This window comes from Suricata suricatta, chromosome 1 (genome assembly GCF_006229205.1).
Source record: "Suricata suricatta isolate VVHF042 chromosome 1, meerkat_22Aug2017_6uvM2_HiC, whole genome shotgun sequence".
Taxonomy (NCBI): Eukaryota; Metazoa; Chordata; class Mammalia; order Carnivora; family Herpestidae; genus Suricata; species Suricata suricatta.
This window is the reverse complement of record NC_043700.1, coordinates 168,381,923-168,451,888: the sequence shown is the minus strand read 5'-3', so window position 1 is coordinate 168,451,888 and position 69,966 is coordinate 168,381,923. Positions and strand designations below refer to the sequence as shown.

At 34.6% G+C, this 69,966-nt stretch overlaps 1 long non-coding RNA gene and 1 pseudogene across 1 annotated transcript; both read right to left on the bottom strand.

Annotated features, from left to right (window-relative positions):
- Positions 1-33,647: 33,647 nt before the first annotated feature.
- On the bottom strand, positions 33,648-52,362 carry LOC115285793. The gene is made up of 2 exons (XR_003905701.1): positions 52,257-52,362; positions 33,648-33,802 (listed from the first exon to the last, which is right to left on the bottom strand). It is a non-coding gene; the product is annotated as an uncharacterized LOC115285793 (long non-coding RNA).
- A 9,223-nt stretch (positions 52,363-61,585) lies between these two features.
- Positions 61,586-61,808, bottom strand: LOC115285788 (annotated as a pseudogene).
- Between the last annotated feature and the right edge of the window lie 8,158 nt (positions 61,809-69,966).

Genomic DNA, 69,966 nt, shown 5'->3' with positions numbered 1-69,966 from the left:
CAACAATAGCCAAAACATTGAAAAAGCCTAAATGTCCATCACCTGATGAGTGGATCAAGAAGATGTGGTATATATACACAATGGAGTACTACATGGCAATGAGAAAGAATGAAATCTGGCCATTTGTAGGAAAGTGGATGGACCTTGAGGGTGTCATGCTAAGCAAAATAAGTCAGGCAGAGAAGACCAGAAACCATATGTTTGCACTCATAGGTCTAACGGGGAAACAGGAGAAACCTAATGGAGGACTCGGGGGAGGGGAAGGGAGAAAGAGAGTTGGGGAGAGAGAGGGATGCAAAACTTGAGAGACTATTGAATGCTGAAAATGAACTGAGGGTTGAAGGGGAAGGGGGAGGGGGGAAAAGAGGTGGTGGTGATGGTGGAGGGCATCTATGGGGAAGAGCACGGGGTGTTGTATGGAAACCAATTTGACAATAAACTATTAAAAAAATAAAATAAATATAAAATAAAATAAAAGTACATTGTGGTACTGATCTTTACCTATCAGCTTTGTTAAAGCCACATGTCCAATAGCACCTTGAGTGAAAGTGTGGAGAAACAGGCTGATAGGAACATAAATTAGAATTCAGTAACAGAAATTTGATATCATTTCATATAGAGAGTAATTTTATTATATATGTGTATATGTGTCTATCTACCTATCTCTACATTTATATCTTTACATCTCTATCTATCTAGATAAAGGTCTGTGTCTAGGTGTATGTCTATATCTATGTCTATAGATACCTAGTAACTCAGAAATTCCACTACTGGGGATTTATTCTAGACATACCAGATACACATTACGCATAAAAGGACAGAAATAGATGCACAAGATTGAAATGACTAGTGCTCAAGTTTATTAATTCCAGTATTATTCACAATAACTAAAGCCTAGAATCAACTTAAATACACACCAGTGGGTACCTGTTAAATAAATTATAGCACATCTTTAAAGTCCAGTAGTCTTGGGGCACCTGGGTGGCTCAGTTGGCTAAGCATCTGACTTCGGCTCAGGTCATAATCTCATGGTCCGTGGGTTCGAGCCCCTTGTAGGGCTCTGTGCTGACAGCTCAGAGCCTATAGCCTGTTTTGGATTCTGTGTCTCCCTCTCTCTCTGCCCCTCCCTTGTTCGCACTCTGTCTCTCTCTGCCTCAAAAATAAATAAACATTTAAAAATAAATAAATAAAGTCCAGTAGTCTTTAAAACATTATGTACACACACAAATGTACAAATTAATTAAGATCATGAAGGATGCTCGCTATGTCTAGATAGGTAAGGACCACCAAAATGTGCTGTTAAGCAAGGTGACCAACAAAGGGTATAGTGCATCCTATATTTTACATAAAACAGTAAAAGTGGAAATATATATCTTTGTTATTTAAAAAATGCCCCTGTACGTTTGAACAAGAAAGGAATACAAGTGTTTGTGTTGGTGAGACTCTCCATGGGAAGCTAAGGATCCAGGAGAATTGAGAACATGTGTGGAAACAAAAGCTCTTTATACCTTTCACCTGTTTCCTTTATTTGACTCATGGGGTTGTACTATCTACTTAATGTAGAATTTTCCAGAAAAGAAAAACTACTGAAAACAAAGCAAAACTGAATAGGTGACTTCATTTGCTTGAAGTCATTAGTTGCAAAACAACCCAGAGGCTTTGGAGATTACCCAGGACCATTATTTGCACCTCTGCTGGTTCAGTTGCATAACAATGGCTGGCCTGAGGGTGTTTTTGTCTTTTCCTTTCTAGACCATTTTTCCCTGGAGCCTTTTTTTCAACTAATGTACAAGAATTTAAACTTCTTCAGTGGCAGTCACTATAAATAGAAACCAAAAAAATGTTAACATTTTTTGAGCAGTATTTTAAGGTTAATGGATATCCCTTTAGCATTAAGCCTGAAGGACAGCGGCTCCCTCAAAACACTGGAATAGAGAAATAGTGCACAGGAAGGAGAAACAATGGTCACAAACGTTATCTCATTTGATATTCAAACAACTACTAAGTTGAATTATTACTCCAAAAACAGAGGTGAGACCAGAGGACGCAGCTCGTTAAATTGTCTAAGGTCACTAAATAAGTGTTTCAGGCTCAGTGCTGCTACATTATTAATTTCTCACAATATTCGGTCTCCAGTATGCTGTTAGCACAGAAGTCTTTACGCGGGAACTCTCTCTTCAATAGATTAAGTTAGTACTATTAATCACCCACCGTCCTAGATGCTTCTATGGAAATAAATGCTTCTGTGGAAATAAATGAAGACCAAGCAAATGAGAACAAGCAAAGACTATTTATTAAAGCTTGCTATAGCAAAGGAGTCAGCCACCATCACTTGTGTGTGGCAGAGACTCAAAGGCAGGCGAAGTGGAAAATTTTATGGTTAAAAAAAGGGAAGGCCTCAAGTCTGCTAGGATTGGAGCTGGTTGCCATGGGGATTCTGGACCTGGTTAACAGGAAGTTAGCCGGCCTTCCTCTGTGACGGGGTAGGGGAGTGTGAGTAGGATTCTCTGGCTGGCTCTAAGCTGTCAGTTACTGAACAAGTTCTGACCAGGCTGGTGCAGAGATTGTGGGTCAGAGTACTGTGTTCTCATAGGATCTGGCCTTTATCCCTTTGTTCTCTTTTGTCCTCAAGGGAAACACTCTCTGCTGCAGGAAACCTATGACCAAGATGTACTTCAGCCGACTGCCTTACTTCCCTTAATTAGAACATTTACTTCACAATCTCATCATTGTAAATTCTTTCTTCATAACTTTGATTCTAATTCATTTTAAAATCGTATTGTCAGGTTTATAGCCCAAGACTCTCTCTCAAGGATTTGGGAGCAATCTCTTTTAAATGAAATCATCCTGAAGATAACATGCTATCTCCCAATTTCCCTGAGAGGGTAGGGACTTAACTTCCTAGGGGTCCTTGTTCTAAATTGTGAAACTGCCTTACTTTCCTTTTGGGTAAGGCCAATTAAGCAAACACAGGTCTGTGACTTCACCCAACCTATCTTAAAACCTGCCCCATCTTTCATTTCAAAGGAGTTGAGGTCAGATTCTTTCTCTCCTATTTCAATAGCCTTGAATAAAGTCTTTCTTACCTGTTAGACTTCATCTAGTGCAAATTTGGCTTAGTCATATAACTATATTTGCTTTGCCACATAGATTTGTCACGTAAGTTTATTATTATAATTTTATCTATTCCATATTTTAAATAACAAAATAAAATGGTTAAATGGGGAAAGTAGAAAGACTAAAACAAAGACAATCTAAAATGTTATCAATATAACAATGCATAAATGAACATTAGATAAAACTTATTTAGCACATTGAATCTTATTTGAAAAAAAAACATTGATAAAAAAAGAAAAATAAACTTTGCTTAAAACATTAAAACCTATTAATAAATATTATTTAAATGTAGGAATAAAAAACCTCAGACTAATGAGCTCAAGTTGAGCCTGGTAGGGTCTTTTTTCTTTTTTCCTCTTCCTTCCTTCCATCCTTCCTTCCTTCCTTCCTTCCCTTCTTTTCCCCTTCCTTTCTTTTCTTTCCTTTTATTTTCTTGACATCTTTCTCAAAAAGCCTATGATCATTATGAGGGGTTCTGGATGGTGTTATCCCAGGACTTTTTTTCCCCATATATATATAATTGTGTTTAACATGACAATAACTTCTCTAAGATTGGTCATTCTCTGCAATTTTCTTAACATAATCATTAACAGAAGATGTTGTGTTAACAGTTGGTCCAGAGAGGTGAGATTTGACATGACTGCAAAAACAAACAAAAAGGGTAAATTATTAGTGGATCTCCAAGTGAACATCTGATTGTAGGCTGCAAATTGTTAGTAACATTCCATCATTATGTTTAGATAATTATCTTGTACAATCTCTGGAAAAGTCTTTCACTTGGGATTTTATCCAGGCATTTAAATATTTAAGGGTTACTCAATCACACCAACTTTTGCACAAAGACTTTAAAAATCCTACAAATAGAGAGAAAAAAAATTACCAATAAGGAATCATTAACAAGCATTCCTGTATCAGTAGGGGGATGGTGATCTGATTAGTCACTGTATCTGAAAGATTGGATCTGACTTGTTATTCTTCTCTTCTGGAGTTAGTAATATCTCCATATATGTATTCATTTAATGCCTGGTGTTCTTCACGGCTCACAAAACCCTACATCAGAATGGACACATACTTTTAAGAATTTAACATCAAGAACAAAGACAGTTTGGTGTTTTAGTCTAAAATATCATAAAATCATAATCATAGTGGAGACTCTTCATTAAATGTTTCAGTATCCAAAACTATATCTTCTGTCTTTTTTCAATGTTTATTTTTATGAGAGAGAGAGAGAGAGAGCCAGCAGGGGTGGGGCAAAGAGAGATGGAGACACAAAATCTGAAACAGGCTCCAGACTCTGAGCTGTCAGCACAATGTAACCAAATGAGCCACCCAGGCGCCCCCAAAACCATCTATCTTCTTAGTTGTACTAGACTAGCAAGAGGTCTGGGTCTCTTTAATTCACTCTGCCAAATGCTTGCCATTGCTGTCTATTTCCCAGAAAATAGTTCCTCTGTATCTAATCTGTATCCTTAAAACTACTGCAGCTGGAGGGTTCACACTTCTTAGTATGTGGAGGAAAGAGAGAAATTTCCAGAATACTTATAATCTACAAAAAATCTGTCAATAAAAACACCCAAATGTTACTAAATGCTTCCTAAGTGTCAAAAATTTGCAATGACTACAAACATTTATAATCCTGTGATACAGTTATTATGCCATATAATTATTATTGTTTCTCATTGAGGAAGATAGTAAACAGCAGAACCCATACCCATTACCATTATTTTATATCAACTTCCCATTTCCTTGATGTCTCAGGAAATAATACCAGTCACTGTTGTGGCTGCAACCAGAATGGAATATGGTGCTAGCTTATGGTAGCCATAACCTACATGTCATTTTAAGCACAGGGGACCTGAATTCAATCTCTCAGTCTAATAAGGTTACTGGAAACACAACCATTTTATTGCATAATATAATCCCAATATTATAATGTATATGCATCAAATGTCATAAGAGAACAGAGTTAGACTCTCAACAAAAACAAATTAAAAAACTAAAAGTTAATGTGTGACATCTAAAATATACCCACAAATGAATAAACAAACAAAAAGCAGATCAGACTTATGAATTCTGAGAACAAACATATGGTTGCCAAAAGGAAAAGGGATAGAGAGATGGGCCAAATGGGTGAAGGGGAGCCGGAGATCCAGCCTTCCAATTATGGAATGAATAAGCCAAGAGATTAAAGGGGACATCATAGAGAATATAGACAATAACATTGCAATAGCATTGTATGGTGACAGATGGTAACTACATTTGTGAGCATATGTTAACTGATAAAGAAGTTAAGTCACTATGTTGTACACCTGAAACTAATGTAACTTTGTGTGTCAGCTATACTCAAACTTTAAAAAAAATTAAAAACAACTAAAAGTTAACATGGTATTTATATATTTTTTTGTTTTGAATTACTATGAACCACTAATAGTTCTAAGTGGAAGTATATATTCTAGACCACGCCCTTCTTTATTATTTTAAGAGTTTTTCATGTTTGAGTATTTCTTTGGCATTTTATCACCTCACATGTATCCCATTATAATTGTTTTCTCTCTACAGGCCCACTTGGATCCTCAGAGAACATCTAAATATTTTTTAAAAAATAAAGCATATTTAAACATATTAACAAAATAGGATATATGCACTGTTCTTATTACTTTAAACCTGGGTGAATAAAAAATGCAGCATCACAAAACCTCATCATCTCCAAACTTTTGTAAAAAAGATATTCCAGTAGAACTGGTATTTTCCACTTTGCGTAATTATCTAAAGTTTCTTGAACTCAGTTTCTGGTGAAATTACATCTTGTCCTAGGAAGTAAAAAGGTCTTTGTTTTTCTTCTTTGTCTCTTGGCCCCATTCTTTTTTATAGAAGACTTAGGAATTAATCATCTGGCCTTTAAAAATAAATACAACATTTATTAAGCATCTTTTCTGTCGTCCAAGTTTGAGAATCATACATAAGAAGGCTTGGTTTATAAGGAAGGAAGCAATATTGATTCAAGCAAAGCTGAATAGTAATTGACAAGTAACATCAAACCCGTATAGACAGGGCCAACATGAGAGAATTATCCAAGAGAGTGAATCACAACTTGCTGGGCTTAATTGTGGATATTAGATGTTGGGAAAGAAACAGACACTGAGAAATTCATGTAAGTAAAATAAAATTGTTACAGCTGTGTAAAATTCTGGGAATATGTATATAGACTGGATTGGCACACCGAACGTGTGCCTTGAGGGGGTTGGTTGTTCCTTTAACTTTGCTCCTAAAATGACTACAGTTCCAATTGTTGGGGTGATGATATATAATAGCATTCTATAGATTGTTTCTGAGTTGAAACATTACATTGGAAATGGAGATTACATAAGTATTATAATATTTAATATTATGCTATCTCTTTTTATTCATATTTCCATTGGAAATATTCTCATTATGTGTTTACCATATTTTATTAATGTTCTTCAGTGAATATGTACGACTTTTTTAAATTAGGAAAAATATATACTACTAATACATAGTTATGTTTAAACCTGATAGATGAAGCAGGTACTGAAAACAAAAGCATTAAAATAACACTATTTGGGTGATTTAAAAAAGGACTAGTGCAAAGTATAGCTAATTTGGTGATTGTCGGTATTTTGTGTCCCAAATATTAATTTTTTCTTTGTGCCTGAATGTGAAAAGTCACAATAAATATGGACTGTTAACTATTGCTGACAAATTGTATATCTTTATTTAGTAAAATATTTAGTAAAAAATATTTAGTAAATATTATTTAGTAAAATATTGGTCACAAATTCTTAAGAGGATGTGGGAAAAAACTGATGCAGTGAATAACCAAGTGACTGAACAAATGCAGGAATAATGTATTCTAGTTGTGAGTACTTGAACTGAAAATAAATAACATCAGATTATAAGTGAGGCATGCCCCTCCAAAACCCAGAGAAGCATCTAGATAATGTCATCATGCTTTACTTCTTAAGGTTTGGGGAAATCCTATATCTTTAGGCATGCCACACACCTTTGGTATATGTTATGGCATGTAGACAGAATTAATAAAGTTATTAAATTAGACTCAGAAATGTACAGTTTGGAGGCCATCAGTGTTTTTTAGAGAGAATTTAATCAACTACCCTTCATTTACTGAAGAGGCATAAACCCTGCAAACATCTCCCCAGTTCACATAATAACTGCACATTGGAGCTATAGTTTATAGCATCCAGAACTATCTTGGCTCAATTCTTGGCCCCTATGTTATATTAAGGCTTTTCCTTAAGGACACACAAATACACGTTGGCAGGATAAAAATGTATAAACTTTAAACATTTTTATTTTAAAAATGTAACCTAATGAACACAGTGTTTAATAAAACAAATAAACCAGAAAAAAGTTTAGAACAATAATGTTGGTGTGGAATTACTAGATTTTGTTGTGTGTGTATTAGCAAATATATTACGTTATGTTTAATCCACTACCACCTTATTTTTGTGTTTTGTAGTTGTGACCCCTAACTAAAATCATCAGATATACATCAAATAAAATGCAACAAAAGAAAAAAAATCTAACAAATGCTTATATTGGGAACGCTAAGGGAAAATGATTGTATCTAAACGTTAGCACTAAGAGAAGGACTCAATTCTAACCTGGCTTCTAGTATTCTAAGAACTTGAACCTAGGATGACCCCATGCCCCCTTAAAATGTCTGCCTGAGAAAGTTCAGTACCACCAGAAAAATTTACTGTCAGTTCCAGCTTTCTCTTAGAGCAGTTACTTTAGTAATCTTGCAGCTTTAAATTCTTTCTTTGCCCACTGAGATATTAAGTCCACCACCCAAAACTGTTCCCTTCAGGACCTGAGAGCTGTTTCTTTGAAATGCAAATATGCAAGGAAATAATTTTCAGCCCCTCTCTCCCAATTCTTGTGGAAGAATAAGGTCCTGACTTCAATAGGTGCCTTGCTTCCCATTGGTCCTGTCATAAAGATAAAAATATGTTTCTCCTCTGCTTAAGTGTCCATGGACAAATGCAAGTGGCTTAGTTCCATGGACTAACCCTCCTCGACATCCTTCGGTACCTTCCCTTTGGTACACCCCAGTCTTAAGAAGTCTTCAGTCTTTTGTTTTATTAATTTGAGTTCAGTTCAGGTGAACTGCAATACTGCAGAAAACCTACCCTTACTGTTTTAATGAGTGTCATTAATTTTGTTTGGTACTGACAGTACATTGCTAAGGTGGCCAGAGTCAGTCGATCAAGTTCAGACCATGAATGACTGAATGAAGTCATCTCACTACAATTAATCCAGTATCAATATTACGCTGTGATATGATACCATCCACATGAACTTCATTTCACACTATATTCTGAGATTAAATATTTTATTTGTTCACTTTATTTTTTGTTTTTTTGAGAGAGACAGAGACAGAGAGCAAGCAAGGGAGGGAGGGCAGAGAAAAGGAGGAAGACACAGAATTTGAAACAGTCTCCCGACAGGGGGCTCAAACCCACAAACTGTGAAATCCTGACCTGAGCCTGAAGTAGGACCAAGTGAGCCACCACGGCCCCGCTAAATATATTAAACATGAATATGTGATTGCTGAATGGAAGCAGTGTAGATTAAGGACTCTATTATTGATGCTGTGGAAAGACTTTCCAATCTTGTTTCAGTTTTGTTGAAAAAAGTGAATCCTCTCTAACTTTTAAGTCAGATGTTACATACGGTTAAGTCTTCAAAATTCAGGTGGATTAAATGTGTGAAGTCTTTGTTATAAATGATGGGAGTGTAGGAAACAACAGCTAATCAGAGTGTAAAGTATTTCAACATATTCAAATTTAGAATAATTTTTAAAACCCTGACTAATGCATAATTTAATTTTAGATGTCTACCTTTTCACCCATGGTTTAAAATGATAATTTTATTATATCCCTGAAAAAAATATTAACTATTTGGTTAGGTTTACTTATAAGCCTATTGCACTGTATGTCTTTTGTATATTTTTAAAGTGATTTTGATTTTAATTAAGAATCAAATTGACTCATTTAAAAGAAAACCAATGTTTTAGAATCTAGTATGCTTAAAAATGTAGCTTTTAATAAAAAATTGGAAGAAATAATTTGTTACTTTATTTTCTTTGTATTTGAACATAATTAAATTGCAATGCTACTAAAATCACTTCACTGGGTTTTCAGAGGTACAGCAAAGCTATGAACATATCAGGGATTGAAAATAGGAGTGCCTGGTACAATATGACAGTTTTGAATATGTCAAATATAAAACCATCAATGACAAAAGTTTTTACTAAAAGCTCAGAAATTTAATTTATTTAACTAATATTGGGCTCTGTGCTGATGACACAGAACCTGGGATTGTCACTCAATCTCTCTGCCACTCCCCCATGCACATGCACCCTCTCTTTCTCAAAATAATAAACTTAAAAAAATTAAAACATATTTTAGCCATTGATTTTGCTTTCTGTCTTGCCACTTTTGGTGTGAATTAGTTCACACAGATTTATTTTTCTAACAATTGAAAACAAGAAATTGTGAAGTTTGTATACAGTTATTTTTATTTTTGTTTGAAAAGAACAACTGTTGAACTCAAAGGTCCTGTGAGGAAACACGATGTTAGGAGAAAGATTGTGCCAAGATTTAAGAGAGAAATCATGCAAACCAACATAGGAAGGAGCCAAAGACAATCAGCTTGATAATTTCCCAATGAAAAGTGCTAGGTATAAACTAGGCCTTGTTATCCACACTAAACAATATCCACAGAATGGCTGGGTAATCCGAAGCTCATGGTAATTTCACACCAGTTAATGTGAATTACTTACTGGAAGCCTATTTTATTCAAGGTCTTGGGCTTTGTGCAAAGTCTGGAAAAGGTGTTGCTAAAGGAGCTAAAACATTTACACAAATAAGGAGGATGGAGAGCCATATGGGAATAATTAGTTTTGTTGTTTATTTCTAAGTCCATCCATATTTTTTTCTTTCATGTAAAGCACCCAAAAATGTTGAAAAAAAAATTGGAAAAGCATCAGAGCATTGGGAAACAGGTTGAGCAGTTGTTCATTTTTAGCAGGAGCTGTAGAAGTCGTATATTTGAAAAAAAAATTTTAAAGTAGTGTTTATATGTAAAGGCTTTTAAGACTGATAAAAATTTAAAAGAAAAAAGTGTGAAGGAAATAGCATGCAGCAAATAGAGAGGTCCACAGAATTAACATTCGATTTGTGTCTCTGGATCTCCTATCTCACTGCTCTCCCTTACTCAGTCTTCTCCTGCTGGATGACTTTGGCTACCATTTATGCATTATTTACTAATACTAAATATCTTAAAAACTATCTAATATGCATGTTCTCTAAACTTTTCAGATGTTAGAAAAGAGAAAAAGGAAAAAAATAATGGTGAAAGACTCAATCTAAAAGAATAACTGGCACATATTTCTTCAGTCACTGTGAACCCACCCATCTATATTTCCATGCTCCACAAAGATAAATTTAGTTCCCTTGGAAGTAATGGCAGATAATGGGGGGTAGCCATTACAGAAGCCAGGCATGAGGAAAATGCTCAGATCCAAGGGTCATTTGGTTGACAGCAGGACTCATACTTAGATTACCCAGGAAAATATTGAAGTGATACAAGTCTTAGTAAATAATGCTACCTAAACTGAAAAATCCAGTATGCCTCTATATAGATACCGATCTTCTAAGCAATGGAGTTTAAAGAAGAAGAGAACTATTTTGTGGGTTTAGGAAGAAAATATTTGGAAAATATTCAATAATAGAGAAGATATTTCATTAATAATTTACATCAAAAATAGGATCTGAAAAATCAGGAAGAAATATATTGAAGAAATACAATTATCATATGTATTTTGATTGGACCGAGAGTGGCTTTTATCACTTATATGACTCTCAGATTAACACATGGGCAGAAATTTATGACAAAATGGATGGACCTAGAAGATATTATGCTAAGTGCTGGAGTCCAGCTCCAGCAGGTCCAGCCAGGGCTCCCTGAAGAATGGACAGTGTGTCAGCGGAAAGGGAGTGAGAGAGCCTTGACTTCTTTCTGATCACCAGGCAGGCATCTCTGCACTAACCAGAAAGTCAGCATTATTTATTGAAAAAATGTATGGGATACAAAACAGGAGTGGCAATTGCCTTAGACAATGATTTCTGATGACAAATCCTTTGGTATGTAAAAATTTCCCAGGACATTGATTGGTAGAAGACTCATGCATAATCGTTATCAATACTGATTGAAGTAGGTGACTAGATGCTTATCACATGGGGAAGGAAGGGATCTTTAGCATTCAAACACAAGGCACCGTTTTTGAGCATAGCAAAGGCAAGATTTACTTCTTTTGTGAGCAGGAGTCAATAGTCTGTTTTCTTGAGAGGAAGAAAAACAAATTTCTCTGAAATGTAACATTTGCTCCTCTAATCACAAAAGAAGAAACTCCTATAGTAAGTTTTTTTTATAAGGTATAGTTCACATATTTTTAGAATAAGAAGGCAAGTCACTCCTGATATCAGTCAGTCAGGCACCTTGGGGGTTGGTGCTTAAGCAGAAATTGAGTGGGGGTTGAGTGGGTGTAGACGCTAGTAGCCATCTGTCTGTGGGAGGCCTTGCAAATCTTGCCTTACTTCAGAAATGGCTCCCAGCAGCTAAGTGAGGTAATTAGACTGAGAAAGACAAATACCATATGATTTCACTCATATGTGGAATCTAAAAAAATAAACAAATGAATATCTAAGCAAACAAAAAGAATCAGATCTATAAATACAGAGAACAAATTTATGGTTGCTGATGTGGAAACAAAAGCAAAAGAAAAAAATAAATTTCCTTACAACTTACAGTCCATTGACAAGTCCCTGAAATAGGCAAAGTGACCTTTCTCTAGGAGCTCAGCTGCCTCAATGAGGACACTTTTTGAGGGGCAAAAGGCAATCTTAGCCCACCTTCCCACCTTACCCCTGCCACATGATCCTGTAAGTCTACTTTAACAGATAAATATTCGTTTTAAATATTCTCATGACTGAGAATTTACTAGACAGCAGTAAATGATCTTTTCCTAACATTAGTTAGACCCCTCAAGGTTCTGGAAACCTTGTTTCCAAAAGTCCTAAGAGACTTATCTTATCCCTAATCCCTTCTCAACTTAAAGATATGAAATCTGTCACCTGTCACAACCATCTTTTTGCACCGAGGATATCTCAGAAATTTCATCTTGGATGTTGGCTCAGAACCTTAAATTTTCTACCTTAGTTGCCAGAGAGGAGGGAGCCGGGGAAGTAAGTAAAATGGGTGAAGGCACATGGGAGATACAAGCTTCCAGTTATGAAATGAATAAGTCACAGGTAAAAAAGGTACAGCACAGGAAATTGTACAGCAGTCAGGGACATTGTAATGGTGATAGTACCATTGTATGGTGGTAGCACCCTTGTGGTGAGCATAGCAACATATAGAGAAACTATGTTGTACACCTGAAACTCATGTAACATGATGTGTCAAGGTTGCTCAAATAAAAAATTGGGGAAAAAAAGAAATATACCAAAATATCTCCAATCTTAAAAGAAGAAAGTACTATGATTAAATATTTTTGTTTAAAAAGAATGAACAATTTCTCCTCCCCCCCCAAAACAAAACCTGGGGCAAAAGATGAGTGAACATTTATTCAGTTCACAAACAAATGAAAATATATTAAATCAATGTGTCTTAAAAATAATCAATTTTCAAAACAAGGTGTCTTAAAAATAATCAATTTTCAAAACAAGGGTGTCTTTTAAAGAGAAAAATCTACATTTGGTTACTAAAACGGAATGCATCTCAGTGACTTCGTTATTTTCTATTGAATTACACTTTATATAGTAGTTTCTTTTAAATTAACTCACAGAATTAAGAAAGCCAAAGCTGTGAATGAAAAGATGCAGAGAAACAAAGCCACCATTATTTCACCAATAGGAGTCCAAAATAATTGAATGAATAAAATAGAGCTCTAGTAGAATGAGCTATTGATACTATTAAGATCAGAAAAATGGATGCAATCAAGGTATGAATAAACCTGCTCTTTAAATTCACCTGGGTACAGTTTGCACCATAGAATGTTTTTTCTTTACTTAGAAAAATAAAATCTGATATTAATTACAGACATATAAATGAGTGATGCTGGGTTGGCTCAGTTGGTTCAACGTCTGACTCTTGTTATTGGCTACATCTTGATCTCATGGTCCTGAGGTAGAGCCAGTGTCTGGCTCTGCATTAAGCATGGAGCTTACTTGGAATTCTCTTTCTTTCTCTGTCCCTCCTCTGCTCACTCTCTCTCTCACAAAATAAATAAACATTAAAAAACTATAAATTAAAAAAAAGATAAAGCCTTACTGCTGTATGTATACTTAAAATAATATTAAATATGATATTTAGACCTGTGCTGTTCACCATTATAGCCAGTAATCAGATGTGGGGGTTGACCCCTTGGAACAGTTAGTCCAATCATATGTTAGAAGTGTAAAATCCTGGGGCGCCTGGGTGGCTCAGTCCTTTAAGCGTCCTGCTTCAGCTCAAGCCATGATCTCACGGTTCGTGGGTTCGAGTCCCACATCAGGCTCTGTGCTGACAGCTAACTCAAAGCCTGGAGCCTGCTTCAGATTCTATATCTCCCTCTCTCTCTGACCCTCCATGCTGGCTCTGTCTCTCTCTGTCTCTCAAAAATAAAACGTTAAAAAAATAAAAAAAAAGAAGTGTAAAATACATACAAGAATTCAAAGAATATAATGATATTGATTACATGTAGAAAGGATTCTATTTTGGCAATATTGAGTTAAATACATTATTAGATCAGTATTATCCATTTCTTTTTACATCTTTAAATATGGTTATGAAAAAAAAATTCAGTCTGTGCAGCTTTTATTTCAATCAAGAAACAATCAGGCCTATATACAGTGTAGAAAATTCTAAATTATATTATGTGTCTCACATTCTATTTCTACTGGACATCACTGCTTTATAATGCCAGGATGTTATTTAAGATATATTAGGAGAAATGAAAAAAAATGAAAAAGTTTTTTATTCTACAGTCTATTAGGTGAAATTCAGGACATACATCTAATCTGATGTTTAGAAATCTTTGATGATATAGCAAAACATATAGATAATAGTTTGCATAAGAAATTATTTTGAAATTCCCTATAAGGAAACATGCATGTGGCATTCTATTTCAATAATGTATATATTGTATGAATAGTAGATACAACCCAAACTAGAAACAAAAGGTTTGTGGTATTTGCAGTTTTAGTGAAGTAAAGAGTTTTATAGAAATACTGATGATTCCAAAATCTATGAAGCATTTTCTTCCAAAACCTGACTTCTTAGATACCTTCCCTTTCTCTGATGATCTTGTCCTCTACCCTCATGTCAGCCATTCACTGTCACTAGCCATAGTTCACACTTTTTTTCCTGAAATACTTGCATTACTCTTGCCCTGCAATTTGTTTTTTACTTTCTGCTCTCTGACCCCACCTCCTTCTTTTTTATAGTACCCCAATTCCTACAGCCTTTCAACACACTGGAAACTAGAACCATAAATCTTTCCATCCTTTTACAGGCACTAGCTTTATTTCTTCCTGCCTTATGCAGCTTAAAGTTCATGCTAAATCACTGACATCACTCTCCTGTTAGGGACCTTTTATTTCAATAGCAGTGAGGAAAGCAAAAGCGACCTCCAATGCCATATCTAGAGTTTTGTGACAAATACATAGAGGATGAGAACTATATGTATATAATGCCAGGATGTTATTTAAGATAAATTAGGAGAGATGGAAAAAAATGAAAAAAAATTGGTATTTTATTTTTAATGTTTATTTTTATTTTTGAGAGAGAGAGAGACAGAGCATGAGTGGGAGACGAGCAGAGAGAGAGGAAGACACAGAACCCAAAGCAGGCTCCAGGCTTTGAGCTCTTAGCACAGAGTTGGATGCAGAGCTCAAACCCCTAAACTGTTAGATCATGACCTGAGCCAAAAGTCAGACTCTTAATCAACTGAGCCACCCAGGCACCCCAGAGACCATACATTTTTTGACACTCTGTATCTTAAAGTACTAATAGAGGAGTTGTCATATAACAAGTGTGCAAATATTTGATAAACAAATAAGAGAATAGAACAAACAACAGAGGGTTTTAGTTCTTACCTCCCTATCTCACCAAATAATACAAGTCCCCTTGTATTAATTTGCAAAACAGCATATTATCATTTCTACTTGATATTGTTTTCAAGAATTGCTTTTTCATCCAAGTATCTTTATTTTATTTTGTTAAAGTTTATTTATTTATTTTGAGACAGTGTGTGAAAGTGTGAGAGAGAGCATGCACAACAGGGTATGGGCAGAGAGAGGGGGAGAAAGAGAATCCAAGGAGGCTCCATGCTGCCAGCCTCATTAGATGCGGGGGCTCAATCCCAGGAGCTGTAAGACCATGGCCAGAGACAAAATCAAGAGTCGGATGCTTAACTGACAGCGCCACCCAAGTGCCCCTACTTGTTTATTTAAAATCACAAATGGAGAAGTTGCCATGAAGAAAAAGTAATCACTAGTTGAAAATTGAAAAAAAATTGTACAAAAAATGTATATGCAGTTAATTTGCCTTTTATTCTATTGTTTACATAATTGTCTCACACAAATCTGTATTTCATTTATTAACTTTATCATTTTCTTGAATTGACTTCAATGTTATGAATTTCATGAATATGTTTTTACATTATTACTCGCCTAAGGGTTTCACTTTTTCAAAGAAAGACAACATATCTTTGATTTTGTTTTCCTTTGGTAAAATAGAACTTAAAAAATCACCTTTATTAACATATAATTTTCACACTATTTCCAGCACTAACAGGTAAATATGACTGCGTTATTGCCACATGATTCATAAGCTTCATTAATTAAAATTCAAAGTCTTTGAATAACTCAATTTAAAAATTTTCAAAGAGATTAAAATATTTTCATTATACTTTCATTAAGTTTATATATAGTTGCATTGACTGAAAGATTGCCATTGATTATTTCAAAGCACATGATTTTAGATAGGGAACATAGCTTTAATGTTTTTTTGTGTGTCATGTGTCCACACATGGAAACTGCCCCGCTGTGGGTTCAAAAGCTTTGCTCATTAACTAGCACAGGTAATACTGGGTGTTAACATCCCATAAACCCAAACCAATGTTTTTATGACAATTTGTTGTAACAGAGATCTTCATTAATCAAGTATTTTTAAAATTAAATAGCCTTGATTGTAATGTTTTTTAAATATAATTTATTGTCAAATAGGTTTTCATGCAACACCCAGTGCTCATCCCAACAAGTGTCCTCCCCCATCACCCAGTTTCCCCTCTCCCCCACCCCCCATCAACCTTCAGTTTGTTCTCAGTATTTAAAAGTCTCTTATGGTTTGCCTCTTTCCCTCTCTGTAATTCCGCCCCCCATTTACTCCCCCATGGTCTTCTGTTAAGTTTCTCCAGATCCACATATGAGTGAAAACATATGGTATCTGTCTTTCTCTGACTGACTTATTTCACTTAGCATAACACACTCCAGTTCCATTCATGTTGCAGCAAATGGCGGGAATTCATTCTTTCTCACTGCCATGTAGTATTCCATTGTATATATAAATCACATCTTTATCCATTCATCGGTTGATGGACATTAAGGCTCTTTCCACAATTTGGCTATTGTTGAAGGCAGTGCTATGAACATTGTGGTACATGTGCCCCTAGGCATCAGCACTCTGGTATCCTTTGGGTAAAATCTTAGCAGTGCTACTGCACTGGGTAGTTTTAATTTTTTGAGGAACCTCCACACTGTTTTCCAGAGCTGCAGTACCAATCTGCTTTAATGTGTTTTTTTTTTTAAATGTGTATTCATTTTTGAGAAAGAGAGAGAGAGAGAGAGAGAAGACAGGGGCAGGGGGAGAAGGAGAAGGGACAGAGAGAGAGGGAGACACAGAATCCTTAGCAGTCTCCAGGCTCTGAGCTGTCAGCACAGAGCCTGACACAGGGCTCGAGCTCAGGAACCATGAGATCATGACTTTAGGCAAAGCCAGATGCTTAACCGACTGAGTCACTGAGGCTCCCCTCAATATCTTTTTTTTAAAAACACATATGCCTAAGAACCAAAATGTCAATATGATTTAAGTCAATATGATTAAACTGGTATTTAGAAAGGCTTTCTGTGTGAAAGTTAACAGGATAAGTGCTGAAAACGAAGGAAATGACCCTGGTCACCCTGGTCTCTCCTCTCAAGGAGCTTCTGATCCATTTTGGTCTGGAAGAAAGACACACTTCCAATTAGTCAGGAAAGTTTAAAATTAAAATATACTGGCTAGGTTCAATACGAAGTAAATGATTTGCCTTAAACTCTCTCATTTGGCAATACTTTGAGACTGTGTATTCCATTTTAATAGTGACTCAAATTCAGTGTGATGTAGAAGAAAGAAAATTAACTTCTGAATTCGGCAGCTACGAGTTTAAATCAGCTTCTGCAACTTGACTGATATCTGGCCCTGAGCAAGATTTTAACCTCTTCCAGTTTTTGCTTCTTAATTTTTGAAGCGTAAATAAATGTCAGTCTTTCAGGGTGCCACACTCAGTGCATGCAAGACATTTAGCACTCCAAATAGACAAGTACTTCTCTGACATTATGTAGTCACAAGTGCCTGTTGCTAAGATTCTTAGACTGCTAGGTAGAACTTAAAATAGAGAAAAATAAAGGAAGAAGAAAAGCATATACTTCCGAAATCTAATTAAACTGTACCGATGATTACTCAATATTTGAGTGTGGGAGAGACCTGGGTAAAAACAATGATTCAAAAGTAGTTCAGATAGAGGAGAGGGGAAAATGCTTTTCTCAAGGGATTCTCAATGACTTCCTTACTACTTAAAGAATGAAATATAAATCCAGAGAAGTCATAGAATTGCAAAGGTAGAAATGACTTCATAAGTTATATAATATAAATTCTTATTTTACAGCTGAGGAAACCAAAATCAAGAGCTCTTGAATTAATTGCTACAGTCAACATAGTGAGACAATTGAAGACTTGCAACTTTCCTGTCTGCCAAGACCTCTTATTAGACAACAAACCACTTTCATTTGAAACACACACACACACACACACACACACACACACACACACACACACACACTCAAACATAGATTTGCAACATAAGTTGGAAAAGAAAAAAGAGTAAGAATGCTACAAAAACCTGAAATAAGAAGATTTAAAAGGACTTACAGGTAAAATACAGGTAATTATAAACTCTATCTTGCTCTATTCATGTTTGCTACTCTTTCCAAATAGAATTTAGATAACATTCATCCTAATTATTTGATTAAGACCCTTCTATTTTTAATAGTTATTTACTCATTGATTAATGTGATATTAGGGGGCCATTTATTTGGTAACTAAAGTCATTTATGCATAATGTGTTATCAAAGAACCATTATACCCTACTGACAAAATCTCAGAATTCCAATGATAGCCAGCCTCTCTGTAACAGTCTTAAACACTGATTGCCATCCATGTATACCATATTTGTAATTAAACTACACATAGAAATCTGGGACAACTTTGTTAAAGAGATACTCTATTGAAAAGTCCTAAACATGACACTGAATATCTGTTATATCTGATCTATAGTAAGGAATGAAGTTTATATTCTCATTCAATTAAAAATAACATCTAAGTTTCACTTGAAAAATCCCCTTTTATCATATTTATTTATAATTAATTATAATGGGGCATGAAATCATCAGTATACTTTTACTGGTTAGAAAATGGATTTTAAAATGTTTGTGTGTATTTGATATGAAATTATTTTAAAAGTATTACTAGATTTAATTTGTAACTTTAATTTTAGGGCAGCTTTAGTTTTATAGCAAAATTGAGCAGAAGAGGGGTGCCTGGGTGGCTCAGTTGGTTGAGTGTCTGACTCTTGATTTCAGCTCAGGTCATGATCTCAAAGTTCTGAGATAGAGCGCTGTGTCTGGCTCACCAAAACACATAAAGACTACAGAACCCGCTTGAGATTCTCTCTCTCTCTCTCTCTCTCACTCAAAATAATAAACTTTAAAGAAATGAGCAGAAGATACAATGATTTCCCATACACATCCTTCCCCTAGGCATACATTGCCTCCCCCATTATCAACATCCTCCACCAGAGTGATACAATTTTTTTTAAGTTGATGACCCTACAGTGATACATCATGATTACCCAAAGTTCAGAGTTTACATTAAGGTGTTATTATTCTATGATTTTGAGCAAATGTATAATGACGAATAGGCCATGCAAACTCTTTGCAGTGTCCTACACATCCTCTCTACTCCACTGATTCATTCCTTCCTCTCTCCTAATTTCTGACAACCATTGATCTTTATACTGTCTTCATTATTTTTCCTTTTCCAAAATGTCATAGAACTGGAATCATACAGTATGTACACTTTTCAATTTGGCACCTTTCACTTAGTTATATATGAGTTCCTTTATTTCTTCCCATGACTTGATAGCTCATATCTTTATAGCACTGAATAATATTCAATTATTTGGATGTACTACAGTTTACTTATTCATTCACCTACTGAAGACATCTTGGTTGTTTCCAAGTTGTGACAATTATTAATAAAGCTGCTCTCAATATCTGCGTGCAGCTTTTTATGTGAACATAAATTTTCAACTCCTCTGGGTAAGTGCCAGGGAGTATAATTGCTAAATAGTGTGGTAAGAGTATGTTTAGTTACATAATAATCTTTTAAGTGAAACAACTTGTGCTTATTAAAAGAATCAAAAATAGTATCTTTTAGAAGAGAAATATTTTCTTCTTCTTTTTGTATTCCATCTTATTAAAAAACAGACACCAGAAAATGAGTTATCTGCTTTCCAGAGCTGATGAACTTTTATGGTTGACAAAAAACATTTGATCTCCTATCAGCCTTATGCTAACAATGCCTGGCATTAAAATTGTATGCTATTCTCTTTCCTAGATATAAGTCACTTGAATAGTCTCATGGATTAAATAATATTCAAAAGAAAATAGCCTAAACATTATCTTTGGTCTACTTTCCCCCAGGTCCTACTGAAATTTATAAACCAACTATACATATTTTTAATCTATCACATATTGTACAGCAACCTATTCTAATTGAATTTAATACACCCCTTAATTTTCAAGAGAGTTTAACTTACTTCAGTTGATCTTTCATATACATGGATATTCTCCAAATTACTCATATAGTGTATATGTCTTACTCTAGGGTCTTTCAAGAAAATATATCCTAGAACTACATGAATTATCATATAATTTTAGGCATGATAAGTAATACCTGTAAAAGATAAAATGAAGAATATAAAAAATATTTATTCTGTAATTGTCTGTTTTTATTGTATAACTTAGTTGGACCGGATAATAATATTGTCTATGGGGTTTTTTTTTGCATTTTCCTTAACTTTGAATCCTTTTATTTATTTTATTATAAAATTTTGATGTTTACTTATTTTTGGGAGAGAGAGAGAGGAGAGCACAAGCTGGGGAGGGGTAGAGAAAGAAGGAGACAGAGGATCTGAAGCAGGCTTCAGTCAGTGAAGAGCCCAATGCAGGATTCGAACTCATAAACCATGAGGACATGACCTGAGCTGAAGTCAGATGCTTAATCAACTGAGCCACTCAGGTGCCCAAAATATGAATCATTTCATAATTTTCTTCAAAAAATAGTAAGGGTATCTGGGTGACTCAGTTGGTTGAATGTCCGACTCTTGATTTTAGCTCAGCTCGCCATCCCAGGGACATGAGATGGAGCCCCTCATCAGGCTTTGCACCTGGTGTGTGATCTTCTTAAGATGGTCCCTCTCTCTTTCGTTGCCCCTCTCCCTGGCTAGCACTCTGTCTCTTTCTTTAAAATAAGAATAATAATAAAATAGGCATCCCTTTTCAGATACAAAGCCATTAAACTATTCACAAAACTAAAACAACATCTGCTTTTTGTGTTATTTAAGATATTGTCCAATATAGGTATATTCTGGTTTGGAAGATTTGGGGAGGGCGTTTCTCTCAGAGGTCAGTTTTAGAAAAAAGCATTGTCAGTTTTAGATAAAAGCACTGTCTTCCTGAGAAACTTGTAATTACTGGTTACTATCATGTATTGTCAACATATAACATTTAGTTTCTATATTTGTTCCAGAAATCAGTAAGCTTCTATTCAATTTATTTTTCAGCTCAAAAGATACATATTACATAGCACCAGATAATATGAACTGTTGAATCTCCCCTGATTAAAAATTTGACAAATTAATGGTTTCAGTTTACCCTTAATATTATATATTTCCAAAATAATTATACTTGAATATTATTTTTAAAATCATCTTGATTTCTTCTTTATTTAAGACAAGAAAAATTTAATAGATACAATTTCAAAATCAAATGGTTTGATCAAAATGTGCTTACTCATTTAGTGTCCGCACTGAATAACTTAAGACTGAAAATGTCATATATTTTTTATCTTCTTAGTATATACCTACTGATGATTTTGACAGAATTATTAAAAATGTTTGAATATTAATCAAATACTCCTTTTCAAGAAAATGGGATTGTTGTATTAGTCTTCAAATTCATGTCATGCCTGTGTGCCAGGATTTATATTGATTCATTCAAAAAATGTTGAACTTGAGGAAGCTATATATTCAGTAATACTTTACACAAATAAGTGCTTCAAATATTTATTGAATGTAAATCCAAAGTGATAAGATAAATGATCTATTTTTAGTTTATTTTAAGATGAATTTGACGGGGAATAATCTGTGAAATGTGTCTCTGTTATGAAAATAATGTAAATACTTCACTGGCCTATTTCTGTATGTTTTAAAATTCTTATTATTTATATTTTTACCTTTAAAAGATTCAAGATGTGTCAAGAGCCTAGTTATATAGCATTATCAACAATAAACATACCTATTTCTTGATATATTGCAATATGGTACCTTTTACTCAATCGATATATTTAATATTTTATGATTATCTTAACTTTCTTGTTTTTACATCAAGATAATCATAATAGTCAAAAATAAAAGTTTTGATAAGAATTATTCATTCTTTAAAAACATTTTAAAATATTTATTTATTTTTGAGAGAGAGAGAGAGAGAGGCAGAGGAAGGGGCAAAGAGAGAGGGAGACACAGAATCCAAAGCAGGCTCCAGGAGCTGAGCTGTCAGCACAGAGACCAATGTGGGGCTCAAACTCATGAGACATGAGATCATGACCTGAGCTGAAGTCAGACTCTTAACTGTCTGAGCCACCCAGGCGCCCCTAAGAATTATGTATCCTTAAATGGTCAAATGGAAAAATGTTATGGAAATTATGATGCCACAAAATGTCTTATAAAACTATATCAACTTCTTTGTGCTTAGTCCTGATGACACTTACCTCTATTTTATTTTGTAATACAAAATTATAAACCAAACAATGCATTAATAAACACACTATTAATATCTAACCCTTCACTCAGCTAAATAGATGGAGGTTTAAACATTTTGAAACAACTAGACAATTTTTAACAAACAATGAAGTGACCCTAAGCACTATTATTGAAGCAGCAGGCACCCCAGCAGACGAACTTGTCCCCAAAATGTCAAAGGGTGTTAGGATAATAATTTGTATATAAAAACACTAAGAAGACATTCATAATCATCCCCAGTGAAATAAAAAGAATTCATCATAACATCCCTATTCCTTAAGGGCATAGATTTGTGAGGAAAATATATGTTGAAAAGAACTGTTGCTTATGTCTCTCAGAATTTAGGAAATAACTTAACTATTACCCATAGTTTGGTCTGAAATTCAAGATTGTGAATGTTCAATAAATGTTCAAGAGACAAGATGTTTGAAGTGGTAAAGTTTGGAAGCAAACAATTTATTTAATTATCACCTTTCTGGAAAAGCTAAAGTATCCTCAGATGAGAAACCTGGGAGACATTTCACAGAGGGGAATGAATGCGGTCGGATGTCATCTCTCTAATGAATGGAGTCAGGGACCATGTTTTTCTCGGAGTGTAATATTGACTGAAAGTACCGTAACTGAACACATTTTAATTCATAGACGTGGACTCACAAAAAGTGATTATTATTCAAGATAGTTTTGCTGAATTTATAGCGTGTGATATTTTTGGTAACACATGCTATAAATCTTACAATTATTGAAATGGAGGGATAATATGTATTGTACAGTAGAGAGAGAGAGTTGTCATAAAAGAGTTAGGATGTTGCCTTTCTCTTAAAAGATGAACAGATGGTGAAATAAACCATTACTGCAGAAGAAAACTTTTGGCCAATGGGCAGAATTTTAAAAACTCAAATCACATAAAATAAAATAAATTAAAATAAATGCATGGGATTTAAATCCACACTTTGGAAAGGGAGAATACAAGGGAGTCCAGCATGAGGAAAGATTTAGATCCATGTCAAAATCAAACTATTTAAATCATGTTTTAAGAGATTATTTCAAAGGTTTTAGGAGATTTATCTTTAACTACTCCTTTAATTGAAGCCTTAATTTATTTTTGAAGTAGTTGAAGTGCTAATTATAAAGATATTATTTGGTTTGTGTAGAGTAATGTTGAAGGGATCCATATTAAAGGAAGTTCGGGCCAAATTATCAAAAAAAAAAAAAACATAATGCCTGGGGAATCTTTCTCTTAAACTGATTTCAATAAGTTTCTATTGAAGAATGTGGCCATGGCTAGGGCATGATCAAAGTGAAATTTGAAATTTAGTTCAAAGATAAATCGGTCAGAAGCAAATATGTTAAGTGACAATAGTTAGAAACTTAGAGAATGAAAAACACAAATATTTTAATTGGAATCTGAGGGCCTGTAGCTGGAGTCTAATCAGTCAAGGTGCGTTCAGTCAAATTACTTGAACTACCTTTTGTATTGAGATTATCTTTCTGGCTCTTTTATGTTAGCATCAAATGGGGAAGAGCATACACTGTACAGGATATGTTCTCATATAAATACAATGTATAGTTTTATGGAAGTGAAAAATATACGGATGGGATTTAAAAGACTAATTTGTTAGAGGGTTCATATCAATAGAACTTCATAGCTGATTAGATAAGTAGAGAAAGAGAAAAGGAACACTGATAGAATATTAGCAAATCTATCCCCAGATGTAAAATAGTATCTATAATTAATATAGTTGTTCAGTCATCCCTGACTACTAAATGTAATGCAATTTGAGTTCAAGATCTTAAAACAAAATAAATAAGATTGTCGTTTCCATCAAGATGGTGAGGAAATGACCATGCTATGGCCATACTTGGAGATTTTCAGAAAGTAGCTTTTTGGAAGGGAGGGGGGGTTGTGCTGCCCCTTTAAGAATGCAGAGTGATTTGGAAGTATAGAGATCAGTAGTTCATTTGACTTGCTTACTCAATCTCAGGTCAAGGTGATCTCTTCATGCAGATTAATTGGTTCACCTTTAATTTTTCTCTGATAATGTTGGGTTTCTTGAAAAAAAAAGTACCTTTTTAAAAAGAGAATTATGAGGAGTGCTTGGGTGACTCAGTTGGTTAACCTCTGGCTTTGGCTCAGGTCATGATCTCAGGGTTCCTGAGTTTGAGCCCCATGTTGGGCTCTGTGCTGACAGCTAGCTCAGAGCCTGGAGCCTGTTTCAGATTCCATGTCTCCCTCTCTCTTCTGACCCTCCCCTGCTTGTGCTGTCTTTCTCTGTCTCTCAAAAATAAATTTAAAAAAAGCAAAAAAAATTTAAAAAAGAATTATGAAGTACTTTCTTATATTTTAAAAACAACTTTGAATTTTATAGAAGGTGGTTAAATTGGAAAAGCGGTGATGTACAACAAAAAGACAAAGGCTACAAGAGTAATTAAAGAAACAAAGTCTCTTAAGTGTAGCTTGGTAGCTATGGGTACTTTGGTTCCAAAACTATAACATTTTTTGTTGGTAAAAAAGGAGACTCTGGGAAGCCTTTGGGTAGCAGATGGGAGCCAGACTCAGAGAGGAGGTCCTTAGACTGAATGCCTTTTAACATTTGATGCTTTTTGTACAACAGGAGTGTAGTAGACCAACAAGATAGGTAAAAAGAGGCATATCTAATTTTATAAAGATTTGTATAAAATTATAGAAGCATGGCTGTAAAAAATGTAGAAATGAATGAAAATAATTGTGAAAGTTGCACTTCATTCTTAATTTCAAGAAAGCATACAATATCATAATCTGTGAATTTATAGTTTCTTATTTAATAATCATAGTATAGAAAGAAATGTATATTGAAACTTATGTACACATGGAGATATATATACACACACATATTAATGTATATGTGTTTATATTTGCACCATATATATACAAAGTAGAGCAAATTATAGTCTTTGAATGCTATAATGTGCTCTGGTAAAATATTAACATCTACTTTACAGTCAATATTTATGTGATTATAACATATATGGTTAGGAAAATATTATATAGGGGCACCTGTGTGGCTCAGTTGGTTGAGCATCTGACTTCGGCTCAAGTCATGATCTCATGGTTCTTGGGTTCAAGCCCCGTGTCAGGCTCTGTGCTGACAGCTATTTCAGAGCCTGGAGCCTCCTTCAGATTCTGTGTCACTTTCTCTCGCTGCCTCTCCCCTTTTCATGCTCTCTCAAAAATAAATAAATGTAAAAAAATTAAAAAAAATATTATGTAGTGATAAAGATTAAAAATATAAAATTATTAAGAAGATTAAAAAATACACTTTTGTGGAAAATATGAAAGAATATGATTTTGGGATAAGGGCTGCATCTAACAGGCAAAAGCAGTAATCTCGTTGGATAATCAAAGCCATCTTGTTAAGTAATTGAATATGCCCAATTTATTTTTTATAGATTATGTCGCTTTCCTTTCAGTTTTGAATGAATGAACAAATCAGATAAGTGCTTGGGAGTTTGTTTCACTTTGCTTGTACAGGCAAAAGATATGCAAATATGAGGCCACTATGTAAAACAGCAGAGTAAATTAGATCCCTGGTTAAATATTTCATACGTATTTAGTAGCAGAACATTATCATAAGCATTAACTCAGGGAGAAATTACATAGTTTACCACATAAGAAATAAAGGGGTACTAATGCTCAACGCTGAGAATATTCTAGTTTCTGCCACTGTGGAAGAGTATTCCATGGGAGAAAACAGAATATGTGTATTTGGCACAATCATGTAAATATATTAATCAGATGTCGGGTATAAATGGTCTATTTTCTCAATGACATTGACACATAAGCAGTGAGCATACAATATTTTGGAGATGATAGCAGTTGTTGTTACACCAGAAGTGACAATTATATTCTTGTTTTGTGGAATCTTTCTTCTGGCAGCAGAAACACATCTCTTTTTAAGTTGCCTGTGAAATACACACAATATCCCAGCTCTGGGCTTCATGAACCAACACACAGAAGTGTTGTACAGTCTACTCTATTTTCTCAAAATCATTTACCCAAGGCAGCATTTCCAACATACTTTTTACAATACTCTATAAAAAGAAAAACTAAAACATTCATAATAATGTGAGAGATACTCATACTCCATCATCTTTTTGGAAATTTAAGCAGACACCCACACACACACACACACACACCCCAACCTACAGGTATAATTATTTTTAGTTCTAATGATAACTATATATCTAATCTGTATATACTAATAAATATGGCTATATGTGTGACTTTTTTTAATGTTTTATTTATTTTTGATACAGAGAGAGACAGAGCATAAGAGGGGGAGGGTCAGAGAGAGAAATAGACACAGAACCGGAAGCAGGCTCCAGGCTCTGAGCTAGCTGTCAGCACAGAGCCTGACGCAGGGCTTGAACCCACCAACATGAGATCTGACCTGAGCTGAAGTTGGAGGCTTAGCCGACTGAGCCACCCAGGCGCCCCGATGTGTGACTTATAGTAAGCAAACCTCCTGCATGTTCTTTTAATTTTTTAAATGTTTATTTATTTTTTAGAGAGACAGAGCAGGGGAAAGGCAAAGAGAGAGGGAGACACAGACTTTGAAGCAGGCTCCAGGCTCTGAGCTGTCAGCACAGAGTTCGATGTGGGGCTCAAATTCACAGAACACTAGATCATGACCAGAGCCGAGGTTGGAAGTTTAACCAACTGAGCCACCCAGGCATTCTTTGCATGTTCTTTTATCAAAAATTCTCAAGCTTCCTTTAATGACACACTATCTTTCCTCTGCCTTAGAAGTAACTGAGAACTTTGGTAAATGTTCAAGTAAACATTAGTGACAACTGGTGAATACTTCCATCCTGATGAAAAGAACATTTTACTTTAGATGAAAATCAACCAAAGCTGCTTTGCTTAGGGGAGCGAAATCATTCTGAGAAACTGAGGTGCTATCAGGAACACATGAGGAACAATTAAGACACTTTGGCAGCTGAGAAAGTCACATCCTATTCCTTGACTCCTAGAACTCTGTACATAGTAGTTGCTAAAGTACATTCATTCCATTAAACTAACTTTTTTAAAAATGTTTTCTTCCTTTCTTTCTTCCTTCTTTTCTTCCTTCCTTCCTTCCTTCCTTCCTTCCTTCCTTCCTTTCTTCCTTTCTTCCTTTCTTCCTTTCTTTCTTTCTTCTTTTTGAGAAACAGAGAGAGACAGCGTGAGCAGGGGAGGGTCAGAGAGACAGAGTGAGATACAGAATCTGAAGCAGGGTCCAGGCTCTGAGCTAGCTGTCCTCACAGAGCCCGACCCCAGGGCTCAAACCCACGAACCATGAGATCATGACCTGAGCCGAAGCTGGACGCTTAACCACCCAGGCACCCCTCCATTAAACTAACTTAGAGTAAAAATTTAATAGTCTCTTGAATTTAAAAGATTTTATGCAAAACCATTCTTACGGAATATATTTTTTCTAAGGATTTCATGAAATATGAGCATGTGTTCTAAATAGATGGGTTTGATTAAAATCACAGACTATTACAAAAATATCCTAGCAGATAGATTTCATTTTAACATAACACCTTTAGCTGATATGTTACATTTCTAACGCTACAAATCATAAAGATTTTTACATAAAGTCCATTCTCTGAAATAATTATTTATTTTTTATTTTTATTTTTTATGTTTATTTCTTTATTTATTTTTGAGAGAGCGAGTGAGGGAGAGAGACAGAGCTAGAGAGAGAGGGTGAGCTCGCAGGGGAAGGGCAGAGAATGAGGGAGAGAGAATACCAAGCAGGCTCACAAACTCACAAATCAGCAGATCATGACCTGAGCTGAAACCGAGAGTGGGATGCTTAATTGACTGAGTCACCCAGGTGCCTCTGGAATGATTATTTATAAATTCATTCCATCATTCATGAACCTGAAGCTCTGTAATTTGCCTGGAATGAGGTGCAGCATTAAAAAGGTGCCAACTATTGTTGCCCCAAGTTAACTATTAGATTTGCATCCCTTGATAATATGATTCTATTTTGTCAACAATTCCATGGTTTGTTACATCGTTTGGAAATATAAAATCTGTTTTAGATCTACCCATGGGAATAATTTCCTCAACAATTGTAGAAACTCAAGATTTGACTATATAAGAATCCCCAAATATAAGCCTGGATATTTGTCTGTGTGCATTTTAGGAGAAAAGAATTCCTTTCCTTGAATATGAGTGCTTTCACTTCAAAAGCAGAAGGTGTTTTAGATTTTAGCTTCCATTTCATAAAGATATGTTATATATGTCATTCTTATTTACAAGAAGTTTTCTTTACAGTTCAGTGTGTACTGTTCTCCTGACTACACTGAATAGATGTTGATGAATAAAGAATCCAAAGATGTTGGCTTCAGGGCAACTGAGATCAATCTCATTACACAACATTGTTAAGAAAGCTGTTAGTTTTATACAGGGCAACCATTATATGTGACATACAGTAGACAAAAGGTTAAATACATATTGTAAAATTTTAAAAATAAAACTGTTTCAAATTAAAATAGATTCATGAGAGAATATGTGCTGTCATGAATAAGAAAAAAAAAGAAAGAAAGAAAATTTACAAGCAATTTGTGCTTTAGTTTAATTCATTTCACCATATTGAACTTCCAAGATGGAATAAATGGTATTTTTTAGCAAACTTAAAGTAAAGCATTAACTCTATCACAGCTTTTTTTCCAGAAGATAGTTCTGAAGGATATGAAATCATCATATATATACACATATATGTGTGTGTGTGTATATATATATATATGTATATATATATATATATATATATATATATATATGTATATATATATATATCTCAGAAGTGATTTTCTTTCTTTTTTAAAAGTAAACTCTATCAACTTGGGGCTTGAACTCATGACCCAGAGATCAAGAGTTTTATGCTCTACCAACTGAGCCAGCCAGGCACCCATCAGAAACAATTTTAAAGGGTTGTAAAAGTGTTTACTTTTTGTAAGACTCTCTTATCTTCACTGAGTTGTCAAATTGTGAAATGTGGAATTATTTAGGTGAATTATTTCACTTAGCCTCCCTATTTATATTGATCATATTCATATTGATGAGATTAAGCAGAAATCAGTTTGGCTTTGATTTTTTTAACTTTAAAAAATTTTTTTATTTAAATTCCACAAGAGTTAACATAAATCGTAATATTAGTTTCAGGTGTACAATTTAGTGCTTCATCATTACGTTCAACACCTGTGTTCATCACAACTGCACTCCTTAATCCCCATCACCTATTTAACTCATCCACGAGTCCACCTCTCTTCCAATGATATTCCCTTATACTAACAACAGAAATTGAAACTGTAAAAATTATTTACAATATCACCAAAAATGGTAGTACTTAGGCTGGAATTTGAAATTTGACAAAAGTTGTAGAAAGACTCGTCTTCTAATGGATAGTTGATACCTGTCACAACACAACATTTTATATACCGTGAAGTGAAACTGCAATACAATCTAAGTTTATTTTGGGAGTGTTTGCTGTATATTGGATTTAATGAAATGTAAGTCCAATATGTATGTATATTTCTATAAAAATAGGATGTATTCTGAACACAAACTATAATGGGTTTCTTATTGTCTATTATACTATATATATATATGTATATATATATATAGTATACATATACATATATATATCCACCATATACATATGAGAATATAATGAATTATTATACATTGCAATTATTTTAAGAACATATAACATGAAGGGTGCATTAGTTATGCAATTAATGTTTTTAGATAAAATGATAGAACTTACACTTAAAAACAAATTTGTGAAGGATGGGCATTTCACATTTATTTATCTCTTAGCTTGCATTTAAAACACTGCATCACACCTGTTTTTGGCACCTGGCATCAGTTTCTTTGTGAAATTAAACTACCTATCATTTTTAGACAGCAAAAAGAAATGATTTATTAAGCATGATGAAATTGTGTTCTGTATCTAGATTCATCATAAAATTATAGGTATGTCAATATAAATTTGATACACTGAGTTGAAAAGTTTAAATGCCATACACTATCTCCTTGATGTTAAGAAAGAATAACTATCCAGGTGTGGTGATATTTTCAGTTAATATTTCTACAGAGACAATTAAAGACTTATCAAATTATGACAAAGATTTAATCATATGTTAGGTCACAAAGAACTAATCCAAATCATTCCTCAAAGAAGTTTGTTAAAGTTACTTTGAATGTGAACTAGTGTTCAACGTAGTGTTCAAGACTGAGGTTTGCCATCTGGGCCATGTCTATTACCATTTTTCCTAAGTTCACCAAGCTCTTCTCCACTGATGGTGGCGTTTGATAGATACGTGATATATGTGCTAATTCAATGTGCAGGTTAATTCATTTAAGCCAACCAATCACCTACTTCTGTCATATAACCAAAGCTTTTTTTCAACCTAAATATGTAAATTTTTATTCTCATTGAATTATTGCATAGCAAACATGCAAAATTATGTTTTGGCTTGATACTTTCACTGGAAGTTCTTATAGAAAAAAACAAATTACTAGAAGTTAAAAGGATTAGATTCATTTGAGATATAATTTGATAATCATAGATTCACTAAAAGCACTTTTAAACTGTTGGTTTTATATTAGACTGCTAGAAAATAGCATACATGTCAGTTGGACTAAATCCTATGAAAGTTCTCTGTGGACAGGATGTGTCGTGTGTCAGGTAGCAGATGTTTAAGTAAGTTGTGTTAAATAAAGGAATGAGGCAAACTGACCTCTAATACAATTTTTAAAGTGTCTATGTGATGACAAAGATCCTGATTATTCTCAGTAATACTGCAAAGCTCAGTTAATTTATCAGTATTTTTCATTACTTGGTACAAATATATATATATGTTTGTCCTCAATGAGTTTAGGAGACATTACATGCTATCCTACTTGAAGATTTAAATACACATTAGCATATTAAGGGCTCACTAAAGACTTTCAATAAAATGTTGAAATGCCCTTGGGAAGTACTGATGTAGATAATTACACAAAGAATGCAGTTTTTTGGTCAATATTAATTTATAATATTTATTAAGAAATCATTAGTATTCTAACCTTTAAAAAGTAGATGTCCCATAAACAGCTACCAATTTATAATTATTCAGATAGCAAAGTACCACCTTGAGGCTATATCTTAAGTAAAGCTTCCAATGGGGAGTACCACTTGATTTATCTGAATTACGCCTGAACAGCTTGGAGACTTCCCATAGTTAAGCAACTGTAACAGCTTGCAGACCTCCTGCATAATATAAAATAAAATATCCAGAGTGCTGTAAAAAGGCAAAATGATGTAAGTCAGTGAACTTCTTGCTATTTCTGTTTTATTTATACTGTTTATAAAAGTAAATTACTTGTTTGAAGTACTACTCTTGAAGCTGCCTGGATCTCTATGGGGAAGTACTCCTGTGAATCCTCTTTTATTGGTACTGGTTGATCTTTAGCTCCGGGGATGAGATCTGTGAGGTTAAAAAGCTTTGCTTTCTAGGGGAGAGTCAATCTGATTTGAGAATAGAGGGAGACCTAGTAAGAACCAAACCTGATGGAAATTATCTCTTTTAAAAATGACTCTGAATAGTGTACCCAGAACAGCAGCATTTCTGTAAATAGCTAGATAATGCTGTCCTTTATGCTTCAGCTCCAAAGAACAGCAAAGATAATACCTAACAGGAGTGGAAACATTTTGTCATCAGAGACAAAGTTTACTTCTTTTCTTTTTTTCCCTTCCACTTTCATTTTTGGTTAAAAAACAAACATAATGGGGCATCTGGGTGGCTCATTTGGTTAAGCATCTGACTTCGGCTCAGGTCATAATCCCGTGGTTTTTGAGTTTGAGCCCCACTTCGGGCTCTGTGCTGACAGCTCAGAGCCTGGAACCTGCTTCATATTCCATGTCTCCCCCTCTCCTTGCCCCTCTCATGCTCATGCTCTGTTTCTCTCTGTCTCTCAATAATAAATAAACATTAAAAAATTTAAAAAAGAAACAAAAATGATGTTTATACTGATGAATTCTCTTAAGTCAGGAAATAATTTTAAAAAATTTAAAAAATTTAATGTTTTATTTATTATTTTTGAGAGACAGAGAGAGAAACAGCATGAGCAGGGGAGAGTCAGAGAGAGAGACACACACACAGAATTTGAAGACAGGCTCCAGGCTCTGAGCTAGCTGTCAGCACAGAGCTCAATGTGGGGCTCGAACCCACCAACCGTGAGATCATGACCTGAGCCAAAGTAAGACGCTTAACCAACTGAGCCACCCAGGAGCCCCAATTTAAAATTTATAAATAACTATCCTGAGTATTTCTTATGTGACCAGAATACATACCTTATTTTCTCATCATGATTTTAATTGGGTGATCAGAAGTAGAATGTCGTATTTTCTCCTAGCTAATATCAGTGGTTTTTATGTCATTAATAACACTGAAACAGTAATTTTTAGTCTTCTTGGAAAATCATGTGAGAACCGTATGAAAGCTATGATCATCCATTCATCCCAAGGAAAAAAAAATAGATTGAAACTCAATTTAATGAATTGCCAAAATCTCAGATTAAGAAGCAAGGAGGGCCAGACAACAGAAGGTGGCATCCATCCTGTTTACCCTATTCTTTCTCTTCTTTCTCTAATGAAAAGAGGTTAGTTAGGTAGATAATGATCAATGCAGACATACATACATACTACCCATATTCACAAATTACAATGCTAATTATAAATACACAGCAAAATACTTAGGTCATCTAAATGGGATTTAGATGACAGAATTCAACACTCTCAACCAATCATCAGGATGCATGAGTTTTGTGAAATTAGTTGTTTTAATGGCAATATTCTCTTCCATGTGACCAAATTTATTAGTGATTTAATTCATTTCCTTATGTATGCCCTGTTTTATACTACCAAGATTTACTGCAGACTATACTAGAGAAAAAGCAAAATGATATCTTGAAATATTCCATTAAAATACACAAATTCTCATTTTTCCTAGAAAAAAAAAGCTTACCAATTAATTCTTTGTACATTCATATTGTTTATAGAAGGAAATTCTTTGTTGAAGTATTATGCTTGAAGCTTCCTGGTCTCCATGGGAAGGAGTCCTGTGAATTCTCTTTTGCTGGAAGTAGTTAGTTGACCTTTAGCTGGAAAGATCTCTTGTCGATATGGCCTTAGAGAAGGAAACAAAGAGAAGTCAAGCCTTTTCCAATGAGAAACATGAAAGATGGAACAGTGCTTTAGATTTTTACCAGGTAAATGCAGCCTATCATCACCCTCAAATGTCATCTGTGAATAGTACACATTCATACACGTGGGTTAGGTCACCATACACACTTCCTCATTCTGTGCTATGTTCTCTCTCTTCCTCTTTCTCTTGCTCCTCTTTTTCTAACTCCTAATTTCCATCTCATCGTATCCAAGGCTTTATAGATGTCAGTTCAAGTTGAGCCACTTAGTGAAACCTGTCTCTGACATTCCAAAAACTCGGATCATAATTTTCAACTTATTTTCTGTATTTCCATATAATAATCTTAAAATCTCACTCTTTCCACCTAAGTACATATATTAGCATATTTTTACAACAATCTTCATTAGTTTAAACCTTTAGTACTCAATGTTAACAGAGATTATAAGCAAAATTTGCCTTATAGCAATGACTTTGTTGCTTTATGTTACAAGTAAAGGGTTCAAGTCTGATTCTAGAATGCAACTACTGCTATGAACCATACAAACCTATGAAACCAAATTTTCTATTCTATTTCCTGTAGTGAGGACCTAGCTGGAAAAAAATTTTAAGTGTCCATTTTTCTATTAAAGAGTACATTTCTATTCACATCTTAATCTTTAATATAAACTCATGTACCTACCACAGCATTGCCAAATACAAGGACTTGATTAGAATTTTATCTATGTTATAGAGGTAAATCAAATTATTTAGGGATTGTTTTATTTCTTTATCTTAAATATTATTTTTTAATATTTATTTACTTATTGAGAGAAAGAGGGAGCACATAAGCAGGGTAGGGGCAGAGAGAGAGGGAGAGAAAGAACCCCGAGCAGGTCAATGTGAAGAGCCCAATGTGGGACAAGATTCCATGAACTGTGAGATCATGACCTGTGACAAAACCAAGAGTCAGATGCTTAACTGATTGAGCCACCCAGACATCTTTCTCTTCAATATTATTGAAAACTATATCAAAATATTAGTTTATTTTTAAGAATATAGACATATCTGAAAAATGTGGAATATGAATTCAACTTTTTATACAGCAAAAATGAAAGGAATAATGACAAATTAGATGTAGGAACTCTATAAAAATTACCATTTTTAGAGAAAATCTAACAAGAATTTATTTGAAGAGAAAGTAAAAATTAATGAAGCATTAAGAAGAAAGTATAGAATTCAGCTTCTCAGAAATCTATTTAAATAACTTAATGATACATTTATCCTGAGATGATGATTTAGAGTAATTTTCTGTGACAAATGACTCATCTGGCCTCCTCTATATAATTGATATAAAAAAATCTTCCTGTTTACCAGCTAAATGTTTCAGATATTTATAAAACATATAACATTTATCACACTCTCAAGAAAGCAAAAATATTTCTTAGAAGTACAAATACCCATTTTTTACTGTGATGTGGAATAGTGAGAGAGACGTCAGCTCTTTCAGAGGTGTCAGAGACCATGTCTAGCTAATAGCCTCCTGCCACAGCTACCATATTGCAAGAAGTTTTCTCCTTTGAGCCCACCTACACAGTGCCAAAGTGTTATGTTTGTTCAACTGAAGCTATTTCCTAAAATAAATCTGATAATACTCATCTGCTCCTTCCAGCTTCCTGTTAACTATCCACATAGGTGTTGAGAGTATCCTGATCACAACTGTCACTTTTTATCACAGGGATCGAGTCGTCTTCACCCACCTATGCTTTTGTATTTTATAAGTATTTATTTATTGTTGAGAGAGAGAGCGAGAGAGAGAGAGCGAGAGAGAGAGAGAAAGGGCACATGAGCAATCAGGGAGGGGCAGGGAGACAGGGGGACGGAAGATCCATAGTAGACTCCATGCTGAGAGCACAGAGAACAATGTGAGGGTGAACTCATGAACCTTAAGATGTGAGATCATGACCTGAGCCGAAGTTGGATGTTTAACCTACTGAGCCATCCAAGCCTCCCACAGACCTGTGCTTTTGATGCCACTCCCTCTCAACTTCTTCAGTGCCTCCTCTAATCCAACACATTTTCTTTCACCTTTCTCAGTGCCTACACACTCCACATTCCTGGATCCATTTCTTTCCATTTAAAAATGCACTAATTTCACCTATTTGAAAAAAAAATCTACTCTTGATTCCTTTTTAACATCAAGCTATTATATTTTTTTCTCTTTATCTTCAAGACTATACTCCTTGAAATATCTAGCAGTCATTATGCTATCTAGAATGTCTCCAATTTATTCATTATTCCTATCATCATTATAGTTTGCTTTACAACATTGTCAATCACATCTTAATTATCAAATTTAATACATTGTCTACATGTAACGTGACCTCTCTCAAATATTTGACCTATGTAACCGGATTCTTATTCTTAAAGCTCTTTTGGCTAGTGTGCATCACTCATCTTCCAATTCTTCACTTTGTTTGCTATTTTGTAGTCTCTATTTAATATCACTACTCCCAAATATTCTCATTTTAATTCTATCTGTTGTCTTATCCTTGTGTGACTTTTTACTCTTATAGCCCCTTGTATTAGTTCAAACATTTATCTTTCTTATTTTTTCTACAACCTAGTCCTTTCTACACCCTCATTGGTTTTTTTCCCTAAAATGCATTTATTTACTTCAGTCACTTATAAAAACATCTGTTTGTAACTTCATGGGGATTATTTTGTTTAATAATTGATTAGAGTGATGAATATATGATTTAACTAGTGCTATACTTTTTCTTTATTGTTTATTTTCTCCCAGAGGCTATAATAACAAATATTCCTCTTCAAAAATTCACTGAATTTTGTAATCTCTTCATGGACAGTTCCTTGATTTTAATACGTTTAAAAAATCAAGTATTTTTTTACTTTATCATATAATATGATTTGTTACTGTTTTGAAATTGTAAGCGTCAAGTGATGAGATAGCACAATGATTGAGTATATTGTGCATTATATCAGGTTAAACTATGTGACACTATTTGGTGATGATAATTGAAGAAAAGTTGATGATAATCATGGTAAGTCATTGACTAACTCATGTTCTTGCTTCCTGAACTGGCCCTTGTTATCCTATTCCAGATCAATAAGTTAAAAATGAAATGAAAATTAAATCATTTGGAATATAGTAAGTTACCTTTTCTAATATTCACATATTCTTGTTTTATAGAATATTATAATAATTGTGATGACATATATGAAATATATACGTATTAAGTTAAAATTCTCAATTAAATTGAATGAGATCTTTTAAGTATCTTTCCTCAGTTGTGGCAAGAATGACTTTCTTTAGAGAGGAACTTTATTGCTTTTCCCTGAATCTACGCCCGTGCATACTCCTTATTATGGATCTTCATTTTATCCCCTAAAATGTATAATGAGAAAGTAATTCACCCTTAATGAAATGCCAGAAAATGTATACTAGAAAGTGTTACAAAGGAGAAAGTGTCATTTCAAATAGGTACACCTACTTTCTAAATGACTAACAGTAGGGAACTTCTAACTCTCAGGTAAATCAAAAAATATGCAAATTTCCTTTTTAAATTCTTTTCATGTAAAACGGATAGTAAATGTCAGAATAACCTTGTACTTGGAAAAAATAATACAGGGATAAAGTGCTAAGTTTTAGAGCAACTTGTTTCTAAACATTTTGCAGTACATCAGCATGTGCTGGCTTAAAATATACTAACTGATATTTAGGCCTTAATATAGAGAGCACACTAATAACAAGTGGACAAAATAATGCATAGAATAGCATGTGGTTACAAGGTTTTTATTATTTTTATAAATATTTTTGCTAAAATATTTAGAATTGGAAATGACCTTTGGAATCAGACAAATAATGTGAATCGCAACGCTGTTTCCACCATTTATTTACCATGCCATCATGGATTAAATATTTCAAGTCTTGAAATTTCCTTAAGCTAAGACTTATGCATAAGATCTACCTTTCAGAATTATGTGAAAATTACATATTATATATGCCAAATAGGTGCTTGCAGGTCCTCAGAAACTTTGTTATTTTTATTATTAAGTTAAAAGAAATTTCAAAAATAAGTATTTGTTAGTGAAAATGTTATTTAAAAGAATAATATGAGAATACCATAAATTGACAAAAGTAAAGATAATTATTTGAATGTACATAGATATATGTATATTGAACAATATGTGCTTAAAATAAGTTTTGCCTTAAGGTTTTAGGAAAAAGAGCAATTATAACGTCAATGTTATCTTTGAAAGGGATTATGCAAGGTAACAGGTTGTTTAGAGTATGGAAAAATGAAATGCCTGTTCAATCTATCCATAGATAGTTGGAATGAGATATATTTTTAATAGGAAAAGAGTACTTTATAAATGAAATTCACATTGTTTAAAATATTCTTACAAAATGGATTAAACTATAAATACAGACTTTGTTTTGTTGCAATTTTAGAGAAATATATGTTATTTCATGGACTGGCATATGGGGAATCTGATACAATTATTAACTCAAGCTAGCAAAGTATTCTTGTCAGTGTTGGTGTGGGTTTTCACCACCACTACTTCCAGAATAAATTATAAATATAGGAATTGAAGTAATTCCAGTAACCAGGAAAATCTAACAAATGTGTCCTTACTGCATATGTTCATTCACATTGTTTTACATTATGGTTAGGCAGGAACAAAATATAACACAAAGGATTCATATGCTCTACTGGAGAGGTCTAAATGAACATACTTGCAAAGGCTGATTTTGAGTGGTAGAGGTAAATGCAATCCTGTTTTGTATGTGAGGGTGTAGATGGTATAGTATGAGATGTGGACATTATAAATGTGTTAAAAAAAATAGAGGCACTTTTTAGACTCTTCCTCAGATGTGCTCTGGAAAGTGGGATCCAGTACCTAAGATACTGAATGTTACTGAAAGATCAGAAGTGAAAAGTTGAGGTTTGGATAGAGTTGGTTAAACATTTGGGTGGTAGGTAATTAAGGAGAGGGGAGAACTGACTTCAAAGAGGGTTAAGTTTATTTAAAAACAAATATATAATTGAAGAATTCAAGGATAGGAAGAGAATGAACATTTGGAATGATGGGGGAGTGACTTTTCACATAAAATTTCTGGAGAACAAGACACATCTACTAAATTATCTACCAATCAAAATATATATCCAAAAGAAAATGTTTTTTGGGGACATAGCCATGTAAAGAATAACTTGATACAAGTTGTTTAGGTAAACAGAAATATGCATCTTACAATGAAGGCATAACTTAATTATTGGTATGTGAGTTTAAATTCAAAGGTATTAAAGAGCTAACTTGAAGAGGGAGAAAAAAGTCAACATCTAAGCTTCTCATGTATCAATACAGTGCTTCCAAATTAATTTTGTACTTCTGAATGACCCAGTAAATTGTGACTCAAGAGGAAATTGCTAGAGATAGACTAATTGTGGCTTAAAAGAAAAAAAAAGAAAGAGAAAGAAAGAAAAGAAATTGCTTTGCATAACATTGGCAAGTTAGAACAGTTTACTAGCTTGGTGTAACTTACAGTAAATTAACTAAAATGGTGTAAGAAATCAAAAATATAGGTTCAAATAATTTTTTAAAAATCTCTGCCTTTGCCATTATTTATTATGTGGGGATCAATAAACTTATCTATAGTTTATTGGATTATTATGAACTGCCACAGATAAAGAATATTGCAACTATTCAAAGAGGCTAGATTAAAAAAAGCTTACTTATTTGTTTTAGAGAGAAGGTGGGAAGGAGGGGGTGAGAGAGACGGAGAGAGAATTCCATGCTAGTTGGTGCTATCAGGACAGAGCCTAACACAGGGCTTGATCTCACAAACCGTGAGATCATGATGAGCTAAAACCAAAAGTTGAACACTTAAATGAGTGAGCCACCCATGCACCCCTCAGGGGGGTTATGTTTTAATTGCTAGAGCATTTACTATGTTGACTTGGAGTGCAGTCACCATGGAAAGGAAATTGGGAAAAGTGTATACAAAATATATCATAGGTAAGAAATTTGGACTTTTGCACTCAAAATCAATTGACCTGTAAAATTTTGCTTTTGGATCTTGATATGAAAAAATATGTAACTAATTGGTTTTACCCCATTGGGACAATATTGTGACCAGATGATTGTGATATTAATATGAAGTTTGAGTAGGCAAATCATGGTTGAATAGATGTTCTATAGCTTGAATGTCTGAACCTGTGGATCATCATATTGTTGGAGAAATGGAGGAGCAAGCACACTGTCCATGTGAACATTGTCCCCTGGGACACAGATTCGTAGTATTTTATTTCGAGTTATTGGGTCAACACTATGGTCACATTAACAAAACATTCGGAAACTATTGTATCCTGGATTGATTCTTGTATGTATTATAGTTAATTAGAATAGTGTTTTTATGATCGTTAAAGATAATTAATAGTTTTATTGTTATTGAAAAATATGATGGAATTTGTATGTGGTATGTAATATTCTGCAGTATGTTGTATGAAAGAGAAGTAAGGCTGGAAGCTAAGAAGACAAAGGAAAAGTAAAGGGAGATGTCTTCAAAGAAGTAGATGATAAAAGGCATATAAAACAGGTGAAAGACAATCTTAGACTTAATAAAACTGATGGTAAAATGTAGAAAATATGAAACTCCAGTATGTAATATTCAATATGTATGGAAAAATGGTAGCAAATACTTTTACAATTGCACAGTGTCGCAAATACTTTGTTACTCATATGATGGTCCTCAACACATCGCTTTTGTTGGCACTTAGTTCTCCTCTATGAGTGCTGCAAGAACTCTTTCATCTCGAATGGCTATCATTCTTTACAGCTTTGTTATTAGCTACATCCAGCCGATGGAAGGGGAAAGACTTTGAAGAAGTCATACTTGTTTCTTTAAAGTTTGGCCATCAAAAGCACACCACTGTTTTCACATTCCTTTGGAAGAATTCAGTATAGGATCACACCTAACTGGAAGAGAGCCTGAAAAATGCAGTCTAACGTTCAAGAAGACAACCGGATTGTTGGTGAAATATCTAGCAGTCAAAGCCACCGTGACATAAAAAGGGCGCCTGCACTGGAGATATTACAAGGGTAGAACTACAACGGCGAAGATCAAGTGTACCTCTGCAAATAAAAAAGGGGAGAATATTTCTAATATGAACTGGACAATTTAAGAATAAGACAGGTAACAGCAGGCCTGGATTTGGAGTCTGATGATCTCAGTTCAAACCCAACTGCTTAAATTGTTATTTATTTTTGTAGGTCTTAGTATCTATATGTAACAAAACAGGTTTTCTGTACTTCAGAAGTGTTGTTCAAATCAAAGCTTTCATAAATGCAAGCATGTTTTGCTTTAAGTGAAAAAGTGATACATAAAGAGAAAATCTTAATAAAAGTGAGGTTTGTGGGAAAATTAGTCATCAACAGTATAAGAGCTTGACGAATTTTCCCTGTCCTGAAACACCAGTATTTCCTAACTAACAGCTTGGAAATAGTCCTGTTTAATAATCGATAAATTGGAATGAGAGTGGATTTTGCCTTACGGTAACATGTACTCTGAAGGTCAGGTGTTTATCCAGCAGCATCTGGAATGATATAAGCTTAAGACCTTCTCTTTGGTTGATTTCCCCTGTGCCTATAATTCAGGTCTTTATACTATTCCTCACTAAAGAAGCCCAGGGCCTCCTGAGGAGTAGCAAGTCCTGGATTTTGGGACCGGGAAGAGGATGTGCCTGGGACATCCTATTTCCAGAAGGCAACGTTGCTGTAAACAAATACTTTAAAAAAAGGAATGAGAAAGATTCAGTATGAGAAAAGAGATCTGAAATGTGATGAAATATGCTAGGTCTGAAGTGAAAAATAAAATTCAATGCTTGAATATAAGACAGAATCAGATCAAACTGAGATCCACAAAAATTAGAATTCATGCTACTATCTTACGTAAAACATGATGTACCACAACATAGAAGTTGAATGTGAGTATGTGTTTTTGTGTGTCTGTGTGCTTAGAAATAAGTAAAAACAGTTGTAACAATGCTACTCTTCATAAAAAATGGGCTCTAGAACTTGTGTATCCTTAGACGGTGAAGTTAGTAGAACAGGACCATTTACTCCATATAGCCAACTCAGGACCTAGGCTAACTGATCATCTTCAATACATGGCTTTCATGATTTCCCTAGAGTTCATCTCTATCTCTTGGTGATAAAGGTAAACAAAGAAGAGCACATATAGGAAGCTTATAGGATCTATTCCAATCAGTGGTAGACATGACTTCTACTCCCCATACCATTGACTGAAAAATATGAACTTACTCTGTTCCCAGGAAGAGAGGGACATAATAAACAGCTACAATTTTTAGTACATAATGATTTATATAATTGTAATAATAATATATATGTCATTGGTGTTAGGCTGCCATTAAACATGTCATTGCTAATTATCAGTGTATAAAGAAGTGTTGAATAATATTTCTATTTTGGGTCTATTAGTACATAATGCTTATGGTTATAACTCCACAGAGTTAATGTACCCAATCTATTAGAAGTATGAGATGTGAGATAGGGTTTTTCAGAAAAAAGGTGACCAAGGCTTTAAATAAATTGTACCTTTCAGATAATAATAAGCTAAGATGAAGCAATTTCTGAAAGCAAGCTATGTCTTCTTCATCCAACAAAACCAGGTGAATTGTAATTAGGGAAATTTGGGTTGGTCATTGACTGGAGAAGAGATAAAGTCTTGATATGGGAAGAATGGGGTGAGGCTGGTGGATGTTTGCCAAATTTAAGGGATGTGGATAGCTCTTTAAAATGTGAAGTCATAAACTTGCAAGATCTACTTTTGTGAAAATCGTGAAAATTTTACTGTCCTTTAATCTCTGTGTTTTTCTTTTATTGTTTTATTCTACACCATGAAGTTAAGCAAGGAGATGTTATTTGAATAAATACTTGAAGTACCAATATTTGAACCATGCCTATCATCAATTTGGTTTTACAGAATTTTTGCATCCCCCAAATGACACGTAAACATACACATCTGATCAACTATGAAAATACATTCCATAGTATCCTATTCATTCTTGACATGTTCTGCTCCTTCTTCAGACTGCCAGCATAATCCCTAAATCCCCTTCAACTAAAGCTTGTCATAACTTGTTTTTACCTGCACACATTTGTGTTGATTACTGAGTTCTCTTGTATTCTTAATTAGGCCATAATCTCCTTTAGGCAAAGAAACACATTTCCATATTAATAGATGGTCCAACTCTCCAGTAATATGTTATGAATCCCCAATGATTCCTCTTTATTCTGACTAATTTTGATGGTTTGCCCTGTCATATTATTGACAGATTTTTGTGTGGTATTTCTAATGGATTCTCATTTTATCTGATGAAGAGAGGGAAAATAGGAAGCCCTTGTCCTAATGATAATTATATGTATCCTTAATAAAAAAAAAAGAAGAAAAGCTTATAAAAGAAAAAAGTATACAAATTCACCATAATGAAAATCATAAGTAACAGTACCTTGTCCTGGATACTGCCAAGAGAAAGTCATGTTGCTCTTTGAAGACCTAATACTGTGTCATCTCTCACAAACTTATCATTTTAAATCTTTTGATCATCATATCTGACATAGTTTGATTGACAATGTGAACAGCATGTGCTCATTTTAGTCAAAGAATACTTGAAGATATTTGAAATCTAAACCAAAACAAAACAAAACAAATGAAGAGTAATTGCATACAAAAATGCATTTTGTAATTTCCAGCACATTGGTTTAGTTCCAAAGTGCTTTGTGACTTCTCCAATTTTTTGAATTTTGTTAGGGAATAACAGAATAATTAGGATTTGTAATCTTTTGATGTGTGATAATTCCATGCCTGTTTTGTTACGTAAATCTCCATGTCTAGTTTATATATTATCAGGCTTGATTATCAAATTCGAAATTATTAACTATTTTTGCAACAATTTTTAGTCTTGGTTAGAGAATTTTAAGCAATCAATTATCTTTGCAAGGGTTCATTTAGAATATCTTATCAAAATTGGTCTTTCTTAACCAATCCACATGTGTGTGTCAGTCAATGTCCAGCCCGAAGATAAAGCTATGTTAGTAATTTAAACATGTAATATTTAATATAATGAATGCTTAACCATAACAGGTGGCGAACTTTTGAAAGGACAGAAGAGGACTCCTAGGAATAGGTAAATAGCAAATACACACAGTAACTACTGCCTCAAAAGCTCAGGACAAGTATGGGAGGAATGAAGATCCGGGATTCAGATTTCCATTTAGAGGGCATGGCTGACCCAGAAACATGCCGCCTACCAGTAACCAACTCCCTAGAGGATGTGGTCAGAGGGTCCCGTAGTGCGTGTCTCACTGGTGGCAGAGAAATTAATTGGTGGTGGCTGGCAGGGCATAGTTTTTCACTGTGTCGTTGCTGATTAAGCACCACTTAGCCTCTGGTACATCCTTCTGCTGACAACTGCTCCAGAGAAGGGGCAGGAGCCCATGAAGTGGCTCTGGCCTTGAGGCATGTCCTTCTAGCACCCTCTATTGACAAAGGATAACATTTCATAAGTAGGGCAAAGACCAGTGGACCGGAAATTGAAAATTGGCACAGACCATTCTGTTGGCACTGCTACTTATACACATCTTCATACCCATTTAGTTGTATGTAAATGCTGTCCTTCATACAGGTGAAGAAGCTCTCATCTTTCACTCCTCAAAATGTGGAAATACAAAAAAGAAGTGGAAATACAGTCCCAACAGTCATTGAATCAGTTTCTGACTATACCAATAACTCTTCAAGTCCAGTCAGTTTCATTGATGTAAAGCTAACCTCCAATAATGTGTTTTATAAAGTAGTATGGGAAAGGAGGAAAAATAAAATAAGTAATTTGCAAATATATAAACATAACAAGAAAAGAGAAATAAACAAAATGGTTAGTCTTTTAGACTATTTAGACTTTTTCTACTATCTGTTCCATGTTTCCCTTGCCTAGTCAGGACCTCAGCTGGGTTGAACCCAACCTTTAATTCACAAGGCGTTTGAGTTCTTCACTTGACTCCTTGTAATTATTTGACGTGAAAGCACTAAGAGGAAGTCCATAGAATTTTCTGGGTGCAGACGTTGTCCTCTGTGCCTTAGTTTTTAACAAACAACTCACTTTTCTTTGGTAATTGGGGTCAATCCATTCAGTAAAGTAGTCTCTTTCTTTTCTACTGTTTTTGTAGTGTAAGGATCCCCAAAAAGCTACATGGAAATCTCATTTTTAATTAAATGGAATGATTTTGAGAGCCGTATTGGAAGAATCTTCCCACCACCACCACCATTGGGCACTAAGACTTCCAAGTCAACAGAATGAAAAGTTACCAGGACAGGAATTTAAAAAAAAAGTGTGTGAGGGAGTTATTACAGTTAGTAGTGACTAGGGACTCCACTTCCACTTTTATTTCTTGATTTCCAGACACTTTTATTTGGCTGTAGGTGGGGCAGCCATATGTTTCTGATTCGAAGTAGCTAAGGCATTCCTAGACAGAATGCTATTGTTATTTTTGAAGGTCTTATCTCCCAACAGTTTCACAACTGAGATTTTAATAAACCTAAAAAACTTTGCATTAATCCAGATTATGGATTGTATGATTCACAGAAGAATTCATTAATCCCATGGATGTGATCCCATCATTGTATTTTTTGTTATTGATGTTAGGTGTTAGCAGCTTGTGTTTCTTTCTGGAGGTTCTAGAGGAGAACCCACTTCTGTTTATTCTGGTTTTGGCAGAATTTGGTTCCTTGCAGTTCTTGGACTAATATTCTGGTGAAATATTAAGAAATATTTAGTTCTCAGTAGGACCATCATTTGTTCTAACGGGCAACAGTAGGTGCTTTCTGGATGGCTCTGGATGGCTATGGTTGGGCATGGTCACCAGAAAAATCAAGCCATAATTAGAAGTTTGGAATTTTCAGCTTCCCACTCCCAATTTCTCCAGAGAGGGGTAAGAAGCTAAAATGTAATATTATTGATATTGTAATAATGATCATGCCTATGTGAAGAAGCCTCCATAAAATCCCAGTAGTACAGAGTTTGGAAAGCTTCCAGGTTGGCAATACATCCATACCAGTAAGAGACACATCCCACTTTTCATGGGGATGCAAATTCCCATGCTTAGATTGCTCTTAGATTTCTCCCTATATATCTCTTCATTTGGCGGTTCATCTGTATTCTTTATCACATTCTTTAGTAAACTGGTAAACATTAAGGAAATATTGCTCTGAGTTCTGCAAGCTGTCTCAGCAAATCAGTGGAACTGAGGATAGGGTTCGGGGAACCTTCAGTTTGTAGCCAAGTTGGAAAAAGTTGTAGGTAAACTGGGAACCTACTACTTCTTTATTGACATCTTAAGTAGCAGGGTAGGGGCAGTCTTGTAGGACTGTGGGATCTGATGCTATCTCCAAGTAGGTAGTGTTAAAATTGAGTTACATTGTAGGATACCAAGCTGGTGTGACAGAGAATTGCTTGGTGTGGGGGACAAACCTCCACACATATGGTGACCAGAAGTGAAGAGTTTCGTGCGAGGAGTAATCGAGACACACAGGAGAAAGATGCACAGGAGGGGAAGACTGGATTTTCCCCTTAAGAGCCCCGTTTTATTTCTAGCTGTAAATTGAGGGTTATCCCATGACTCTTGGACTTTTTCTTCCACTTTGAATGCCAGCATTGGTCCAAGCCTTCCCACATCACATCTTTCTGACTCTTTTTTCAGAGTCTCATATTTCTCTCTAAACACAGCTGAGAAGGTTCTGTTCTTAAAGACTTATGTAATTAGATTGATGCCATAAAAAATCCATAACTTTTGGGCTCCATCCAAAAGCCCATAGCTCTAATCATATCTGTGCATTCATTTATTACATGGAAGAAAATTCTAGCATGGTAGTATATTGACTTTTGTTCAGTTTTTGAAGTAAATTTGTATGCTTTCTTCTGTTTCATTAAAGCTAATATTCTTTTTTCACTCTACACACACTAATGTAGTGATCTTTTTAATACCGCTCAGAAAATATAAGGCATCAAATGTGAGTTTTGCCATTTAATCCCTCACAAACCTACAAAGCTAATAACTTTTGGACACAACATTTTGTACTTTTTTCTTCAGGTATGATGGAAAACATCATCTTTCTCCTAGCAAGACATGATCTCTATTTGTACATTATATTCAGAGGCCCAGCATAGACTTTGGATTGTTCAAATGATAAAAATTCATTGATCTACTTTGAGAACAGGATTTAAGAAATTATTAAAGTTCCACTATTATGTGTTCCAAGTGTTCCAAATCATGTCTTTATCCCTTCTATCTCTCATGAATTTCAGGTTTTTTTTCCTTTTTGCAGTCAGTCTGCTGTATACATTTTCCTGTTTGTACTATAGAAACTATACTCACCTTGTGCAGAAAACACAGTTTCCGTCTTCCTACCAGGTACGCTGCTCTTCCTGTTTTTCCTTTGTTGGGGAATAATATAGTTACATGGCAAACTAAGGAACCTAATGCCATTCTAGATACCTTTCCTTTACCTCTTATGTTCAATCACACTCTCTCTTGCCATCCTACATCCAATTCTTGTTCTAAAATAGTTCTTGAGTTTATCATTTTCCAAACATCAGTATTAAAATTGGCCTGTATTTTGTCTCTGAAATCTCTGGATTGTTGCTCTTTTCCTCTTCTGCAGTTCTGACATCCTCAAACTCCATCCTTCCCCGTGGTCAGATGAACTATCCTTCTCTGTCATATGTCACAGTAATGAGGCTTATTCCATACTTATCATGGAATTCTATGCTGTCCCACTGTTTGTTTGGATGCCTTGCTCCAAAAAAATTCTCCTTCACCTATTGAACTAACCTACATTCTTTAAGATTTACTTCTGGTATCATCTTACAGGAGAGTTTTCCATGTACCTCTCAGACTGGGTAATGGTCCAGTAGTATGAAAAAGTAAAGCATTTGTCTCCTTTTATTAAAATCTAGTGTTTAGCCAGCAATCTCAATATTCTCCATTAGATTATAAACAGCTTCTGATTAAGGAGCATGTCTTTTTATATATTTCTGGTTCTTACTTCCGTCAAAGTATAAAGCAAGATTTGATTTGTTACCTAAACACATGAAGCTAAAACAAACTGTTAATAAGCTAACCCAAGTAATGATTTGCATGAATCAAAGAAACTTAAAACCTGAGCCTTTCTAGGAAGATTCACAGATGATCTAAGACTTATATTTCCTAGCTCCACTTCCAGAGTGCACATTTTACAAATAAAATGTCTATTAAATACTATCCTTCTAGTGCCTTGTACATATATTTAAAAACTTATTGTTAATGTAAACTAGATACTAAATGCCATTATAAAATAAAAGTATTGAATCTATTTAGGGATACTTGACTATAAAAATTAAACATTTTATGAAAGCTAATGCTTACATTTCATACTTCATAAACTATTTTTATAGTATTTGAACATGTTATATGATGTTGCTTGACTAATTTCTGCTCACAGAAATAGCCTTATTAACATAGGTCTTGAAATGATGATGGCATTTACTAAAATAGAAGTGTAACTGTATGTATAATGACACATATGAACTCAGAAAAGTGACTTGTGAATTTTAATGTTTAAGAAAGATCTCCTACAAAATTATTTTAGCCAATGTCCAAAAAAAAGTAAAAGTATTGATGTAATTATCATATAATATCTTGGGTAGAATATTTATTATACTTTATAGAATTATTTCTTTACACTTTCTCTGGAAAGATGATGTGTAAATAGCATACAATTTCCTGCATTTTAGGTATATTTTTAAGTATTTATCATTTTCCTCCATCTAAATATACATGCAAGTGCTTTAAGCAAAACAGAAATATGCAAATCTAGCTCTTCTCAGAAAAGATAAACCAGGATTGTATTTTATCAAGTAACTCCTAATCTTCTAAAATATTAGAAAATGGATTGTTTTAGAATTCACTTTAATGTAATTTGATTGGCACAATTTAAATGTCAAAATATTGTTTAAATATTGCAATTCAAGACTTTTGCTAAAACTAATTATTGTGGTAGATAATGTGTTGTTTTACTCTCTCTCTCACCTCTTTTTTTTTCTCCTTTTTAAATGGTGGCTCACCCAGTGATTACCTCAAGTCAGAATCAATATTTTGCACAGAGGATTTTTAGGACACTGAAAATGCTGTGTCTAATGATAGATGTTTGTCAATATACATTTGTTATTAGAATAACATCACCAAGGATGACCCCTAATATAAACTATGGACTTTGGGTATTTGTGATGTGTTGATGTAGGTTAGTCAACTCTAACACATGTACCACTCTGGTGAGGAATAGTGATCATGGAGGATGCAATACATGTGGGGGTAGGGAGTATATGATAAATCTCTGTATCTTCCTCTCAATTTTGCTATGAACTTGAAACTGCATTAAAGAAAGGAGGAATTATTTTTTAATGAGGGGAATGTGCTAATATATAAAAAATGCATATGATACTCCACGTTATTAGTCATGAGGGAAATGCAAATCAAAACAATGAGATTTTTAACTCACCAGTGTAATGATAATCAAGAAGACAAATAATAAACAGGAGGTAGAAATACTGAAACTCTCACAGATTTTTCCTCTTAAAATATAAAACACTGGAAAACAATTTGGTAGGTCCTCTTAAATACAAATTACCATATTGTTACCACCTGCAACAGTGCAGCTTCGGTCCTTGGTCTTCCGGAGGGAAAGAATTCAAGCAAGAGACACAAAGCAGGAAGAAGCAGAGTAGATGGAGTATACTCACAAGAGGGAGGAGCCAACAGGGTTTTTGTTGTTAACTAGTGGGTGGAATATTCATTACTTGGGGCAGGAGGCAGGGTTTCTATCTCTTCTTCAAAATTTGGTCAGGTGTTTCCAAACATGGCCTCGGCCATCTTCGGTCTGTCTGGTTTGATCTGGTTTCTTGCAGAATGCTGCTAGGATGGGCCTCTGACCTTTCCAATATCTGGCTACTGAAGAGAGCCTCCTTCCTTGTTTTGGTGTGCCTGCATTTGGTACTTTTGTCTTCTTACATAGCATCCCCTAAGAAAGTCCAAGGTAGGGGGAAGGCCAAACCATAATGCTAATTGCAGGGTTTTTTTTTTTTCTTTCTGCACATGTATGTTCTGTGGCTTCTGTATTGAAATTCTGCTTGGCCATCCAGGCAGGATGTGCCTAATTGCAAGTCTCCGATATCTCCTGCATATCACTTGCCCCCACTCCTTTCCTGTGGAACCTAGGCCTCACAGAACTATGTAACTACCTATCATAATATGGCTGAACAATTCCACTTGTAGATTCCACTTGCAGATATAAACCCAAGAGAGAGGAAAAAATGTATGCCCATACCAAATTTATACATGAATGTTCTTAGCAGCATTATTCATCATTGCCAAAAGATAGAAACAACCCAAATGTCTAAATATGGGTTAGTAAACAAAATGTAGTGTGGCTACACAATAGAATATTTTCATGCATAAAAACAAATGAAGTATTTGATACGTGGTATCACATGAATGAAGTTGACAACATCATGGTAAGTGAAGGCAGCCAGAAACAAGTGGCCACATATTGTATGATTCCATTTATACGAAGTGTGCAGAACAGGCAAACCTATAAATACAGAAAGTAGACCAGGGGTTGCCTAGGGCTGGGGACGTTTGGGGCGAAGTGAGGCATGAATGCCAACAGTGAATATATACAACTCGGTGAATATACTAAACACCACTGAGTATTTAGGTGGGTGAATTGTGTGGTGTGTGACTTGCATCTCTCAAAAAAATAAAACAAAAAACAAGGGGTTTCCATGGTCCTGTTTTTCATTGCTCATTTGAGTGTTTCAGGGCATGGGGTATGATAAATTCACATTTATTTTCACATTAATTCAGGCCTAAAAACTGTGTATATTCATAGGAATTTGAATTTTTGCCTTCATTCTGACATTTATAACTGTCATCTACATGTGTATGTGTCTCTGAGTTCTTTCCTGTATCATACTTCAAATGTTCTTTGAATATAAGTTTCAACACTCTGCACATTTGACAATGTTCAGATCTCTTACTTGGCAGGTGTTTAAAGTCTAGCCAAACATTCAAAAACTAGGAAACTCCCATCACATACAGGAATTATTTTCCCAGATGGCAGCCGCTTAAAACATTTTTAACTCTTCTGTTGTCCCTTTTGGTCTTAATTGACTGACTTACCTATTTGATTATAACTTTAAGGTAAATAATGATATAATCTTCCCTTTAGCTCCTGATTGTCTAAATGTATATGCCATTCAGTATACTGTAACCACTTCTGAGCTTTAAAAATAGAAATAATTTGCATAAAATTATCTACCAGATTTTTTTCTCATAAGAATTTGACATATGCTCTCATCATAAAAACAGGACGAGAACAAAGAAAATGGTTTGTATAGGTTGGAAAACAAAACAGAAGAAAATCTCACTGGAGACTGACATCCAGCTAACGAGTCCCTCCATGTCTGTTAATACCACTGTCTTGTGGCTTGCTGATTAAGAATCAGTAAAACTGTGTTCAGTCACTGTGCCTTCTAACAAAATTATTTAAAGCATAGCACCCAAAGGAGCCAGAGGAACAATAAAGTTATTCTCATAACAAGATTGACTACCAAACCTGAAAGTGAAGTTAAAACTCACTGAGTTCCTACCATAAGGCCTCGGTCCACAAATCTGTGTACTCCTGTTGTCTTTCAAATGTCCTCACTACGTGGCTTTTTTTTTTTTTTTTAAACAGCAGGATTGTTGCCCTTATCCCTGAAGATTCTTATTTTGCTTTTCTGTTCACTCCTCTGAGTTTTTATGAAGGCAAATCAAAGCAATATAAAACAAATGTATATATGCTTGAATTTAACAGTTCCTTCTGTTTACACTGCTTAGGATGTCATCCAGGTGAATTTAATTTTTGAGGGACTATTAAAATCTACTTTCTGGAAGATTTACATTTACATTTGCATCTCTTTAATTTCCTACTATAGACATGCACATATACACACTGCATACATTAGCACACAGATATACATTTGGAAATTAGATAGAAATGCATTGAAAATAGTGACTCTCCTTCATATAGTACTAATTTTCCGGTTACCAATGTGAAGCTAAGTCAACATGCACTGAAGAGGATGAAGGATAAAGGACTACGTCTTTAGATAATTTATATATATATATACACATGTTATTCTTTTCTTCATGGCCGAGGATCATTATGAAAAACAGCTTAGTCAACATCTTCACTTAGCCAATAACCATGTAAAGTTTAAAATGTTTGTATTGATTTGCTTGGTTCATTTCAACAAAATGGCATAGACTAGGTAACTAGACAACATACATTTTTTTCCACAGTTCTAAAGACTGGAAGTCCAAGATCAAGTTGGCGCACATTTGTTTCTGATGAGGTTTCACTTCCTGGCTTTCAGATGTAAACCTCCTCTCAATGTCCTCACATGGCCTCTCTTTGGTGTATGAGCATGGAGTGAGATCTTTCTCTTGCTTTATCTTGTCATAAAGCAATTAAACCTTTCAGATTAAGACCTTACTTTTATGAGCTCATAATCTCTATCCCCACATACTGTTGCCTTGGAAGTTAGGGCTTCAACATACAAATTTGGTGTGGGAAGGGGAGAACCAATTCAGTACACAGCAATGTCCAAAAATGAACTTCTGGTCTTCCCACAAAAATCTAGGTGCTCATCTTTTAGAATACATCAATTTTTGAGAACTTTAGCCTTCCATATTCTAAGGCTGAAAACTTTGATCCACTGTTATTCTCACTTTCTCTCACATTTTGCAGGTCTTCTGACCCATTCGTTTTTTTTAAGTTTATTTATTTAGAGGCATTTGGATGGCTCAGTTGTTTGGGTGTCCAACTTTGGCTTAGGTCATGATCTCACTGCTTGTGAGTTCAAGCCCAGCATCGGGCTCTGTGCTGACAACTAGGAGCCTAGAGTCTGTTTTAGATTCTGTGTCTCCCTTTCTCTCTGCCTAACCCCTACTCATGCCTCTCTCTCTCTTTCTCTCTCAAATATAAAATAAAAAATTAAAAGTTTGTTATTTATTTTTGAGAGAGTGTGGAGGATGAGCAGAAAGAGAGGGAGAGAAAGAGAATCCCAAGCTGGCTCCACATTGTCAGTGGAGACCTGGATGTGAGGCTCAAACTCATGATCTCTGAGTTTCATAAAATGAGGCAAAATCAAGAATCAGATACTTAACCACCTGAGCCACCTAGGTGCCCCCTTCTGTCCTACTCATATGCAGTTTATACCCCCAGCTCATCTGCTCCAACTGTATTGGCTGTCTTGCTGTTCCCTGGACACGTAAGACAGACTGTTCCTTTAAGTCACTGCATTAAGCTATTGCTTCTGCTGGAAAGCATTAGCCTATGTTCTGAAAGTATATGCCCAGAGAAAGTTATCCTAAACACAGGACTTAATAATGCTGCTTATATCTTCCCATATTCATGATCTTTCTATTCAACCTATCCTTGGGATCATGGTACTTATTATCTTCCAGTATATAATGAAAATTATTTATTATTAATTTTCTCATCTTTATCATCTAGTTATTATTGTTATGGAGATGTCTGCCCATCTAAAATATAAGTTCCGTAGTACTGATAATATTCCAAGTGCATAGAACAGTCCTTGGCATATTAGAGGGTGCTCAAGAAATATTAGTTAAGTGAATGAAAGATATCTGAGTTCTGTATCAAGATGTTCTACTAACAAAACCTAAACAATTCCTTCTGATTGAAAAACTAGCTATATCCATTTTCTACGTTTCATAACAAATGACCTCAAATTTTGTGGGTTAAGACAACATTCAATTAAGATGGCCATAGGTTAGGAGTCTGAGCACAGTTTAGTTCTCTACTCTGTCTAGTGACTCAAAGCTAGACTGAGTTCTCGTTTGGAGGACTGACTACGAGAAGGGATCTGCTTCTAAGTTTGTGCAGAATGGTGGCAACATTAATTTCCTTGCAGTAGTATGTTGCTTGTTTGGTTGAAATCAGCTTTCCTGTCCTAGCGGCCACCCACAGTTATTCACCAGATGGCCCTTTCCATGGTGCGTTCTTAACTTGGTAGCATGCCTCTTCAAGGCCAGGTAGGATACTGTCTCTCACCTCAGAAAGACCTCGTCCCTTTCTAATGTGCTTTCACCTTACATTGTCAGGCCCACCCCAAATAACACCCATTTTGCTTAATTCAAAATTAACTGATTTGAGACCTTAATTATATGTGCACTATCCTTTTGCATTGTCACAAAGGGCTTAATCAAGGGAGCGACATCCCATGACCTCAGCCATTTATCATACCTTAATCATGAAAATAACACTCATCATATTTTTTTATATTCTCTCAGCTAGAAGCCAGTCACAGGTACCTTTACCACTGAAGAGGGAGGAGATTAATCAAAGGTGCGGACATTGGGAGGCAGGAGATCATTGGAGGTCCAACTAGGTTCTGTCTATATGCCAACTAATTGGTTACTATAAGCCAGCTCCAAATTCAGTATTTGTTTTATGTAAAAATCTTACTGTCTTTAGGCTATAAAATGTTATAATTTGGGTTATGTATTTAGAAATTTTACTTTACACACACACAGGTGCACACAACTAATTAAAAGAAAATAAAATTCAACAGGGTATGCATTAAGTATGGGAGAAAAAAACCACTGGTGGTCTTTAATTCAATTTCTCTGATTAAAAATATCTTTAGACATCTCTATATATGCTTGTGAATGATAATAGTCTCCAAGTTTTTATCCTTTTATTAATTTTTGTATTTGTATAAGTGTTTTTCCACTCTATCCTAAACTTTTATTGGTTATATTGTTATTACAAATATCTCAAATTTGGTAGATTATACTTAAATTTATTCTTTCTTTTCTTTCAGTGTAGTCATATTTGTTAATTTTCTTCTTGGTTGCTTTATTTTGTGTCTTTAATTTTTTTCCTCATCCTTAGATTGGAAATATATTCTCATTTATTTTAGTGGTTTAAATATTTGTTTTAAGACCTTTCACTTCACTGGCTTTGATTTCTTTGTGTGTTGTGAGTTGCAAGTTTGTTTTTACTTTATTGCACATTGATGATCAATCTTTCTGATTTAATTTATTGAAGGACTTTTGTTTTTTTAATGATCTGTAATAGTACCTATGTCAAAGTACTATATATATTGGGACCGGTTCTGGGTTTTCTATTTGTTCTACTGTATCTCTTGCTATGTTACTTTAATAACTAAATCTATGTAATAAATGTTTTTACCTGTTAGGACAGGTTTCCACCACATTTGTTATTCTTCAAAATATTTTAACTATCCTAGTTTATTAAATTTATATATATATATTTTAATACGTTTCAAGAGGAATAACAAAATAGCAGCATAACCTTAATGGTATTTTGATTGGAGCTCTATTCATTCTATACTCCCCTTTAGTAAAGTTTTCACCTAAGTCAACCTATAGATTTCTCCCTTTATTTAGATTTCTCCATATATTTAGATTTTCTTTGTCTTTTAGTAAAGTTTTAATATATGTCATGTACAAAATTTTCATATCTTTGTACTAGATTTGCTCCTAGTTATACTATAGATTTTGTTGCCATTATAAATAATACAGTTAATATTGTGTTTCTAATTATTTCTTTCTGGCTTATAAATTGAAATTGACTGCTATAGTCTGATCCTAAGTCTAGTATTCTTGTTAAATTTTCCTATGTTTGTTGACATTTTTAATTATAAATTTCTTTTAAAGTATAAAACAATTTAATATAAATTACTAATATTTTATTTTGCCTGGATATTGAATTTCATCATGCCCAAGTTGGGATAGCATTTTCAAGAATAAAATAAGTAACAGAAAATAAAAGCACCAAAGTATCAAATGTTGAGAGAATGTATATCACTTGAATTTCTTAAATTTTGATACTAAAAGTTTAAATGCATACAGGTCTGTTAGAAACATTATTCCATTATCTTAGATAAGTTGTAAACATATATCCAGGATTTCTGCAACTGAGTATATTTTTAAGAAAAATTGTTAGCATGTGAGCTCAAAGACACGTCTAAGAGGACCTGTAGAACTACTGTTCTAATAACAACAAAAAAGTCCCTAAGTTCCCATCAGTTGTATCAAAAAAAATTACTTTATTTTCACATCATAGATTATAGAATGGCCAAAGTAATGAACCAACATAGATACAGTAACATGGATACATCTAAGAAACATAATATTGTATGGGAAAAAAGGAAAAAGCTTTCAAAGAAGAACATCATTATGATAATCATTTTCAAAATTTACAAACAAGTGTAATTTTGCAAATGTGAAAAAGTAAACAAAACACAGGTAAGAACATTTGAAAGGGAGAGAGAGAGAACGAGATAGAATGATAAAGATAAGGAGAGAGCGAGAAAGGGAGAGAGAGAGGATGTGAGGATGTGACATTGTATCTACGAGTTCCATTAATAACTGACCAATTAGTTGATCTTTTTTCTATACATCATGAGTATAAGCTGACTGACATCATGAGTAGAAGCTCTTGGTGGTCTAGCAATGGAAAAGAATAAGCACGTTTTAGCCCCTTTCTCTATTTACCAGGAGAAATTTTATCAAGACAATAAGAAGATTTCTAGGTCAGAATATTATTAATTGAGTAGAGTCTCCTGTTATAAATTACATTTTTAATGATTTCAACAGCTTAACTGAGAGGAAGTATGCCAGATTACTACATTGCTGTAAATGAAGAAAGCACATCTTTAACACATTATTTAGTTTGTTTTTGTAATTAAAGAGAAAGTCTGAGTCAACAAAGCTTGCTTGAATTAAAGAATACATTTGTTCCACTCAAACCATATAAATTGAGCATTTGTATGTGCCTACCACTCTATTCAACACCCTGAACGAAACACTGCTACTTGGGTCTCTGTCCCCTTCCCGAGGAAACTACAACTCATTTGGTGACAACAAAACATCGATATATAAGACAATTTGAGTTGACCATGGAGCTGCTTTTAATCAGCCTAACACACTTGCTGGAAGCATCTGCAGAATTCGTTTTGCTCAGCCCCAAGTTCAACCCTACAGTTAACATCATTGCCCTTGCTGATGTGGTTCTGGGCAAGGGAGGCAAGGGTCTAACAAAATTTCTCCAATTTACTCTAAGCAATTTGATTTAACTGGCAGTTGTTACCTTGGGTCCCATCTCCTGACAGGCAGATTTAGAGCCCTGCAGTGTCCATTTCAGGCTCCATGCCAGGGAGTCAGGACCTAACTGTGACTCCCCTGGCTCTCCCTACTGTAAGCTCTATCAACAGTGAATGGATTAACATTTCACAGTCAAAACAGTGCAGCAGCTAAAACTCCAAGTACTCTCTTGTGTGTGCTAAAGAAACTCTTCCCTCATTTGGACAATAAACCAAAAGACCTTGCTTGTGCACAAACCTGGCAGGAGGCTATAGATGTCTCATTGAATTCAAGACCATGAACACAATTCATAAATCTACATGATTTGTAATTGTAAATGGTGATATACACACATGCATGCAAAAATCCATATCTTGAATCATCAGGTTCTGAAGTGGATGATGTTTCTTCAAAAGGCATTTGGCTACCTAGTGCAAGCTTGAAAATGTACTGGAACGTATTCAAAGGAAATAGTGCATGGTTGGTTATTCTTTCACCTACGTGTGTAGTGCTAATTTATGTTTGTCTGTATTTGCAAGAAAGTGGATGTTTTGCTGCATTGTAAAAAGCATGTATCTTTTTAAGGGATATCTCTGTTCCACACCCATAACTCACTGATGACATGTTGATAAGTCAATACAGGCTCTGTGGGACCATTCTTCTTTCCAAAAATTGGAATTGGCTTTCTCATTTCATCTGACTATCATAAGAATTGGTCATAAAGGTCTATGGATCAGGACCATAATTACTCAATATATAATTGTTGAATATATCACTGAGTAAAGATTTTTGCAACTCCTTTTTTAACAGGTTTATACCATAAGCTATAAGACATATCCTATTATTTTTCCTTTAGTTTTCTGGTTCAGTCCAGAATTCATATAATTTTAAATTTTTCAATAAATAAATATATGTAGTTTTTAGTGTTATAACTGTCAAATACTGAGTCTAATATATAATATACAATAAGCAACTCATCAAGAATCATGGTCTGAGTTTGGTCATTGTTTTCATTATTGTATTTACAATATACATTCAATTACAATTCTTTAAGATTCTTTACACCAAGCGGCAGTGTATTAGTGTCCTAAGTTTTCTGTAAAATTAACAAAAAGTCATACAGTTCTGAAAGTGACTGAAAATCCAAAACCAAGGTGTTCTGAGAGCCACCCTCTCTCCAAAGTATCTGGGAGGAAATCCTTCTGTTCCTCTTCCAGCTTCTAGTAGCTTCGTATGTTCCTTGGCTGGTGGAAAGATAAGTCTAGCCCCTTCTTCTGTCTTCATATGGCCTTCTTCCCTATGTCTCTGCACCTCACATCTCTCTGCCCTCCTCTTATAAGAACACCTGTCATTGCAATTAAGTTTCACCCTAAGACTAGGGTGCTGTCGTCTCAAGTACTTCAATTTGCTTACATCTGGAGAATCATTTTTACAAATAAAATCACATTTGCAATTTCCACAGAGCCATATCTTTTGAGGTGCCACAATTCATCCCACTACAGGCAGTAAAGATCTTAAAGGGACATGTATTTAACTGGAGAAACATTTTAGTTAGTAACAAAAAATAGGCTATATCAGTAAATTTAGGAAATATCTATAGGTCATTCAGACTATGAGGGGAAGTGAGGGGAGAAAACACTGTGGAAAGGGCTATAGGGCATTTATATTCTTGCAAGTGCAAGAGTGAAGTGAACCAAGAACACGAGTCAAGTTTGAGCACATAGAAGGGACAGTCATTGCATTAAAACCATTCCTTTTTTCTTTTTTAATTTAATTCTTGAGAGACAGAGAGAGACAGCAGGCAGGGGAGGGTCAGAGAGAGAGGGAGATACAGAATCTGAAGCAGGCTCCTGGCTCTGAGCTAGTTGTCAGCACAGAGCCCGACACGGGGCTCGAACTGTGAGATCATGACCTGAACCGAAGGCGGATGCTTAACCGACTGAGCCACCCAGGCGCCCAAGAACCATTTCTGATTATGTAGGTTAAAGAAAGCCACCTCACTTCCTGATCATGATTATAGAAAGAGAAAAAGTATACATAATTATTTGTAATTACAAGAAAAGCAACACGCAGTTTAGCTATGAAGCATGGAGGCAAATCCAGAGATGAGTTTCAGAGATATGGGCACAGCAAAATATGAGGTTACCTAAGAAAGGTTTTGAACAATAAATTTCCCCTGAAATTGCAAAATCAATCGTTCTCCCAATGATTCAGTTTATATTCATGAAAAATAAATGGAATATCTGTGGATCTATGTTGACTTAATTGTCCTATGTGTTAACGGACAGAAGAAAAAAAGCTAAAGGAAGATGATTAGCTAAATATGACAATATTAAACCTGAAAAGTTGGTAAAAAAACCTATGATATCTTATTATTTCAGGAAGACTGGAGAGGTAGATGTGTGTAGAAATCTTACACTTTCCTTGTACAACTGGATTCATTTGAAATAAGGCTAATTTTACCAGGGGATGCATCCTCGCATGTAGCCCCATGAGATACCTTGGTTTATTTAACTTTGTTCCAGGAGTTCACCCTGCTCTTCCACCATTCTGACCGACACAGTTATCAGAGTTTCATGGTGTAATCCTTGCTCCTGGTCCTATCTCAGGGCCTTTGGTCCTTCTCAGAGGAAGTTGTTTTGAGAGAGAAACCTGACCTTTGTCTGAAGTGCTGAATTTTGACAGAAAAATTTAACGAAGTCCAAAAAGGGATAGAGATTACAGCAGTGTTGACTCTTATAGCTCGTGATACAAAATTTGTTGGGAGCTCGTGGTCTCAATCTTTGCATGATAAATTGCTCAAAACCATAAATGAGTTAGTATGTACCCAGCCTATGGAGACTGTATAATCTTGAGTCGGCCTGCGACCCCTTTTTTCGAACGGTTCCTGTGGGGGAGGGGTGAGTGGAAGAAAGGAGACAAGGGGACAAGTGTGCAGTTGCTGATCAAGTCCGTTTATTGAGTGTTTTACAGAGATATATATAGTATGCAGAAAGAGGGGTGGTATATACAAATTGAAAGTACACAACTAACTATGATTGGCTAGGGCAATGATAGGGGAGTGGGCTACTAACAATGAAAAGGTAACCTGGAGGTGGGGAGATGGAAAAGTACTGGAGGTCGTATGACGAAACTCCCCTCCTGAGGATGTAAAAACAGCCACAGAATGAGGAAGCACCTTAGGGCGCTAGAAAATCCCAGCACAAAATATGTTACACAGACCTGCCTCTTGGCGAAATACCTCACAAATGGCCCAGGGGACCTCCAGCCCCCTACATAATCTCATGATAGTCAGATAAAGGGAGAAAGCCAAAATCTTTGATTTCTTAAGCCTTTGATCACAAATTAGGTCATACTAACAGAGAAGAGCCAGAATTGATATTATTAGGAATTAAAAGAGACAGACAGAGAGAGAGAGAGAGAGAGAGAGAGGAAGAAATATCAATAAACTATAAATTGCTTATTGCTAAAAGAAAATGTTATAACATGATTTATATCATGTTAAAAGATTTAAGATATCAAGACAAAGAGTTATGATTCATTAAAATAAATCAGGATACAATCATGACTGACATTTAAAAAAATTAAATAATAAACATTATTGGTTTGGAAATGAGAGTTAAATTTGTTTTTCTTTAATGGATCCTCATAAAAAGGAAATGGGTAATACCATTAATCAGTTTATTTGAAGTAAGAAGTAGTTCCTTGCTGAAAATTTCCTCTTTTAAAAAAATGAGAAAAGAATATGATCCTGATATTATTTTGTGTTATTAAAATAAATGCATTAATTTATTTATGCGTATCATCTCATTCAAAATATTAATTAAGGGCAAAATTTTAGGATCTATTATGTTGAAGCTAATTGCATTGAGAACTGGGGGAAATGGGGATTAAAATTTGGATAAATTATCTCCTACATTAATATTTTGCTATCTGTACTGCTCCAGACACAGAATAATATATTATTGGCAATTGAGCAGCATATATAGTAACATACATAAAAATGTGATGATTGTCTAAGGAAATAGAATAAAACATGTTGTCATAGTAAGACACATATGTGCATTAAAAAAAAAAAAAAACACCTCTTGGGGCACCTGGATGGCTCAGTCTGTTAAGCCTCTGGAGTTTGTGGGTTTGAGCCCCGCATCAGGCTCTGTCCTGACAGCTCAGAGCCTGGACCCTGTTTCTGATCCTGTGTGTCCCTCTGTCTCTTCCCCTCCCCGCTCATACTCTGTCTCTGTCTGTCTCAAAAATAAATTTAAAAAATTAAAAAAACAAAACCAAAAAAAGCACCTCTTATATCTTTAATAAATAAAGTGATTTCTTTTTTTTTTGACTATTAAAAAAGTTTATTTAACAAAAAAGTTCAATATGAAAATGCACGACCTGATTTTTATATTGTAGTAAAACAGGTGCAATGGAGGGGACATGTGGAAGCAGTTGGTTTCTTCCAGTGGAAATACCCATTGTTTACACTCATTCCAAGGCTTCGAACATGAGGATACTATTTCCTCGAATTACCATTCCAATATTGTTCTGTTGCCCACTGGTTGCCATCTCCACACATTCATCTATTACAGGATTCATAAAGGGATCAATCCCCTGCAATATTCCTTGGACATGTCTGCCACCATTTAATTTAAATGATAATTTCTTGTCCATAAATTTTTTCAACTCAGGAGGGTGAGCTTTGCTCATGGTGTCTCCTTGGCGAGCTCAAAGATGCCTCCAAACAGAATGATTTCTTTCATATAACTAGCATGACGGTGCTAAAACTGCATTAGAAAAGTTTCCAGATACTTACCCAAAATTACTAAGAACTCATTCTCACCAGATGCTGTCCTAACTGGTTTTTCTATACTAACATATTGCTGTAAAAACTCTATGAAGTAAAATTACTATCCCTGTTTCATAAATGAGGTTAGTGAAAGACACAAAATAACTCATTTGCCTGAAGTTGCACAGATAGCATGTGGGACATCAGAGAGAGGGTGACAGAGGAAAGAAAAAGAGAACACATTTGATGAAGTGCTGTGAGATACAAGAAATTAAAGGGAAAAGAAGTTTTTTTTAAATTTCTTTTAGACATTTATGAAAAATTCAGGTCTACTTAAATAAATTAGGTAGGCTTCTCAGTATCTTGTAGATGTGTTTTTACACATCTTTTATTTCTACAGATTTAAGCCAAATCAACTAATTAATAACTAATGTAAGATTTTCTTTACAATGTTAATTTTTTTTAATGTTTTATTTTATTTTTGATACAGAGAGAGACAGAGCATGAGAGGGGGAGGGGCAGAGAGAGAAGGAGACACAGAACCGGAAGCAGGCTCCAGGCTCTGAGCTAGCTGTCAGCACAGAGCCCGACGCGGGGCTCGAACCCACGACCCTGAGGTCTGACCTGAGCCGAAGTCGGAGGCTTAACCGACTGAGCCACCCAGGCGCCCTCTAATGTAAGATTTTAATAGTAGTAACTTATCACTTTCTATCTGCCAGAGATCCTTTAGAAACCAAAATAAAAATAATGTTCCTGGTCAGATATCTGTTAATACATATGGTGTTCAAAACACCTCAAGGAAAAATATGACAATCATATCATGGATATTCAATATATGAATATATAAGGCATTATTTTTAAGAGTTTTGAGCCATTTTCTTTGTTATTGAACTCTTGCAACACTTCCATAGAATACAGCAGGTCTTTGTACTCACATGAAAATGATAAATCTGAACTTAGAGAAGGTAAAGTGCCTTCCCCAAATCACACAAAACAAAACAAAGGAAACAAACAACAAAAGAACCCAATACAAGATCCTTGATTCTATACTTAATCTAGAATCTTCTATATTTAACTTTTCTGAGAGAAAAGTGTCTGGCTTCAGCCAGAGAAGCTGCTACAGTAGTTGCTTTCAGTAGCTGCATAAACATTTAGAAATTTTATTATGTAACAAATAGTTATTTCAAAAGGATCAATGCAAGATGTATTTCATAGTATATTGTAATTTAAGATTTGGAAAAATAAATTGTGGACTTTAGATCATTTCCTCAGGGGGAAAGTTAAATAAAAGAGCTCGATAATGTCTGAGCTATAATTAAAAATTAAAAAAAACATATAAAATACTTTCCTAATTTAGTTAATTTTGGAAAAGTAATCCTTATATATGATTTATAAAATAGGTATATGTTTATAGGCTTGGCAAGACACAGTAACAGAAAATATATCCACTCCTCCCCTGGATGCTATCATATCACACAGAATATTATAAAAATTGTTAAAGCAGGTTTATTATTGTCTAGGACTCTAGGTCTTTAAATTTTCTCATATGCTTGAGCCTAAATAATTTACCAAGCAGTTTAAAACCTAAGATTATATCCCAGATCCAATAGATGGGAATCTCTCCCCATCCCTTTGTAATGAAGAACAGATTAAAGATTTCACTAATGAAAATGATTGAGATTAATCCAGAAAGGCTGGGACAGACCTTCCCGATAAATAAGCCGGCTTTAAACACTTAATCTGATGAGGCTAGGGAGAGTTTAATTACATTTCTATCTCAAATTTATCTAATATTCAAGGGTAAAATATCTGCTAAAACAGCTTTCTATTTAACGTGTTTTTTTCCTCCTCCTGGTGCTGACTAAAAAAAGTCATTTAAATTGAAATAGACAAAAATCATTCCATTGACTTTATTTTTTGGGGGAGGAATCACAGCTGTGAGTCAGTAATGAAGACAAGACTCTGCTCACTGACTTTAGAGGGTCTCCCATGTGAGACTGAAGGTAACATAATATAAGCATTGTATGCCTGTTTTATTCTCTGGGTTACTATTCAATTTTAACAGATACTTTACAGGTTGCAACATTTAGTGTAACAACATTGTTACTTGGTACTCAAGTCCGTGATGTCAGAGAACGACATGTAAGTGAGCAACCAAATAAAGGCGGCTCCTGCGCTTACATTCAAATGCACACTGTGAAGTTGGAAAAATGAGAGACAGAGACATATTTCATAACAAACCCAAGTCTGCAAATATATTAAATTCTAGTTAAAAGAACAAAACTCAGGTTTTTCCTGGCTGATCTCTCTCGCTGCTAAATACTATGCTCTCTCCTGACCACTAACTATTTTAATCTTATGTTTGTTTATCAAGTCTGTGAATGAAGAATGTTGATTCATGACAACACTTTTCAAATTTGGGAATTCCAGAAATTTTCTGGGGAAAAAAAATGTGAACCTGGTGTTTGTTTACTGTCCCGAAAACATAGACATGGTAGTTTGTTTTTGTTGAATTTGACATTACATTAAGGAAAATATTTATACATTAATTGCAAATTTACTGTAGCCCTTTGACAAGTCAGGCAAATAATATGATAGCATCTTTTTAATCTTTCTGATGTAAGTTCCCCCCCTATTCAAGTGCAGTTCTTTTTCCTGCTATAGATACAGATCAATATCCTCATCCATTATCTCTTCTCTCTGCTACTAAAGAATGTCTTTATCTCTACCAGATCTTCTAAATCACTACAAATGCTTAAGTGAACTTAATTAAAAACAAACCTAAGCAACCAATAAACAATAAGAAGTCTAATAAAAATCATTCCTTGAACCTGTATCTTCTCTAATTTATATGCTGTCTCTTTCCTTCCTTTTTAAGGCGATCTTCCTGAAATGCAATTTAAAGCCATCTCTTTATTCTCTTTATTTTTCTTTCATCCTTAATCCACCGCAATCTTGCCTCTTTCTCTGCCATAGCAGTGAAACTTTGCTGTCAAGAGCCACCAATTCTCTCCTGATTTACAGACAAGTAACCATTTCACTTAATGTCCTTTGCTTTACCTGCGCAGTTCAGTATTCACGATGTATGATCTGTATTTACTACGGCAGACCTAAGACTGATTGTCATCTTCTCCAGCTTTCCTGATCGACTTCTCAGGCTCTTCCTCTGTGCATTCTTTAAATTGTTGATATTCTTTTGTTTTTTCCTCATTTTATAAATTTTTACTGTACAATTTCTTCATCCTTATGGTTTCGATCATAAGCATAACTCTGCTCACTATAGTTATTTGGGTCATGTGAAGATACCTCATGTTCTAAAAATTATTCAATCATGATGTTCATTAAGCAATGAATGATTCACCTAAAAATTCAGCAATGATGATTCACTTAATAGATTATGATGAGTTTTAAATGTGATATTTCTGGCAAAAAGTAAAAATTAGAATAGTGATGGCTTTATTATAAAAGTTCAAAACATGAATGTTGATTAACATATGACATTTTCATCATTTTTTCTTAACTATTCAACTGAAGTTTTGATATTCTCTTTGATCCCAGAGGAGTATGAGTTTTTATTTTAAGTCTTTTTTTTTTACAGTTGATAGTTATTTTATTATAACAAACCATTATGAAGGATTTGTTGAAAATCTCTGTGCATCTGTATCTGTTTATCATATCTATCTATCTATCTATCTATGTATCTATCATCTATCTATCTATCTATCTATCTACCTAAGCCATAGTGAAACATTGAATAGGAAGCTCATTTTCCAATTTTTTTAAAGTTTTATTTATTTAAGTAATCTCTAGACCCAACGTGAGGATCAAATTTATGACTCTGAGATTAGGAGTCACATGCATTCCTGACTGAAGCCAGCCAAGTGCACCTCATTTTCCAATTTTTAAAGTAGAATGTATATATCAACTATTTTTTTTATCAAATCAAGGAAACTAGACAAATATAGTTTGTCTAAATGATCTGTCAAAAATTGAGAGATGTGTTAGAATGTACCTTCACTGATATATTTTTAAGTATAATTGGCATACAATATCTTATTAGTTTCAAGTATACATAATGATTCAATATTTTATATATTATTAAATAATCCCCATGATAAATCTAGTTAACATTTGTCACCATACAAAGTTATTAAAATATTATTGACTATATTCCCTGTGCTTTACATTAATTACATCCCATGACTTATTTATTTTATAACTAAACATTTGTACTTCTTAATTCTCTTCACTTATTTCTCTAGACCCCAAACCACCCCTCTGGTAACCAACAGTTTGTTTCCTGCATCTATAAACCTGTTTATGTTTTGTTTCAGTTTTTCCTTTGTTTTTTTAATCTCACATTTAAGTGAAATCATGCTATATTTGTCTTTTTCTATTACTTATTTCACTTAACATAATACTCTCTTCATGTTGTCAAAAAGGCAAGATTTAATTTTTATGGCTATGTAATATGGTAGTGTGTGTGTGTGTGTGTGTGTGTGTGTGAACACACACATATCACATGCTCTTTATCCTGCTATAGATACAGATCTATCTATGGACACTTAGGTTGTTTCTGTATGTCGACTATTGTGAATAATGCTGTGATTAACATACAAGTACATATATGTCTTCAAACTGGTGTTTCATTTTCTTCAGCTAAATATCTAGAAATGAAATTGTTGGATCATATGGTATTTTAATTTTTAATTTTTGAGGAACTTCCATCTACTTTTCATAGTGGTTTCATCAATTTATGTTTCTACGAGCAGTGTAAAAGTGTTTCCTTTTCTCCACATCCTTGCCAACACTTGCTATTTTTTTGTCTTTTTGATAGGAGCCAATCTGGCAAGTGTGAGATCACATCTCATTGTAGTTTTGATTTGCATTCCCTGATGATTTGTGAGTTTAAACATCTTTTCATGTGCCTGTTGACCATCCACTGCTATTTTGTTTATAGCAATCACTCAAAGTATGTCCAAAAATAACCACTTTTAAGTGAGATTTAATTCACCAAACAGAAAATTAACCACTTTATTTTATTTCTTTATTAAGGTATACTTAACATACAACATTAAGATAGTTTCCGCAAAGTCAACCCTTGAGCATCATAGGTTTGAACTGTGCCAGTCCACATGCAGATATTTTTCAATAAATACAGTACAATACTATAAATGTATTTCTCTTCCTTATGATTTTTTCAATAACATTTTATTTTATCTACTTTACTTTATTATAAGAATATAGCATATGATATATATAACATATTAAATATGTATTAATCAACTGTTTATACTATTGTAAGGCTTCCAGTCTACAGTAGGCTTTTAGTAGTTAAGTTTGGGGGAAGTCAAGGTTACAGTGGATTTTCAGTTGCATAAGGGGTCGATGCCCCTATCCCTTGCATTGTTCCAGTGTCAACTGTATTGCAAAATGATCACCAAAATAAGTCTAGTTGAAATCTGTCATCGTACATAAGTTACAGAACTGTTTTATGATGAGAACTTTTAAGACATAATCTCTTACCCAACTTTCAAATAGACAATACAGTATTATTGCTATTAACTATAGCCACCAGGCTGCACATTGCATCCCCATGACTTATGTATTTTATTACTGATGATCCCTGAGCATGAGCCAGCATTACCTTGATTCCAAAACCAGACAATGACTTCGCTAAAAAGTAAGATTACAAGCCAGTATCCGTGATGAACCTGGATGCAAAAATTCTCAACAAGATACAAGCAAGTCGAATTCAGAAGTACACTAAAAGAACTCTTCACTATGACCAAGTGGGATTGACTCCTGGGCTGCAGGGCTGGTTCAATATTTGCAAATCAATCAAGATGGTACAGCACATTAATAGAAGAAAATATAAGAACCATATGATCCTCTTAATAGATGCAGAAAACTCATTTGACAAAACATAGCATCCTTTATTGATAAAAACCCTCAACAAAGTAGGGATAGAAGGAATATACCTCAACATCATAGAAGCCATCTACAAAAGACCCACAGCTAATATCATCCTCAACAGGGAAAAACAGAGCTTTCCCGCTAAGGTCAGCAGGAAACATGGGTGTCCACTGTCACCACTGCTGTTTAGCCTAGTACTGGGCATCCTAGCCTCAGCAATCAGAAAACAATAAAAAAAGAGAAGCCATACAAATTAGCAAGGAAGAAATCAAACTTTTACTCTTTGCTGATGACATGATACTCTGTGTGGTAAACCTGGTAGTCTCCACGAAAAAACTGCTAGAACTGAGACATGAACTAAGCAAAGTCACAGGATACAAAATTAATGTACGGAAATCACCATATGTTGGAATGGAAATGAAGCAGCAGAAAGAGAAACCAAGGGACTGATCCCATTTACAGTTGTATCAAAACCATAGGATACCTAGGAATAAACCTTTACCTAAGGAAAATATCTGTATGCTTAAAACTATAAAAATCTTGGGGCGCCTGGGTGGCTCAGTCGGTTAGGCCTCTGACTTCGGCTCAGGTCAGATCTCACGTTTGTGGGTTCGAGCCCCGCGTCAGGCTCTGTGCTAACAGCTAGCTCAGAACCTGGAGCCTGTTTCCAGTTCTGTGTCTCCTTCTCTCTCTGCCCCTCCCCCTCTCATGCTCTGTCTCTCTCTGTATCAAAAATAAAACATTAAAAAATATTTAAAAAAACTATAAAAATCTTATGAAGCAAATCTATTTGACTTTCTTGACAAAACTTTGCTGACAAAGCTCTTCCTAATCAAACTATAGTCACCAGTCTTTATCACTCTGCACTGTACTGCCCTATCTCCTGAATATCAGGTGCACGCACACACACACACACACACACACACACACGTATGCATGTACATATAGGTTTATATTTAAATATACACCATATCGTATATATTATATTTATATTTATAAATACATAACAAACATTATTTTATTTCAAAGAATTCCCTTTTCCTCTTGTTAGTCTATATAAGAAGCACAGAAATAAAAATATAGAAATGCAAGTATCCAACCGCTCTTGAAGTGTTCATTTTATGTGATGATATGGGTCCCATAAATTTATAGGCTAATGAATCTACCTTGAGTTTTATGCAGTTTCTCCAGTGTTCTATAGGACAATCCTCCATCAATCATCCTTAAATACTATTTTCCTCTAAATTACATTTTCTTAAACTTCCAAAATTAAAATAATTGTGTAATTTATGACATCATCAATCTGAAATGTGGACTGTATGATAAATCTTATTCATATGCATTGTTATATTAATGACATTGTGTTCAAACAACAAAATCATTTATATGTTTTCTTTTTTATATATTTTCAGTGCTCTTAAACATTTTACTTTTTTATTTTATATCTTGAGAACTAATTGATTGCCATTTAATATTTGTAGGCATACTTCAAAACTATTGAGGGCTGGGTTCTAGACACTTCAATAAACCAAATATTGCCATAATGTTAATCAGATGAATTTTTTATTTGGTACATACAGAAAGTCTGTTAAGTGTGCAATGGGATTATGTCTAAAAAAACGATGTATATACCTTAATTGAAACTACTTTATTGTTAAGTGTGGTAATCATTATCTGAGCTTTCAGCGAGCATAATATTTTTGCTGATAAAGGCCTTTGCCTCCATGTTGATGGCTGCTGAGAGATGGAGGTCATGACTGTGATTGTGATTGCTGAAGGTAGAGGTTTCTGTAGCAATTTCTTAAAGTAAGTAATACCTATCACTGTACCAATTGACTCTTCCTTTAATATTTTTTTTTAAAAAGCACATGATACTGCTTGGTAGCATTATATTCACAGTAGATCTTCTTTCAAATTTGGAGTCAATCCTCTCAAAATCTGCTACTACTTTATCAACCAAGCATGTTGTCATTTCAACCATCTTGACAGCGTCTCTACCAGGAGTAGTTCCCATCTCAAGAAACCACTCTCTTTGCTCATGGTTAAGAAGCAAACATGGAAGGAGCCTAAATGTCCATCACCTGACGAATGGATCAAGAAGATGTGGTATATATTCACGATGGAGTACTACATGGCAATGAGAGGGAATGACATATGGCCCTTC